We start from the raw sequence: 70,419 nt of genomic DNA on the forward strand, positions 1-70,419 counted from the left end.
GATCTACGGCGCAGACGGACGTTTTAACATCCAAGGTGACCACTTCCTGTTGGATTACCCTTTCTCCACAGCCGTGCGGATCTCCACTGGCTGCACCGGTGTTCTTGTGTCTCAGCAGCACGTCCTCACAGCCGCCCACTGTGTGCATGATGGGAAAGATTATGTCAAGGGGGCAAGAAAGCTCAGGGTAGGATTCCTGATTCCTCCATCCATTAACGGCACCAAATCTGGCCTCGCTTCTTCCAAGAAGCCTCTGGTCCGCTGGGTGAGGGTGAAACGTACTCGTGTGCCCAAAGGTTGGATCCAGGGCCCTCAGGAGGTCAGCATGGACTTTGATTATGCTCTGCTGGAGCTGCGTTGGCCTCACCGGCGTCCCTTCATGCGCCTCTCTGTGGCTCCCTCCTCTGATGACCTGGCAGGGAACCGCATCCACTTCTCTGGTTTCGACAGCGACAGATCAGGGGAGCTGGTGTACAGATTCTGTCCTGTGGAAGAAGAGTCCAGCGACCTGATTTACCAGCACTGTGACGCCCGACCTGGAGCCAGCGGCTCTGGAGTGTACGGACGAGTGTGGGACAACAGTTTAGAGCGCTGGGAGAGAAAAGTCATCGGCATTTTCTCTGGACACCAGTGGCTAGAGATCGATGGGGAGAACCGGGATTACAATGTGGCGGTGCGGATCACTCCTCTGAAGTTTGCTCAGATCTGTTACTGGGTGCACGGCAACCGACTAGACTGTGCCCAAAATTGAGACGGACAAGAGAACAAGTAGGAGGTTTTAAGGCCCTGACACACCAAGCCAACATGCAAGAACTAGCGGCGATGAAAGCCCCCTGCTCTGTCATCTCATGCTGCTGAGTTTTGGCCAGAAAGTTGCACATGAACACACCAAACCGACAGCAAGCAAGCACGTATCTTCTGCACCTGCATGAGAGGAAATACCCCTCCATGCCAGCAGACAGCGGCCGTCTTTAAAGTCCGTGTAAAGTGACAATTAAAATGTGTTCTGAGTTTGTCACATCACAGAAAGATGTGTTATTAAACACCAAATTGACCAAATTTGAATGACCCAAAAAAATCGCCAAGTATGTAAAAGAAGGTCTCAAAATCATGAAAAAAAATGCACGGCTTTCTCTGATCTGAAACGCTGGGGGCGTGTCCACAGGAAGAGCGGAGGCCACGCCCAATTGTGCGACTATGCTAATGATGCTTCTTGTTTTTATACTACGACATTGTCAGGGGCGGGGTTATGCCGTCTAACACAATTCAGTACTATATAGTAAAGGGTCTTTGTAACGTTTTCAACAATCAGTTTCCAACATTTATGATGTGTTTTGAAACAAATCTCTGAATTCACTTTACACAGACTTTAATAGTCAGTCTAAATATAAAACCGGAAGACTGCCATGACGTTAGTTAGCCAGTCAGCACATTAACAACACAACACAGAGGACAAACCATATTTCCGGAGCGCCAGTGAACAACAACATAAACCATCAGGAAACGTTTCTCTTAAGAGCTCAATTGTTAAAGAAAAAAACCTTACCTCATATAACAAGTTTGTTTTGACGTCACTCCCTCTTTAGCTGTTTGTTTATATTTTCCACTTCCCTTTGTCTCCTCGTGCGCTGAGCTGCATGGCCAATCAAAGTGATTTTATTCACCGACGAGCTCCATGGCCGCAGATTCGACAGGCTGCATTGGCGGAAAAAGCCAACAAGGGCCAATGGTGCAGGACACACTGTGGCGATGAGGGCCACAGGCGCTCGCTGTCGGCCCAACGTGGGTGGACGGCTGATGGTTGGCTTGGTGTGTCACGGCCTTCAAAGTAAATCATGAAAAATTTAAAAAAGCACAAAAACTACAGGGTGAAATGTCTCTTTATCCATCAGGAAAATGGATTAAATCCCTAAAAAATAACCCCCTTCAGTGATGCACCAGCAGACCAGATCAGTTACTGTTGGATCCCTGTCATCGAGTTATTTCTCCTCTGTGTTTAATTTGCTCCCCGTAACCTCTGGGCCTATTGAACAAATCCGCCTGTGAGATCATCACCACAGCATCTTTTAATATGTTTTTGCCCACAGTCAGATTAATAACACAGTCAGTGTTTCCACAGTATTAACATAAGCCACTTTTTATAAGAGGGGGAAAAACACTTTTCCTGGTGTGCGCTGTGTGTCAGTAGCACCAGATTATTTTCCTACTGTGGATGATGGAAATCTGTTGACATTTTGTCTCCGTGTCTTTCCCTCTTTCTTTTCTGACCTTGGGGAAATAGTTTTGTAGTTTTATAGCTCTTTAGGGATCATTTGGTTTGAACCTTTGATCTGCATACCAGAGGTGTGGACTTCAGTCACAAATTTATTGACTTTAGACTCGACAAAATCAAAGAAAACTTGCATTTGACACTGACATTAACTTCAATAACGTGTGACTTAGACTTGAACCTTTTGACTTGAAAATATAATTTTATACCTTTGCCGAAGGCCAAAGATTAAAAATGATATTATTTAAAAATTTGTCACAACTCAATTTATTTCCTCAATCAACATCACTGCTGTTCATTCCCACAGATCCACTTTGTTTTAACCAGCATCCAATCAAGTTGTAGAGAACCATGAAGAACTAACGTTGTCTTACTGAGCTCCAGCTGGAAAAAGTGACTCCAACGATACTTACGTCTATGAAAAACAAAACAAAACCCGTCTTCAACAAAAAAACAAATTACAGTAAGCAATGCATGCAGGTTGATTGTAGACGGAGAAACAAGAATTTCAAACTCGTCATAAAAGTCCGATGTGTAAGATTTAGAGGCATCCACTGTTGAGGACTGCAGATTGCAGCCAGCTGAAACTTCTCTCATGTGCCAAGTGTGAGCTCTCTGTTAGGATTCATCTGTGTTTATTGTTCAGGAGGTTTTTACCGGGAGCTGATTTATCTGAAGAGTTCTCCAAAACTAACAGACAAGGTGATTTCAAACACTGAACAAACTCTGAATAAAGCCATTTCACGTTAAAAATCATTGTTTTTCTGATGCTGTTTGGCTTATTGCCAAGGGGCTGCTATCTGCAGTGGCTGCAAGTGGCCCTATTTAGAGCCAGTGTTTGGTTTGTCCACTCTGGGCTACTGTAGGAACATGTCAGTTTAACTCTGTGAAAGAGGAGCGGCTCCCAGTGTAAATTTAAACAGCTCATTCTAAGGTAACAAAAACAATTTTTTTTATTCTCAGTTCATTATAACATAAAGAAAGCATGCTTATTATATTAAATTCCATTGCTGCCAATATTTCACCTAAATCTTGCACACTGGACCTTTAACAAATAAATACAAAATTTAAAAAGCATTCAAGATTTTTAAAATTTTTAATATTAAAAAGGCATTACATTTGGCAAAGAGTGTTTTATGACTTGTCCAGGACTCCAAACTCAAAGTTTAGGACTTGGGACTTGACGTGCGACTTGAGTTCTCATGTTTTTGACTTGAGTGCAAAAACATGTGACTTGTGACTTGCAAAACACTGACTTGGTCCCACCTCTGCTGCTCATACACCTGCGTCATAGACAGAATAAAAATCATTTTTGGACTCCACTGATGTTCCTAGATGTTTGTGCAGACAGCGTGCTCTTCTCAGTGTGGACTGGCGAGACAGAGTGTTAATTTTATTTTTGTGAAAAATGCTTGATATATTTTAATAAACAGAGATTTATAACAGTGATGGTGTCAGTAGTCTTGACTTTTTTCAGGAGTTTTAGGAGTTGTGTTTGGGCTCCCTCGTGTGGTCAGAACCGGTACTGCGTCAATGGAGCAGAAAAGTAGGGACACAATTTGCTTTAAATTGAATTTACAGGGGTGTCTGCAGGTCCTTAAAAAAACTTGAAAATTCTATTTATCTAATTTTAACATATTAAACCTTAAGTCATTAAATATTCTTGAATTTGTGAGGTGTTAATTGCCATGTTTAATTTATCCATCTTTTAATTTCTTCTTGTCAAAATAAATCAAGCTCTTCTGTGTTATAGTCCACATTTCTGATGTTACAAATCTTCAATCCCAGCACTGAACCTAATGCCTAATTTATACTTGCTTTAACCTGTTGGCAAATTGGAGAATAACTTAAATCACTATATATACCTGCATAAGATACAGATTAGTGTAAAATATCTCAATGGTCTTATAAAGTATTCCATTTAGGTATCTGATACTTTTACACGCCGTGATCGAGAGACACATTCACTGAATGTCCACTGGCACAAAACTAATCTGTAACAATTGTTCAAGCAAAAAACATTTTAAAAATGCACTTGTTCTATCTTGCAGGGTGAAAAAAAAAACAGATTTTTTTTCCATATTCTGCGATCGTACACTGAATGGCAATTTGGACCAAGCAATTTGTTTGAATATTTCTATTTTGGATTTAGGACATAAATATATATATATTTCTGACATTTTATAGATCAATCAGTTTATGAGAATGGTGATTAGTTAGATCCCTCATCGAACTGGATGAGCAGATTTTTCGTTAAACTATGACTTTCAGCCACGATGCTATCATAGATCCATCTGATTTGATGATTACCTAAACCTGAAACACCCCGAATTTAAAACAGAAAGCCAACAGCTCAAGAAAAGACAAGCGACAAAAAAAAGTGGAAAAAGAGCAGAACAAGTCAGTAGTTTAGTGCTTTTTATTAGAGTAAGGAGACGATACAAAACATCCACCATTCAATATTCAGTCTAAACTCTGACCGCTGGTCCTTCATATACACATCGCTCCCCACCAGACCTTCATTAACACCAAAGATTTATTCAAGGAGATCCTGGTTTTAACAAGTACAAGGAATGTTGTCTGTTAACTACATCAAATGCCATGAATTTCTGACCCAGAACTGGAAATAAAAAGGAATCACTCAAGTTTTGGAATTTGCATGTTCAAAAAGAAAAAAAAAAAAAAAACATGGAATAACAAAACAAAAAAAGAAAAATATATATATTTAACCGCATTTCCCCCCCAGAGAAGGTTTTGATACATCTTGTGAATTAGTTCATACTACAGCTAGTCTCAACTACAAACACTTACAAAACTTAACTAAAAGTTTGGCAAAAAAAAATGTAGTTGGAACGATTATTTATCAGGATTCAATGGTTGGAAAACTAAGAGGCTGTCTGTCCCTTTCTCTGCAATCACTCAAATGGAACCTGGAATAAAAGAACAATCTTTAAACATGAACAATATGTGTTTTTTAAAGTTTTATCATCATCCTTTCTCAGTTGTATCTTAATGTTTTTTTCCTTTGTGTGTGTTTTGTTCATATTCTTTATGTTGCGTGAACTGGAATGACAGTCTGCATTTGTGGAATTTATCTGAATTTTTTTTTTTTTCTTGTTTTTAAACTGTCACTTGACCACAAACCCACCCACAATATCCCACCCCGAGAGTCCCGCGAATGGTGCTAGTTCTGCTTTTGCCCTTCTCCAAACCACACTGGAATGAACAGCTAAACCCAACAGATGTGTCTGAAAGGCCTCGATCGAAGCCTGAGAGGAGGGGAGGGGGGGCAGTATTTATATAGGGGATCCTTCCAGGCTGATTACTGACGAGCCGCCGAGCTTTTCTGCCAGGGTGTGCCGGTCTTTGAGGTCTTCCAAACCGTTCACCTGCCACTCGTGCTTAATACCTGGAATTAAAATTCAAAGAGGTGTGTTAACGAAGACCGAAATGTTGTTTAACGCTTTGAAACCTGGACATTTCTTTTCTTGTGCTGCTTTCAGACGTCTTTTACAAACCTTTTGAAGCCTGAGCAAAATTTAAGAAACATGGGGAAAAAAACATGTAATGAGCAATTTGGTACGAAATGTTCCACAAATTATAAGAAATAAACGGGGTTTTTTTGTTTTGTTTTTTCAAAAATGCTAGGAACAAATGTCAAGGGGAAAAAACAGAAAATATAGGGGAATAAAATCAAATTACATATTTAAAATTATGTGACAGAGTCTTTAGATTTTTTTAACTGTTTTTTTACCTTCTTTTTCATTGACTAATTTTCAGGTAATTTATTGTACTTTTTTTCAAATTTCTTGCTCATTTTTTGAGTCATTTCTTCTTTAGTTGCTCATTGCCTTCTTCCAGTGTTTTTGAAAGAAATAAAGCCCCCCTGCTCAGGTTTCAAAGGGTTAATAGAGCAGGTGATGTCATAAATGGATCCTCCATCATGGTATTTACCTTCGAATTTTCTCTTGATAGCATCTTTTGAGCTGGCATAGATCATCTTGCTCTTCAGGGGGGCACCATCTGGAGCCCTGCGAGTCGGAAACAAACACTATTAAAGTCAAATGTCGTCTTATTTTTGTTCATAAACCCTTTAATGTCTAAAAACAGCAGCTCTCACCAGAAGATAAAGACCAGGTCCTCCTTCTTTGTCTCTTTGGTCTCATAGGTGGCGTCGTACAGGGCGTAGCGGCAGTCCTCTGGGGGCAGCATCTTCACAAAGTGCTGGTACGGGTCCTGGACGGTGGTTCCCAAGTCACCCAGCAGGATCTCTTTGCCGTCATCCAGAACAATGTTCTTGAGGTCCTTGCTAATGCAGAACAGAATGGCCTTCTTCCTCTTCCTCTTCTCGTCCTCGTTCGCCTGGGCCTTGCGCACCTTCATGTCGTTGAAGACGGCGATAACTTCGTCTGTGACTTTCACACCGGAGGCCTGAGGAGAGATCGAGAGGTTAACTCGGAGTTTAAGGTACGTACAGATTAACCTGGCAAGTGCTATTTCTGCAGCTGTCCGTGTTTCTCATAACTGAAAGGTGATCATTGGACAGACTACACAAAGCTACCGGTGTTTGAACGCAGGTCTCACATCAGGAAAAGAAAATATAATTTAACTCCATCACGTTTACACAGAATTAAGAGGAAAATCCATTGCTAGACACTGAATGGTTCTTTGGAGTCACGATTTAAATAGAAAATGCTTTAAATGTAAATGGACACCAATGCTTTTAAATTCCACACTGATGATCAAAAGATCCCTCGAGTCAATTTTTACATAAAAATGACAAACTTTTAGGTGTGAGAATCACCAGAGGCCCCATGATATGATATTGTCACAATACAATATTACAGCAATTTTAAACGTGATGAGTATTGCGATTCATTACCTTTTCTCAACTGCAACTTAGATCCTCAAAAAAAAAAAAAAACTGTCAGCATCTGTTTTATCTATTAAGATTTCGGTCTGTTCTTCTCACTTCAATTTTTTCCACAGTAAAAATGTATCTATTAGAATAAATTCAAATTTTGTTATTCTAATAGATAACCAAAAGTTTAATTTGCATTTGCAATATTAATAATTTATACAGTAAAAAAAAGGACAGATGATTGGCGTATGTGTATTGATACAATATTGCCAAGTTAAAATCTTTCCCCCAAACTGGCTTTTAAAACCCACTTTTAAAATGTAAACATTTGCTGGTTTTCTCTGTCCTGTGTTATTAAACTAAATATATTCAGGTTTTGAACGGCTGGAAGAAAACCCAAGCAGCTTTAATATGTCAACTTGGGCTTTTGGGAAAACACTGACCAATCTATCTAGCAAATAACTGACAGACTAATTGTTTATGAGAGCAACTGTTAATTTCAGTCTTCGGTGAACAAGGAAACAGTCGCCGTGGTGTTTAACAGGCCAGCAGGGATGACTTCAGTACAGTAAATAAGGCTGAGGAAAGGCCTGCGAGGGCGGCATGTGACTATCACACACAGCAGGAATGCTCCTTACAAGGCTCACTGATAAGGAGGATTGAAATGCAGAAGGTGTGGCCGTGACAAGCGCTTAACCAAGGTGGTGAAAGAGTTAAAATGTGTAATCCTAAAAAAAAAAAAAAACCCAAACTCAAATCCCCCCCCCCCCCAAAAAAAATCGACTGTCAGCACACTTGGTCCAAAATCAACAGTGATGATTCAGCCTTTTAATCCCATTTATTATGCATAAGGTCAGAATGTAAGCAGACTGACGAACAGAGATAAAATATGTCGTCCAAAGTCCGTCTCGAACATGATTACTAAATAGATCCATCTAACAGGTGTGTCCAAGTCTCTGTGTCTGTGACCAGTAGGTATAAAATGTTACATAAGTGTGTTCAGAGGGAGCAGCCATGTATCTCCACCATAAACATGACCATGTGGGTGAGGGTGTGGTCAGGAATTAAGCGTTTGAGCTCAGGGTTCACTCTCAAACAATGGAGCTTCTGTAAAAATATAAAATGCAAGTCACATCGCAGAGTCACAGCCGCTCCATCACGGACTATCAGGTCTCCTGACTCTGTTTAAGGCCCGGCATCACAGGAAAATGCAGTCTCAGGAGGAGAAAACTGCTGTCTACCAGCAACGTGTCAGTGGAAAAAAAGACACAACAATGAAAAGGAAATAATGGGCAGGAAAGACGGAAAAGGAACCCAACTGCTAAGCAGCACGGACAGGCACTGTATGTTTGCTCAGGGCGTAAAAAACACCCTGTGTGAGATAACCGTGAATTTTAGGGTAATTATTAACCAGCAAACAACCTTATTCACTTCCTTAATCCCATCTGTCAATAAAAGAATTGCGCTTTGCTATAACTCCAGAGAACATGGAAAAATCTGTCTCCAAAATAACATGCAGAGGTTTAAAAAAGGTTTTTGCATACGAGGCAGCACGTGACACATGGTATTCTTTGTCCATGGCGATGCTGAGAGATCGTGATTTGCATGTCTTATTTCTCTGTTTACGAGCATGATCTGTACAGCCAAAATGTTATAAGTTTCACCTCTTCATCCCTACTGCTTTGGTGTAATTCCCCGCGATGTTGTTTGTATTCTGTTTTTACTTTGTTGTAGCAGCAAGTTATTATCACCATAGTGATCACTAAGCTCCAGCCTTATCTAATCTTAACCAGGGATACTTTTCTTTAATGAAGTCAACGTTCAAGTGACTCAATATAAACGTAGTCACAATCCAAGTCTTGAATTCCTTCACACCCTGGGTCTTTAAAAGGGCGTCCATGACCTGTTCGGGGTCCTCAAAGCTACTGAAGTGGGGGCATTGAAATATATATACTTGAAAGATTTTTTTCTTTCAAACATTAAGATATGTATGAATAGGAGTAGGCGATATGGCCCTAAAATAGTATCACGATAATTCAGTCTATTTTTGCGACAGTAGTCTTGATGATATAATACAACACTGAAAAAAAGATATTATTAATTTCAAGAACATACAACTGAAACAAAATAAGTGCAGTATATAAACGTAACAGCTGGCATTAAAATATTCAGTAAAAAATTAACAAAAATCATCTATTTTTTTCAGTTCGCTCTAAGCCATGTTGTTTCAGTCTGGCATGACATCATCATGTGAACTAGTTAAAATATCAACAATATCACGATGATTTTTTTTTAAAAAATCATATTCAAAATTATACTGGCATTATCATGAACAATAAGACATGACTCACTCCTATGTGTGAAAGTAATCATTAAAATAAAGTCAGCATATTATTTGCAAACAAATGATCCTATAAAGAAAAAACAAACATCTTATTTACAGCACACAAAAATGATAATAGACTGTCACCCATTAATCCTTGTCAGATGGACCCATAATGTATATATAATCTGTCAATAGTTATTTTTCAATAGCTAAGTATTGTACGCACTATTTAAAGGTTATGTTTATATATATGGCACTTTAGGCGCTACACCTCAATGTAAACCCAGTATAATATGAAAATCTATTTTATTTATGTATTATGGGGCCCCTGCTGTCTCTCTTTCAGCTAAGGGGTCATTAGCCTGAAAAACACTGAAGACCCCTGCTTTACAAGCAATAACAGTTAAGACTGCAGGCCTCAGGAGCCAATTTCACTGTCTAACACGGGCCTGATGGGTTATATTAAAACTCTTTAAAAAAAAACTGCAAAGGGAAACTGAATGTGGTTATGTTGTTAACGGTGCAGACTCAACAATGAAAGGCTGGATGTTAACAAAGAAATATATAAAATGTATTATATTACAGATATAATGCTTTAATTTGTATTTTTCATAAATATAACTAGTGTTTGAGGACTATGTATGAATGGAGGCATCCGTCAATTATTCCCTCTTGCCATTGTGTAGTAATATAATGGCGTGACGGGCGTGCAGTGTGTATAAACGGCTCTGCAAATTAGATGCGCAACTAAAAGAAGATGCGCAGTACCGACCGTGAGGATCCACCGACAGCGGCCCGTTAGCCTCAGCTAGTGGATCCAACAACCCGCCGTTACATAACGGTGACAATTCCGTCAAATATTTACCGCAACACAATATCTAGATGGCAAAATTGTCACACGGACAATGGCAGTAAGTTGAATTTAATCGCGGATCCGCTACAATTCAGCTCCAAACAAAATGGTCTTTGCACCAAATTCAGGGTGGGGCCATGAATGCAGCACACGCACGTGTGTGCACTAGCTTGCTATATAAGGCAAAGCTCTGCTCAAACGGACCGTCCGTTTGTCAATTCACACATTTACTGTCACAACGCCGAAACCCCCCCCCCAAAAAAATCATCATCTGTGTGGTATCAAAATGCGAGTAGTGACCCGATATGGAGCACGCAAAACAACCAAGTAAAAACCTGTTTGCGGTGCAGCGGAGTACAGACAAAGAACAAGAAAATCACAGCTAGCGCCAGCCATAACGGGAGTCATTTTCTGCCTCTGCTAACGCGGCTAGCTCTGCTAACAATACCGTTAGCTAGTTAGCCCCGAGGCGCCGCTGCACCTGCCAGCACCGCGCTGTTATGTGGAGGCATCGACGAGCAGAGGTGAAATAACGGAAACATGATGCAGACAGAAACACCTCGAGCCGCGTCATGACAACGGTGTAGGTTAGCCGTCTCGGATTTTGTCGGCAAAACATGCAAAGGAAAACGAAATGGCGCCAGTTGTTTGGCACCATTAGTCGGATTTCCAGCCTGTGATTAAAATAAAGTCGATAATAACCACACGGTGAAATTATCTGAATGCGATTAATGTAATAAAAAAAGGAGCCTGGCCGTGTTGTGTGAACGCTTTGTTAGCTGTCTGTCCACCGGCTGCTCGCTGCCTAGCCCCGGCGCTAGCTGTAGCTCCTGCGGCACAGAACCGGCTTACTACGTTTGATGCCGAAACCATGATTTTTAAAATACACAATAGGACCACAGATCTTCAGATTGAGTCTATTCGAGCGTGTAGAGCCAGCACAGAGCAAACAAAGCGAGATAAAGACGGTGTTACACCTACCATGGCTGTAGCTCTGAGTCGGTCAGCGTCTGTGTAGAAATTGAATGGGCTGTGATGATGAATTGTCGGTCTCGCTCACACACTGGATACACAACGTGAACGCGCCTATAAGCGCGGTCCTGGCTCGAGAAAGGTGCACGAGCGGGAGCGCGTGTCTCTTAACCTTGATTGTCCGTCAGTTTTATTTGTTGCTTCGTGTTTACTTTTTAGTTATTTGTTGTTATAACTTGTGATAACCCAAAGAGGGCTGCGGTCTATTTTTTATTATTAATAGACTTCAGTTTAATAAATAAAACACAAATCAAACAGATGATACAACAGGACATTAAACTAATAATCCCCCCAGGTACATTTTAATATATTTTTGACCGCTGTTATTAAACGTTTCACTAATTGGACAACAACATGTAACTCCTTACATACAATATTTTCTATATTATCATCTCATTCACACTGTGATATACTATTTATATTTTTATTCCCTTCTCTGGAGGCGGGCAGCAGTGGTGGACAAATCAAACAAGCCAAAATGGTGGCGAGGAGGATTATGGGAGTATGTGTTTTTTTAGGTATTTGATTAAACCTACAAATCCCTGATAATATCTAATGCACACAATTATAAAAGGATTCATTTGTGCTCAATTAGTGCTTAATGTAGCCCACAAATAAATAATAATTAAAGGGTCAGACCACACATTTCAATCTTTTAATGCAGCTACACAGTACTGTGCAGAAGTGTTAGGCCACCTTGAACTTTATTATTTTAGCAATACGTGTTTATTTCTCAGTAGTCGCTTTAGTAAAATACAACAAGAACATACCGGAAATATGTAGGCATATACAGTATTAAAACGCAAACAAAAAGCAACTTCAACAGGCTAAAGTTGCAAGTATTTGGTGTAACCTCTCTTTCTTTTTGGCATGTCTTGAACTCTCTTAGGAAGATAATATGAGCTTTACAATACAAATCTTATGGCGTATTTAAACCAGGTTGCATTCAAGACATGTCCAAAGCTCAATATTGATTATTTGAGCTACCTTCTGCTTTAGTTGTATTTTATAATTATTGATTATTATTAATATTGACCTCAGTCTGAAGAAGCCATTTTGCTATAACTTTTAATACATAGTACATGTTCTCTGTTTTATGTGTATGTATCTTTTATATATATATATATATATCACAACTTTACTAAAACAACAAATCTATGGTGGTGTAACACTTTTGCACAGTATTGTATGTTTATTGTTTTGTATTGGAACCCATCGGGAAAAAAACCCATTAATATACACACTTTGTCTATGTAGCCATTATTGTGACGCACGCTGTAATTTCGGTCTCAAAGACGTGAATGCGTGCTATCAATTATTACACAAATGGCGCGAGGACAGATTAATAAGTGAAGCCATTGTGCTGCCGTATTAACCGACATTCAGCAGGCAGCCAGGCGCAAAGCGGTTTTCAGGATGGGGGGGAAATTCTCCGCCATCCATCCCTCTCTCCCCTCCTCTCCCCTCCTCTCTCCCCTCCTCTCTCCCCTCCCTTCCGCGCGGGTTTTGTTGGACTCACTTCCAAATATGGAAGCGAACGGTGAGCGGCGGCGGCGGTCAGTGCACGCGCCTCGCTCACAGCGCGAGGAGGGTCGGGCCGCGACGCTGATCACCATATAAGGAAACAAGGGACACGAAATTCGCTGTAGCAGATTTTTGTACACGGCATCGCGTCGGAGGGGAGAGGGAGAGACACACAGAGAGGGTCAGTGTGTGGATGAGAGGGGCGGAAGATGAGGGGCAGGAGTGACACATCACGCCGCGAGTAGAATACACACATTACTCCCGAGGAGAAAAAAAAAAAGATTTAAACGCTATAATATCACAGCTGAGGTCATTTGTTAGCGACGCAGGGCTGTTGTTTTGTTGTGGCACATGTGGGTTATAGCTTAGCGACGCTGTGGTTGTAAACACCAAGCTTGTAAAATGTGACCCACATTAATTATGTGGCCAAACAAGCAATAAAACAACACTAATTTATATCAAAGACACATGGACTCATATGTTGCCAGTATTCTCAGTAGCTTCTGCATTTACCAAATGCTTTTATTTGGTTGTCTTGTCGCTTTTTTGGATAAGATAGCAAAACCTAAATAGTTGTTTACAAATTAATATTGGCTTTAACCCTAAGATTCAAGCTACAGAAGACTTCACGCCTCACTAACTCACAAAAGCGATTATTTTTTGTTATCATGATTTTTGAAGATACTTTACAAATTTTTTTGTTCCTTGTACTTTTGCATGGCTGCAATTGCATCTAATATTACTTTCCTGCAATTTTTGAATGTCTTTTACCTAACTGCTGATAAATTCTGAAAACGGCCATCATAACGTTATACTGCGGAATATGTGCAACTAAATAGCGCTGAAATATATGAACATTTAGATGGTCCAAATTATGTCCAACACAAAAAAATCTGCTGAGTTGATGGTTCTCTATTCTGATGTCAGTATAGTGTCTTGCATCAATAGATGTCCAGACCAAATGGGCTTTCAAGGCAGACTCATCATTTCCCATTTACACAGGTGTGACACCAAATATTAAAATTGCAGAAAAACACAAACAGAATTATTTATATGCTTTCATTATTTAATGTGCATCAAATAAACTGCAGTTTTTTTTATCTGACAGAATGTAAGACGTTCTGATGTTTAATAACTTATTTTCATAGTCTTTCATAGTCATAATCTTCATCTGTGAAGATTATCATGCTGACCTAAACGTGTAAATCTCATAAACTTGTGTTCATCACAGAGCTTATTTTCGGTGATAGTCGAAAGTCCCATTCAAAAATCCCATAAGGTTTTTACTGAGGGAACCAGTGAGATGTTAACTTCCTGGTTGACCTACAAAAAAATGTCTTCCCTTCAACAATCTATAGATGTCCCTAAATCCTACAAAGTGGACCTGTGAATTGCATATTTAATGGTTATATCCCATCACAGCATACATATCCATTATGTTTTTTAATTCATTTTGTACAATTATTCATATTTACCCTCGATGCACTTTGCTGCTGTTTACACGGTTAGATGCTCAACTGTATTTTATGTACTCGTATTCTGTACAATGACAATGAAGTTTAATCTAATCTGATGTTATCTAATCTGAGTCAAATATTCAAATGCAATCTAAAACAGAACATTGCATGCCTCTACAATTACATGAACTTAAGATCTCAAAACAAAATAAAAGCCTGACAAGCAGTTAAATTTGTAAAATATGAATGAAATCAGAGATAATATGCTGCGGTTTGGATCACTGTTTGTTTATGGTGAACCAGCAACTGTATCAATGTGGTGAGAGTTTCATCTCTGACCACACTGATCAAATTAAAAAACAATTGAAGGAATGGATTGCATTAACAGTTTCAAGCTTCGTTTATTCTTTAGAAAACAGCATTTCACAAGTCAAGGCCACCATTCCCCTGCAAGAGATGATTACATTAGCCGTAACTACAATATTGCATGCATTTATTCACTTTTGGAATGAGCGGCGTGCAAAACGCACCAAAAGAGGAGAGGGAGTGCAATAGAAGGTGCTTGTAAAAAATCTTGACATTTCCTCCTCTCGTGGAAAGAGACAGACATGGAATGTGCAAAATGATGGTCAAAAATCTCTACATTTATGGTCCTGTCTTCTTATGACTTATAAATACAGCGTCATGAGTCGCTGTGAGATTAAAGCACTGTTCATAAGCTCTTTGTGAGTCCACGCTGTATTGGAGCACAGGACATGTATGGTTAGTTGTTGAAGTTCAATGCAAAATCATTACAGTGTGCTACGTATGCTCAGGTCACTTCATCTCATGGCATTTTAAAGGCCTATTTTACAACGCTAAATGCTTGCCATTCCACTTCTCCAATCTGAAAGAATCTGCCTCTCATATTCAGAGATGTAGGGCATAGTTGCAAATAATCAGAGTCCTTTAATCCAATGCCCGATTCATTGAGTTGACCTGAGAAGCCCTGCTTTGGCCCCAAAAAAAGAAAACTAAAACCTAATAAATCCACTGTGTAGTCAAGCTTTTCAATTCCCTGTGTGACTGAAAACTTTGGTTGTTTGTTTAAATAGCTGCAGGTAAGAAACAAGCCCAAATGTTATGCTACTATATTATTTTTCCTTTCCTGTAATATGGTTTCAGTTTATGTTATGCAACCATTACATGCAATTCTTTCAAAGCTCCACCTCAAGCACGCAATGGTCTCAAGTTGGATTGATCGCCATGTACAGTGATTATTTTACCGAAAACAAACACTTTCTCGTACTGAAAAAGCTTTTTTTTTCACTTTTCTTGAAGAGTTTACTAATGATCACAATAATGACGAAAGGTTAAAATAATTGAAATATCCCATTTCGGCTGCAGCCTGATCACCAATGCATCACAGTGATGTATGACAGTGTTTTCTCACAGTGGAGCTGAAATCAGGCTATGCATGGCCACTGAAAGCATCGCATCGCAAATTAACTTCTAAGTTTTGCACAACTACATGTTAAAGGGGCGGTCATCCCAAAATCAAAAATACAGATTTTTTCTTTTACCTCTAGAGCTGTCTATCAATCAAGATTGTTTTGGTGTGAGTTGCAGAGTGATGGAGACATCTGCTGTAGAGATGTCTGCCTTCTCTACAGTGGAACTAGATGATGCTTGTGGTGCTCAAAGCTCCTAAAAAACACATTTTAAAAAATCAGCAGCAACTTCTCTTCCCAGAAATCATGACCCAGTTATTTAAGATAATCCACAAACCTTGTGAGCAGTTTCATGTGTGAACTACTTTCTTTCTAACAAACTACATCCACCAACCAGATCAATGCGCAGAAGGAAGCGTGCATTTACTGAGACATTGCTGGCGAGTTTTTTAAATGTATGTTATTGCGCGCTTCGAGCACCACAAGCCGCTGATACCTCACATCAAATCAATCTAGATCTATAAAGAGCACTACAGGTAAGAGGAAAATACATCTTTGATTCTCGGATGAACTGTCCCTTTAAGAATTTCTGACAGCTACCATAAATGATCATAATCTTGCCGTGTGTGCTACAGTCTTCAAAAAGCCACTCACTCTTTTTTTTTGTTTTGTTTATTCTTTGTGTTTTGTCTGTTTAAACATCCTGCTTGTTACTTGTTCCATGTTCAAGAATCGCAACGTTTGAGTGGCAAACTGAGTTCATTGTAGCCACTGAGCACAAGTCCAACGTATAACTCCAACATTTAAAGCTAACTCTTTGGCTAACTGGTTGCTAGTTTTATTATGTTTGCGTTCAACACCACTGAGTTTTCCAATAACGTCTTCTCATCTTTGGAAAATGTTGCAGAATAGAAGATCCTGTATATAATATCGCTTGAAGATTCTCCTATATAGTATCAAAATCTATAAAGTGTACACATTTTCTATCAAGGAATAAATGGCAAAGCACTTGAAACAAATGAGATTCGACTGAACTCCCATTACGTGTCGCTTCCAAAACTCTGCTGTGCTATATAGAAAGTGCGTAACCTCTTCTCCTTCCAAAGTAGTGACAGTTCACCCTTCAAGAGATGCTAGCTTATATCAAATATAAAGCAAATCTACAAACAGAATGGAATGTTTTTAAGGCCACAAAGTAAAAAAAATATTGCCACAAAGAAATATGTATAAATGTTTAAGCTGTAAAGCCAGCACATTTTAAAGATATACTGCAGAAGCTTTGTTTTGAAAATCACCCTGACTTCCCCTGTTTAAGCAATATACAACCAATAAATTGTTTTTAGAACTTTAAGGTAAACATCGACTTGTCCGTTAAGACCAATTGTAAACTTTTAAATGATGGCAGTGGCAATTTAAGACAGGAAGTATCAATAAGAGGATGGTTTAACTGCCTGCCTCAGTGAATCCATTCACCTCTGTACCTGCACTGTAACAGGCAGAGTAACGTGCATAAGAAATGCTGGTGAATTGGCATCATGTTTGAACTGCCAGTGTGGTTGAGCTGCATGTTTGCTCCAATGGGTGGCATGATAAGGCTTTAGTGCTGAATGTGTGCTTGTGTTGTGCGCCGGTAGCGTTGCATCGAGATTACGAAGGTTCAGAAGTCCTCTAACTGGATTTCTTCTGGTCACTGGCGCCTGCGCCTCTCGACTTGTTCAACACCACCGTGGCCTGAAAACACAGGAGGGAAAAAAGGGAATACAGTCAGTCTGACGGCACACTGTGTGGTGTGTTTGTTGCAACACTTGCCAACTTCCGGTTTTTTTTTTTTGGGGTGGGGTTGCTGCTGCGGTTAATTCACTGAAACCGCGCAGCCTCCTCCTTCATATGTTTAAATGTCTCAGGAAGTCGATCGACTCAAACCACTTCTGGTTTCATCTCTGTAAGATGCGTGAACTCTAAACAGCCTCTGACGGCTTTTAGACTCTCACCATTGTTAGTTTTGATTTGCATCATTGCTCTGTTGATGTTGCATTCGGCTTATAATTTTTAAATTTTGTCTGTTATTTAATTAAAGGTCTACATATGCGTTTTTAAAAAATAAACACAGTCTTTAAATATATACCATACAAGATTTCTTTGAAAGGGAAAAAAAAATTGTACTTTCATCCAGAAGTAATCCCCCCTCGATCATCACTTAAGACCCACTGGAAGTTTGCTGCGCTGTAGTTTTCTGCAGAGACTCTGCCCTCTGCCTGTATTTTCTTTTCATTTCCTTGTTTGGGACATTTATGGGCGTTTACCCCCTTGGCGCTTAAGTCAGAGCTTCATAAAAAGGTAGTGACGAGGTACAAGACTAAGAGAGACCCAGTGCAAAACAAGAAACCTACATTTAGAGAGGTGAAACTCCAAACGAGTGAATCTGTGGTTGGCTTTTACTTTCACTTTCACTGGAGAACATGTTTACCAACAGTAACCAACCATTCTGCATAGTACACCTTTAAAAACTAAGTGAAAGGAGTTGCAAAAGTTAAAGTCACAGTGAAACATGCTAATGCGTGCAACACAACATGCAGCTGGGGTTTAGTCACTAGAGGGATTTGAATTAAACATTAAAATGTAAGGCTGTTTGTATTTTCACGACAGACTGTTACAGCATGAGGTCATGGTCCGGTAAAGTCAGTTGCATGCAGAATACGCTGTATAGATTGCCGCACATAATGTGAGACCAAAGTTAACAAGTGCGACTCTACCTGTAAATTTTAAACAAAGTGCTGTTATTGAGCTCAAATGAAACGCCAGGGTTAGAAAGACCTGCCTGTAGGTTCCCAGTCAGCTACAACAGCAACTGAGGGAGAGCTGCAAGACGCGGATGATGTGTCGGTGTTGCTCCACCATTGTAGTGTCTAGAAAAACATCCAACATGCTAACGCGCATTCAACTGCATCACTCAGATGTGCTGATCACCAGCACGAGAAAAAAACAAACCGAAGCCCAACCCCTTATCCCCGCTGCTTTCAAGCAGCCTTTTAACTGTTCAGCTGTAAAATGAATTTGATGGCCTGTGAAACGTGTCTTGTAGCACTTGCCAACTTCTGGTTTTTTGCTGCTGTGGTTAACTCACTGAAACCTCTTAACTTCATCTGTCATATGTTTAACCCTGACAGGAAGTTGATCGACTCAAACCACTTCTGGTTTCATCTCTGTAAGAGGCCTTAAGTTGAACTCTAAAAGGCCTCTGAGGGCTTTCAGACTCTCACCATTGTTCATTTGATTTTCCATTTGCGCTCTGTTGATGTTGGTTCCAGGGTATATTTTTAAAATTGTGTCTGTTATTTAATAGAAGAAAAAAAGCACACAGACCTCAAAGTTACACTATATGAACAAACGTGTTGGGCCACACCTCTTGGTCACTGAATTCAGGGTTTTCTTTCAGTCCCGTTGCATTGTCCCAGTCCCACTGTATAAAATCTAACACCTAGCCATGTGAAAGAATGGGTAGTTCTGAAGATCTCACTGAATTTGGGCGTGGTGCTGTAATAGGATGCTGTCGTTGTAACAAGTCAGCGGTGAAATTTCTTCGTGTAAGGTGATTTCAAGCACTACAAGGCTATAGAGCAGGAACATGACGTTTTTTCACAGATTATCTGTCTCATTTAGTGCTCTGTAGGTGTAGTGACAGTTTCAGTACTGAAAAGTTTTTGTTTTGTTTTTTAAATTAAAGTTACTAACTACAGCTTTAAATGAATATATCAAAACTCAACCTCATTCTGTGTTTTAACAGACTATGATACGGCTCTGCTGGTTAACCACACTAGCTAATGGTCAAGTGTGGTTATATACGACGGGCCGGTTAGTTAGTCACCCCAAATCACATACGATTGGTTAAATTTAAGTTCAAAATGAGTCATCAAAAACTATTTTTGCATTTTACAGGAAGCAAAAAGGAAGGGCCCTTTGATATAAAACTGTCTTAAAGAACCCAGAGATAATGATCATCCAGCTCTGCATATATACAGTTTTTTAGCCTCTTTTGGGGTTGCAAGTTTATCAGAGCTTACTCTCATAAACCCACTGAATGCTGCACCAAAAGCAGAAAAGGTTAGCAAAAAGTAACATGAACATTGTCAAGCATCTAGCAAAGTGACTAGTACACTCAGAAGTGCTGTTCAGATGGTCGAACAGTGTCTGAAACGCCTCTTTTTCCCTTTTGTGTCTCAAGTTGTTGCAGATTACCAATAAACTGCGTCCAGAAACGCATTCAGGACTGCACCAACCTCTCCCAGTTCAAACCACTAATTAAAACTCACCTTTTCAAAACTGCTTGTAATGTTTGAATAAAGTCATGTGTTCTATATTTTTAGTGTATTATATTTTTATGATTGTTTTTAACATATTTAAAGTGTCTTTGAGATCCATGAAATGGGCTCTATAAATAAAATATATTGTTATTTATTATTATTGCACAGCAGTGAGCATATTTCAAGTCTTAACAGTTACTGTGCTTAAATTGTTCTTCATCTATTGCTCCCTCTAGTGACTTTTATGTGGTTATGCATTGGCAAAAAGGACTAGTGACATCACTAAAAGCTCTAAAAACCACACAGTCAGACATCATCTCCATTATTATTCTCACCTGCTCCAGGACGACTCCTGCGGCCTGGTCGATGGCGCCCCCTACATTCCGGTACCGACCAGAGTAGCGGATGAAAGCCCACGTCAGCATGGACATCATGACCACACCCAGAGTACAGTCACACACCAGGGCGAAGGTGGAGAGGCCCACGAACAGCAGCACACCTGACAGCACGTAGAGGAGGCACACCAGGACGAACAGCACTGCAGGAGTCCGGAAGGCGCTGAAGAGGTTTTTTGACTTTTTACAGCAAAGAGAAAATAACAGATGATTATGTGATTAGTAAGACTGCCATAAACAGCAATGCAGGCAATGATAATATACTACAATCAAAACATTATTTTAAGTGGAAAACTTAGTTTAGTTTAGTTATACACAATTTAAAAATGCACAAAATCCAGATGAATAAAAGAATAAAAAAATGTGTCAGGAGAAGTCAAGAAGCCAGAGGCTTATACAATCTGACCCCCCCACTTGAAAACAAGCAAGAACAAAAGTGCTAACAAAAACAAGCAAAAACCCCTAAATTAAAATTTTACAGTAAAATATGACAAAAGATAAATGACAACAGAAGAGCAAAAAAGTAACCAGTGAGTCAACGTTAATCTAACAAAAACAGACTTACATGAAAAAAATACAAAGCGTAAAGGAAAAAAGGGATATATACATACACACGCATCCAAAAATAATTAAACATCATAAATTAAATGTAACGATAATTTTCTTTAAATCCTGTTGAATGTAAAATTTTAAAATGTTGACACTTGATTAATATATGGACAGCAACTTCAATATTGAACTAACTATAGAATTTCTGTGTAGGATTCAGATGTTTATTTCAATGTTTTAACAGGCGTAAATTTTCTGTTTATGAAATGGTTTCTTACCTCGTTGTGCTTGCTGAGTGACTCCCACATTTCCTCCAGCTCCTTCTCCAGCTGCGCCTGGTAACGGTCAGAAAAGTCCTGTCTGCCCATCTTCTTGGTCGAGGAGAAGTTGTGAAGAGACTCTCTCAAGTAGAACTGATGCTTTTCCTCCAGAGAGTCAGGAGCCACGTAGGGTAAGTCTCCTCCACACACCTTAGAGAGCAAAGAAAAAAAACGTTCGTTGCCAGGATTATATTTGTGGTGCTTCCGTGTACCACAACGCCAAAAATGATAAACAAAGTGAAGAGGTGTTAGTTAATGCATCGTCTTTTTCATTTAACCCACCTTCTCCATGTTCTTGTTGTACAGATCTTTGGCTGCTGCCACGGCTGCCAGGTTATTAGCCTCTGCTGTAGCCTAGTGTCATAGACATTATGTTAAATGCATTAGAGTAAAAAACAAAATGCACTTTTCTCTGAGGGTACAACTTTTCTATCATTCAGCAAACTCAAACTCAATTCATAAAAATACAAACAACAGATAAAATGCACAATTAACCCAAATAGTGAACGCAATAACTGCAGGAAGTTTGTGTGAAATTTGTGATTTCGATGAATTTTGAGCAGATTATTTCATGGGAATATTACATCACAAACAAATTTTACTGACATTTTTAGTAAGTTTAATATGATTCTCTGTATGTTTTTTTTTGTTCCTAACAATCATAAACACTTTGAAGGCTTGGTTTTTGACAAAGTCAGTGTTTTTTTTCTCCCTGATGCTTGGCCACTGTTCTTTTAGCTCCTTGGTTGTTTCAACTGGGTACATTTTTAATGCAGGACGAGGCTGTTTATACGTGAATACAGCTTGTGTACAGGTCTTCACCATGTCCTTATCCTGTCAGTTATTTTTAAGTTTACATCTTCTCCGTAGCTTGCTCCAGGAATGAGTCCTTAAATCTGGAAATGAGTTAGCATTTTTGCACCTCCACTTCCCTCGTCTCAGCGTAAATGTTTTTTTTGAATGGCTTTTTGGTTAGAAGCCTGAAAGAAGACCTAAGGTTAACACAAGCTGAGGGGACTTTCACATTTTGTTCTACAACACAAAATATGTCAGTAAATATCTCAGTTGCGAACTCTGAAGCTTCGATGTGTCGTAAAAGAGGCGGTTGCTAACAAGTGGCTAAATGAGTCATCGTGCAGAGCCGCACTGGACGCGGCTTCACAGTCTTGTGTTGGTGGCATTGTTAAGTCATGTGACCATAGTGTTATTTGTTTATCAAAATTAGCTTAAGTAGTGCTCATTTGTGAAGATTAGTTTGATCTCACAACCCTACTGTGAAAAAACAAACAAAGTCAGTGGCTTGTTAAAACTTTTGTTAATCCTAAACATACCATGAGCATAGTCTTTGGCTGTGGCAAGTCTTCTCCCTGGTAAATCTTGATGTAAGCCTGGTACGACAAAAATAACATCAGATATGAATAACTGGATCAGGTTTAGCAGGAAGACTTAGATGGAGAAGAAGTTACCTTGAAGAACTCGAGCAGACCCATGCAGGTGACTTTGTTTCCGTTTATTTCTTTCTCAGCCAGACGATCGGGATGCAGCAGTTGAGGGATTAGGCTCTTCAGCTGCTCCTTAAACTCGGGGGTAACAGCTGACAAAATAAATACACCAAAAGTTAAGATGGCATCTAATATGTTAGCCATTCTGCTAAAAAACGACCTTTAACACAGCAGAATAGCTTGAGAAACGAGGGCTCTTACCACTGAGCTGTCCCTCAAAAACAGGGCTGGTTGCGACCTTCAGACCAGGGTGAGGTAACAGGAAGCAGGAAATGTCCGTGAAGCATGAATGGATGTGTTCCCTCACTGTCTGCAGCTCCTCGTGCTGGGACTCACTGACCTTTGAAAGCAATAGTGAGGTGAAATCTCAAACTCTGTGTTTAAGATCAGCCAGATGTATCGATTATATTCTGACAAATTTAACCTGACAGCGTTGGTACCTGTAACCGTTTGTCCAGGAAATCGTCGCCTCCTTTAAACCCGTATTTGTATTCATAGGGAAAGCTCCAGTCCCTGATCAGGAACATCAAAGACTGTGGGAGGAAAATGAAAGGTGAACCACCACGAAACAGATCAACAACGTAAGTAACAAATTCATCACATTTCGTGGTTTAACTCACTTGAAAGGGCTTCAGAAAGATCTCGTCCATGGCAAGGCGACCATACTCTGTGAACAGCTGTGAGGACGAGGCCGTTATTCAAAGTTAATACTGAGAAGCAAAAATCTGGAGCACACCTAATCTTAAAGGCTAAGTAATTTAATTTTAATCCTAGACCATAATATCCCATATTATTGTGTAAAGTTGTGTTGTGTTATTTTTTTGCAGCAGACAGCAGCAGCAAAACAGGCTGCAGTTTAACTACTGGGGGTGTTTGTGCATTGCCAATTTATGTCCACTAAGTGCTCATTTTTGCCACTGGCAGGCTCAGATTGTTAATCTCTAACAAGTTTCTGATAACATTACTGAAAGGTTCCCGAAAGACTTGGACCTTTTTGTTTAAGAGTAAGATCCTTTAAGTTTAAACAGAAACAGCCCTGAAATTGTGATCGCCAAACCAACCACGCTTCATTTAAATAAACAGTTATTTTTTTAATCATAAAACACACTTCATTCAAAGTTGACAGAAATAAAATAAAACCTCACAAAAGCCGTTTCGGGTTTGTCCACTGTTCCAACAAACAACATGTGTGGTTTGGTTGAAACAAACTCTTAATTCACACAGTTTAGGTGTGAAAATGTGCTGGCTATATATATATATATGCAGGAATTACAGTTTATTTAAGTGGAGTCTGGTGGGTTTGGTAATGCTGATTTTGGGGGCTGTTTCTGGTTAAAAACTATATTACTCTTTAACAAAAAGGTCTATCTCTGTAGGGATCTTTTCCATAATGTTGTCAGACACTTAGAATAATAATCTGAGCCTGTCAGTGGAAAAAAACACTCAAAAATTGTTAATCTCATCAGTCACTTCGATACAAAAATATGGGAAAACAGGGTCCAAGTTAAAATATATTGAACTAACCCTTTAAGAAGTAAAATTACTAAAACAGCCTTTAGTCAGATGCAGAGAAGCTTATATTAAAAATGTCTTTAATTTAATGTTGTCTTAGCTGATAATTCTTAAAGCCGGTATTTTGCTTTAAATACCATCAGACTGACCCAAACTAATTTAATATTAACATAAACGGACCTGTAGCTGCTGCAGATCGTCCTCTTGTATGTTCTGTGACAGATTGTAGATCTAGAAAAAAGGAACTATGTAAGCACACATTACAAGAATTTAAATTATCAAATAATCTGTGATAATCAGAGGAAATCAGTCACCTGTATGGAACTGGTCATAGTGCTGAGGGCAAAGATGGTGGCGCAGTCCTTCACGGTGGACTCGTTGTCAAAGGCTCCCTGAGTGTCCATCAACACCACTGCTACCTACAGGAGACACAGCGTAGATCATGACATCAACACTTGACTGTTACCATTCACTAGCCATTTGGCCGGCTGAAAAAAAAAATCAATTTTGCACTCTGATGTCAAACATGCAAGGCTACAACAAACAGTTTTTTCTTTATAATTATAATAATATATATTTGTTATTGACTTAGTTTTCAATCAGTTTATTAACTGTTCAGTGTATAAAATCTATGAAATATTTTAAAATGCTCATTGCAATTTCTCAAAACCCAAGGCAATTTCTTGTTATTGCTTGTTTTATTCAAACTACACCCCCCACCCCATAGATAAATAAATAAATAAATAAATAAATTTACAAAGACATAAAGCTGAAAAAAGAGCAAATAATTCGATTTAAGCTGGAAGCTCTGTAAATTTAAATTCTTTGCACTACAAACATGCATTTCAGACTACCAAAATTAGAGGCTGGAGTTACAAAGATGAAGGATGTAAAGGTGAATGAATTTTAAGAAACAAAAACTTGCTAATGACTAAAGTAAATCAAGACCTTTCATATGCTTTTTGATTTTTCTGTAGTTTTTAAGGAACATGCAAACATCTGACGACGCACAGGCATACAAATAGGATAAAAATAAACAAATAATTAACGTACCTCTGTCCCATCGCCCTTTGTGACAAGGAAAACCTCACTCCACAGCTGGATACCTGTTGTTTCTGGTTCTGAACCTCCTCTCCAAGAAAATCCAGTCAGCGGCTCATCGTCGTCACCCAGCCAGTTCTCTTCACCCTGCAGAAATGCAAAGTACATTTTCTAGATCAGTCAGGGGCAGGCTGGGGCTTCTCTCTCAAACTCTGTGCATTATTTTACAAAAAAAAATTAAACATGCCTTGTCATGTAGTTTTAATCATCCTGAAGAATATAGCAGCAGCTGCAGACATTTTACCCTGAAGTGTTAAAAGAAACTCCAGCTGCTCTGCATCATTTACAACATCAAACATGGAGTGTAGACCTCAGTAAAGTCTTAATTTTCTCTCCCACTGCACTGGTTAGACGACACAAACATTAAATGCCCAAGGTTTGGCCTGATGGTGGCACTGCAGCAATGGTAATTGAGTTACAAGTATCAGTGGGGTTTATTGAAGGGCACAGCAAATGCAATGTCAAGCATTAGCTTTACTTACGAGATATGTATAAAACACTGACGGCATTCACATCAACTCCACCCTTTAATGAAGGTTATGACTAAATTCTCAAATATTCCTGTGAAGTGAACGAGTTAGTTCACATGGTACAGCAGGGATGGGCCTGGTTGTTTCATTCAAAGACAGACTTATTTATTTCATAGGTTATCACACCTTCAGACACAACAGGACGAACTGGTTAGTATCATTAGCGCTCACATTTTCCCATGTTTTTGTGTCTAAATGACAAATGGAGACAGCAGTGTTTACATTGGTCCAGTATTAAGAGAGATCACTACGGCCACAGCAGCAAAACAGGCTGCAGTGTAATCCCTATGGACAGTTGTTAACCGTCAGTTAGCATCCTTAAAAAGTTTTTCTTTTTGCCACCGATGGGCTCCGATTGTTATTCCCTGTATCTGACAACATTACAGAAATGAACCCACAGAGAAATTAGTTATTGTGACTAGGTCCTATTCCAGGAGCAGTCTTGTTCTGAAATCCAGACAGAAGCGAGTTGTTGCAGAAACAAACAGTTGTGGAAACGCTGGTCAGAGTTGGAGTGCAGTTTGTTGGGTTAGACCGGTGGTTCCCAAATTTCTTCTTGAAGGGACTCATTTTAAACCATTAAATAAACTGACAATGCCTGACTAAGCAGCTAATAAACTTTACAACTAACCCAAATAGTGAACATACAGTGAAGTGACAACAACAGTGAAAAATAAGGGATCTGCATGAATTTTAAGCAGGTTATTTCCTGTTTATATTGCATCTGATATGATATTTGTATATGAAATGGATATTTTTTTGGAACTTTTTGTACAATTCTCTGGCTATATTATGTTTTCTTCATTTTTAACAGTCATTAAAGACATGGGAAGAAGGCAATGAGGAATGTCAGAAAAAAATACTCAATAATTGCAAGAAATTGGTAAAAAGGTAAAAGAAAATTACATGAAAATTAGCACCAAAAAGGGTAAAGTAATGTTTTTTAAAAAAAGGCAATGTCCTAAATCGACTAATTTAATTATTTTTTTTGCAAGTTGCTCATTGCCTTTTTCCGCTGTTTTCTAAAGAATTAACATCAAATTTGCTTGGAGTTTAAAAGTTTAAATACTTCTCAAAAGGTGTCTGAACACCTCCTGTCAGTGGTGAAAACAAGCACTTTTAATGGACGCACACTGACGGTGCACAGTCGCCCCTAGGGATTACATTGCAGCCTGTTTCGCCACTTTCCGGACCGAAAATTGCTGTAAAATAATTCAGCAGACACAACATGGGAAAACAGGGTCAAGGTTTAAAAATACCAAAGTTCCCCTTTAACTGACAATACTTCAGCATCAAATAAGTCCCCATTCAGTGTGTGATCTGGGCCTCTGCAGAACTGTAGACAGATATGAGGAGTAAAATATGTGTGGAGAAGTGAGACACTCGTGTTGCAGTGTGACTCACCCGTCTATACATGTAGCGGAGCATGAAATCAAGCAGAAAGCTCTTGCCCTTTCTAAAGGCTCCAGCCACAGACAGCACCACCACATGTTTGTCTCGGACCTCCGGAGCCAGCAGAACCCGAGACAAAGCCTCGGTGTCCAAAGTGAAGGAGTGCTCCTCCTTACACACTGTGACGATCTGAACTGGGCCTGGTCTGCTCCGCATCCTTCAGAGGTTATTGGTCCCTGCGAACATCACAGACAGAAACACCAGATTGAGATAAATACAAGGGGTGTAACGATCCGTCGATCTGCATCGATATATCGATTACATGAGCAGCGATCATGTAACATAGATGTGATCACTCGTTACTTACAGCGAGCTTCATGTTACACGCCAACACGTCTGTCTGTATGTGTAACTTACAGGCTGTATCAAAGTACAGACAGCTCTCAGATCTAATCGACATCAGGTAAATAATGATAAATTATAGAAATATAAGAATGACGACAGGTACATTTTGTAAACAACTTAGTGGCGTTTGCAGTATTGCATCAACACAGTCACCTATGTTGTCAACCCGAGCCGTGTTCATCTCAGTTTAATGTAAATATACATGAAATATGTAATAAATCCCACAAAGTTTGGAATTAATAGGTGATGTGCATGAGGCTGTGGTTGCAATTCCAACCTCATTACGCTCATACTGTGGAGAAATCACAAGATAGGCATCAATCGCTGTTCAAAACACTGCTAACATCAAATCCTTTACAAAATGTTCTGTGGTCAACATTACTAATCTGATATATAGATGTGAGAGCTGATTGCGTGGTCTATACCTAGAGGCGAAACATACTGCAGTCAGAGTTGTTTATACCCAGCTGGATCTCAGCGTGTCGGCTGTGGCAACTTGTGATCCACTCATGTTAACTTGTGATACAACATATGTCCTCCATATATTGAAATTTATAGCCTACTGAAGGCTATACACTTGTATGTCTTTCATCACAATTATATTTTATAGTACTCATTAATACACTCGTGTGTTCATGCGCATTAGAAATGACTGTCGACTTGAATTGTTTTGCCATGAGGATAAAAGTATACACAAATGTAGTAAAGTGAAATGATCTGGGGCATAGATAGCATTATCAGGGTTTTTACAAAGTGTACAATACAATTTACCTCAATATGCCCAAACATTTAAGATGCATTAAAGTTGCATCATATGAAACGTTTAATCATGAGGATGTCAAACTAGTACTGAGGATTTTGGGCACCTGGCTGGCATCACCATTCATTAGCTCTAACTTGCCTGTGATTAGAGGACGCTGTATTACCGGTTCATATTATTGATCACCTGTTTGAATCCAGATGGGGATCATTTGCTCTTACCATTTCGCGAGACCAGTGATGATATTTTCGTACTAAAAACGGCTGAAATGTTCATGTAGGGACCAAAAATAACGCCCAGCAATCGTTTCTTGTCATAATGTTTGAACAGTCGCTGTCAAATGAACGAGATAGTGGGGCGAAACTTTTAAAATGTTTATTTGCTGGTTTGTCGGGCTGCTCTCAGACGCTTCAAACACATCTGTCTCTGTGGCAGGAAATTCAACCACCTGTTGATGCGACACACCGGCAGATGATGGCGAGCAGCCGAGAGAAAGATGACGAGGAGAAAGTAGTTTATTCGGGAAGAAAAAAAATCAATGTGTTAATGTTTTGTTTTCGGCGAAACTGCGAGTCAACAGCGCACGTTATCTGTAAACAAAAGCCGTGCTGAGGAAACACGACGTGCCTGCAGGGCCACTTCACTGACTTCATGCTAACACGTTAGCGTCTCTGTTTCGACGATGAAAAAACGTGCATGCAGACTGAAAATCATCTGTCCTGTCGGGAGATGGGGACTTAAACCAGCGGTGAGTAAGACAAAGCAAAAATAATAGTAAATTGGTTGAGTTATGAGTAGAGGAAAAGTCCGCTAGCCGCTAAGCTAATTTCTGCAATGTAAAATGCCATAGACTTATGCCCATATTGATTGCAGGCCCCTCAATCAGAACCAATCGAAATCGTATCGCGGTATATCGCATTGTCCAAAGTATCGATATGATATCGTATCATGATGAAACCAGAGATTTACACCCCTAGTAAATACTGGAACAATTTTAGAGCTGCAGCTAAATTACAGTTATTGTTGATTTATTTGTAGCTTTTATATGAATTGTGTGTTCTTTAACCTTAACATCAAGAGCGAGTACAGTTGACACCCCAAACAGACATAAAGTTTTGAGTGACTTGAAGCATAGATGCAAATCATCACATTTGAGAGAGTGAGAACAGTGAGTCCTTGACAGTTTTCTTGATAAATTACTTTTAAAAAAAAGTTATAAACAAAGTAATTGCTTGCCTATATGTATTGTAAGTAGGGCTACAATTTATTGATTATTAATGTAGTCTATAATGTCAAATAAATGAGAAAAATGCCCATCACCATTTCCCAGAACCCAATGTGACATCTTCAGTTTACTTTTTTTGTTCAAACAACAGTCCAAAATGCGAAATCTTTTTATGAACTACCATAAATGACAACGCAAAACAGCAAATTCTCATTTAAGACTGGACAAACAAGCAAATGTTTGACACTTTTTGCTTGAAAAATGACTTAAACTATGAAGCCATTATCAAAGTAGCTTTACTTTCTTTCAGTCGACTGTTTGATTAATCAACTAATCATTGCAGCCATACTTTTATGTCATTATTAAAAGTTATATGAAAACTTTTTTTTTGTTTTATTGTTGGTCACACACAATTCTAAACATTGTTTACGCTCTAATTAACCTTAAATGTATATGTCATTGTCTGCCCATGACCAAAAAATAAATTGTCCATAAGAAAAATAATCAATAGATATAGGCTATCAATAATGACATCAGCCATTAGTCCTAGGGCAAATTCCTATAAGGTCACTCTGCTTAGCCATGCAACCGCATTTCTTCCAAGTGTCACTAAAATATGAGATTTGGCTGATAATCCCACACAAATCTGTGTACTCATAAATACCATTTCGCCTGTGCCTACTGACATAATCAGGCATGCAGTGATACTCCCATCAGACACAATATTTCTCTCTGTGTGATGCCGCCTGCGGGTGCTCTCTTAAGGGTGTGATGCTGCTTTGCCTCCAGCTTGTGGATTCACCATGCTCTCCAACACACTGCTCATTTCACCAGCCTCAATCGACTGCATTGTGGTTGCTCTCCCATGATGACTAACAGGGCGGTGCTCTGGTAACTGTGGTTATGTTCAAGGGAAAGTTTTGAAGTTTGGTTATATGAGATACCTATGTTCAGTCAGTGTACCCCCCGTCTGTTTCTGCCAGCTACTGTATGTAATACATTGACTGTAAGCATCTCATACAGCCCCACATCAAAAACCCGAACTATCCCTTTAATGCCTAAAGCTCGCTTTCTCATTTCCCCAAAAACTCTACACCTCAACAAGGTGTGGCACTCAGCAGCAGCATGCCAGGCATTTCTCTGCAGTCAATGTGTTGCACTGTAGATACAAAACTGCAGCTATGAGACCAAGTTTTGCGATCTGCCTGTGCTTTAAGAGCAAATACCGCATGAGAAGTAAAACTGCGCGGTACTTTCTCTGTAATTTACGTTGCTCGATCTTTGCAACTGCTACTTAACGCTGGCGGCGGTGCTGACAGCGCTGACAGGATTTGGACCACTGTAGCTAGTCTACACAAATTTCTAATCTGGATTTATTCTAGAGATTTGCAAACGAGCAAAAGCGCACACTGACGGGCTATTTTACCATTTAACGGCGGTTGCTAATTTCATGTAAATCTGCGTGTACACAAACAAAAACATAAAAAGCTAACGCGTAACCGTTGTTAGCTGTTAAAGGAAACGAGTGTTACAAAACTACCGTTGCAGCAATATGTTAGCACGTAAAGTCTAAATGAGCAAATCGCTTCACTTTAGCTCCAGTTTTACAGTGTGATGTTACCTTTGGTGTCTTCAAACGGCTTCAACACGATCTTAATAATAGTCGAGAAGCGACTGATGCACGACTTTTTTCTACACTGGCATGAAAACAACTATGAGAACTTTTTTCCACCACGAAACTCGCATATTTCCGTATTCATCCTGCGCAATGTCGCCTGGGAAATATAGTTTTGATGCGTTTTCCTGCTTGTACTTTTTATCTGTCTAAGACTACGGTACCCAATGTGCCACTTATGTATAAAAAAAATCCCAGCCCTGTATACTTATGGGAAATGTAGTGTTTTTTCATGTAACGTTACGAATGCGGAACTACTTGACAGGTAACGCTAAACAGAGGGGAGTCTTTTGCATTTATACAAATCCAACCTGAAATATTTTTTTGTGGACGACAAATGTTTTTGAGTATATACCAAAACACTGAAAAATGATCATTTTAACATCACGTTTAAAACAACATTAAAAAAGATGGTAAAACAAAAAAAATTGATGATGATAATAATAATAATAATAATAATAATAATAATATAATAATAATGCTAATTTATTAATATAGCACCTTTAAAAATAGTGTTTACAATGTGCTTTGACAAACAAAGCAAAGCAGATGGAATACATAAACTGTTATACAACAACGGAAAAACAAACAGTACTATTGAACTCAAGCTAAAACAAACTAGGGTAGAGTTTGGATAAAATTAAAGGCAGTGGGCAGATAATGCAAGATGCAAGACACATAATGTCAATATATAAAATAATCTGAAGAAATACACCAAAAACAACAACAGAAACAAAAAAGCAATAAAACTACAAACAAATAAAAGTAAATAAAAGAGATAAAACATCAATTAAAAAGGTAAAATAGATAAAAAAATAAATAAATACAAGGAAAAATAAATAAAAAGACAACATCACATAAAAGCAAATCAATAAAAAAAATGGTTTTAAGAAGTGATTTAAAAGAAGTCACTGGTTCTGCCAGCCCTGCAGATACAGATACCATTAAATTGTAGGAGGGAGATTCAAACCTCAACATACTGCACCGTATTTGTTTTCATTAGGCACATTTTTTTCTGATTATTTGAGAGGCTTGACGTGAAAGAGATATTGCACAAGACAAAACACATATTTTGAATAATCTGAAGAACTCTAGCTTTATGAATGTAAAATATGCTAACAAGACAGACAGGTCTTAAAGCATTGTCTGTAGATAGAGAGCCTGTATTATATTTAGAAACAAGACCATGTCTCGTAATATTGGTGTCAATCTGTTAAAACTTGTATAGATCAACAGATCACCATGTAAATATCAAGCACACTTGTTCCCAACCTGGGTGCCCAGAAGCCCACTAGGGGTCGCCAAAGCCTCACTCGGGGCCGTGGTGCTCTTAACATACAGCAGGTCTATATCTCAGCATCTCATCCATTCCTGTGAAGAAACAGAAATTGTTACTATTAAAGTTTAGATTAGTTATCAAGATATAATATTAAAAAATCTCACAGGTTAAGGGCACAGTGAAGACCTAAACACAAACTATATTCACTGAGCCTTCACTCTATGCTAAACAGCCTCTTTGTGTATTAGAAAGTTAATAGAGCAAGCCAAAGATATCAGAAAAACGTATCTCTGATGCAATATTCACAGGACATAATCCGCCCGAAGTTTATACAAATTCGTCGTTTTACACAAACTTCCTACACTTATTATTCATTATTTGATTTAATTGTACAGTTTATGAGTATTACTGTATTGTTATTGTTATTCATTTAATATTATATAAATATGTCACTTAGTCTGGGGTTGTTAATTTACTCAATGATAGAAAAGAGGTCCCTTAAGGAATAAGGTTTGGAAGCACTGCCATAGACGATGAAAATAACAATCTTTATGGAAACAAGGCAATTTTATTTCACAAGAACGGCATGACAAGTTTTATTTGTTAGATTACAAAATCTAAAGCTTTTGAAAAAACATACAATTTACAATAATAAATTCAGTGTACCCTGAAATGTAAAGTGGTTTAAATGGCAGTGAGATCATTTTACATCTTAACTAAAAATTCCAATCAAACTATTCATGATTGAAAACAACTCAGCAGATCTTACAATATCATGTCTAGGTGTTCAATTCACAGAAAACTAAAAGACATCCAGTAACATAACATCATGTACAGAACATCATCTATAAGATACGATCATCTCTACGATAATCCTTTATTAGTCCCACAGTGGGGAAAGTTGCAGAATGACCATGGGTGAAATGAAACTGAATAGAGATAAAGGTGGAAGTACTTATATCGTTATAATTGAGTAGTGCTTTTCAACTTTTTGAGTGCAATCTAAAACTAAATTATAAGTTAATTATTATTTTATATCTACTCCGAAAATAAAAATAGGCTACTTTTACAGAAACAATGGTTAGGGGGCAAGATATTCAGCTTAAGTTTGTTTGTCACCACCTTAAAGAACTGGAGGAATATTGGTTGGTAAAACACATTTATATTGAAATAGTAATAACGTGGATTAGGGGTATAAGTTTTTTCACTATCCAATATTATATTGATTCGTGGGACAATGATACAGTATTTGCTGATATCACAAAGTCAGAGACCTTTTCTTGGCTGCTAACATTATCTGCCTGGCGCTACACTGCTAGCACCGTTTGAGTAATTACAAAGGAGATATGCTTGGACGGAAATGGTGACATAGTCGCACCATTTCAAAATTAAGGTATTTCTTAAAGGTGATGATATGTATCATTGTTTCAATTTGTTTCAATGATAGTGGATTGTTCACTGAATCAAAACATCGATCTAGATGATGTATCACCCTCGATCTGGATCCGAGTCAAGAGCTATGTTTGTACTTTGCTGTATAAATCTTACATTAATTTGGGAAACATCTTAATCAAGAAACAGTACTTCCTCTTACGTTGAAAGCACTCCTTACACTCCTGAGAATGTATGTAATGTGTTAAAAAATCACAGTGGAAAACCTATTGAAGACCTTACACATATCAATACTTTCTCTTCAGTTTCGAAATCTCAGATCACTTTTACCATTTTTTCTACATTACAGTCACAAATCTTTGTCCGATATGTCATTATAAAGTACCATATGGTGGTTAAATCAGCTTCTGCATTGCAACTGCCTGAATACACATGAAGTACCATGATCCATATTATCATTAGTCCATCAAAAAGTTGATCTACACTTTTACCTAACTACAGAACAATTCACAAGCCTTAGGGCAGTGTCAACGTCTCAGGAAGCAGCAGCCAATCACCTTATGATCACTCCATCCATTAACACCTAAAAGAACACCGTGTAAGCTGTAGGGGAATTTAGTGGCATCCAGTGGTGAAGACTGCAGATTGAAACCAACTGAAATTTCTCCCAGTAAGAATTCCTTCAGTGTTAATTGTTCAGGAGGCTTTAACCAGGAGCCAAATTATTCACAGAGTTCTCCTGCTCTCCAAAACCAACGGACCAGGTGATCAAAACAGGGGAAAACACTGAATAAAGTAGTTTCATGTTAAAACTCAGTGTTTCTCATATGCTGTTTGGCATGTCGGAGACAGACTACTATCCCAGCACCTGCTTTTGTGCGCTTACCTTTTTTCTCTAGCTGCATTTACACTGCCTGTTCAAGGCGGGAATATAACGGCGTTACACCGCCTCGCGATTCTGTATATAAGGACTGATTGCGGAGAGGGGGACAGAGTGGTCTCGCCTCTAAGGCAGGAATGGAGGTAGTAACAGCGCCATAACGAGGTCTGTGTAAAACACAAAGCTGAAGGACAGACCATAGATGGCACGTGTGTGACGTTTTGATGACATGTTTAGGTGTGTGACCCACCGTGTGAATTTAAAAAGCAGTTGTTAGCATAGCGATTAAATATCCACAAACTGGGAAAACAATGAGATTCGGGAGTTCCTTACCCTCTAAGCAGAGGACAAGATCAGCTACCATATATACAGAGACGGTAAATGATTGTGATTAACAAGTTATGCCTTTGTTATTGTTTAGAAAGCGTTGCCGACGCATATCTTATATGCTAGGGGCGGATGCTTGTGTGTTACATGTCACGCTTGTCATGCATATTTTGATCACGGGATGCCGCGATGTCACAGTGTATAATGACATACTGGAGCGGCATGATGTTGCTGTCGTTTAGTTCTGTGTAAAAGTGCAGGGGCAGTATAAAGGGGGTCTTCATTGCAGTACTACAGTGCCATCTCTGTGTAAAAGCAGCAACTGGTAACTCAAGATCCAGATGTTCAGGAGGTTGTTACCAGGAGCCAAATTATCTGCAGAAGTCTCTTCTTCTCAAAAACAAACTGGTAAAACACTGAATAAAACAGTCCCCCCAAAAATTCTTATTTTTAGGTGATTTCACACTGAAGAAAACATACTTACTTATATTATATTGCATTTCTGCTGTTATATCCCCCTAAATCCTACACACTGGACCTTTAAGATCATACAGCATAAATCCTCATTTATGCTTGCTGGAGTTTTTGCTGAAAATAGACTGAAGCATTGCATCAGGTGTGATTGTTGAATGGGATGTAACACTAATATCCTCCGCCCGCCAGGTCCAGCAGCGACCCAGCAGCCTCCTGGGCCTCAGCGTCGAGCTGAAGGATCTCCACAGTCTCCAGGTCCAACTCTGTGTCGCCCGGCAGCACCAGGTACTGATACTGGTTAGACTGGTAATAGTGTAACTCGATGTAGCCGCTGTCTGACAGGGGGTCTTTCTCCATCTCCTCGCTGACCTCCCCCTGCTGGTATTCAACCGACTCCATGGTGACAAGCTCCTCGTGATCTGGCGTCAAGGGGCATGGTGGGTTTTCAGAGAAAGTCGGGTTATCGGTGGTGAGGATTTGGGGTGAGGGCGCGGAGAGAAGGAGAGTGTGAGAGAGGGGATCTGCAGGAGAGAAAAACATCAAGCCAAAATTGAGACATAAATATTAATAACTTGTTTTCATCGAGGCTGGTTGAACAAACGCTTGTCAGATTGTTCAGAGGGCATGGAGGCCCGTATAGCGCCATAGGTTCGGAAATAAAACAGAGACATAAAGGAGACTAAGCTAGACCATTGCTGGGTTGCCAGGGTAATAGAAGGCTGTTGCCATGCCAACAGAACACAAACACAGGAACAATGTTGCACGCTGAGAAGGCTGCAAAGGGGGAGAAAAGCTGCGTGCAATAAAAATGTCAAACAGAGCTGTTACAACATTGATGAAATATTGCCGACTTAGAGAAACTAATACAGGGTTAAATATATAAGTTCTTGTGCTAATTAAGTGACATGAGCCTGCTGTGAGTCCCCGCATCACTAACCTGAAATTTCCATAGATTCGCACACTGCAGGCACCCCAAACTCCTCTCCTTCCAACCTGCACACAACATGGCAAGATAGTTAGACAACTACATAAATTAAGTGTGCGTGTTTGCTTGAAGGTTTGCAGAAACAATGTATAGGCTCATAGGATTTCAGTATTTATCTGCAAAGTCTCTGCCCTGTGCCCTGTTTTCTAATTTTGCTCCTATTTTTATGCTCGGGAATTTCATGGGCACATACCCCCATAGTGCTTAGGTGATGTCACGGCTGATAAAATCCAAAGTGGCTTGAAACGGTAACCTAGAATCCTGCATAGTATATCTTTAAAATACATTAAGAGGTTCATTGTAATGTAAAACTATCAGAATACCTCGCTCAAAACACACAAATTTATTTTTCTGCTCTGGTTAGAAAGCAGTGTCAGTGAAGTAATATTTAGGTTAGTATTTTTCTTTCTTTTTTATAGTCGAAAGCAAAGAAGTCAATTTTTAATCAATAAGTCTATCTATAAAAAAACAAAAAATGGTAAAAAAAAAAACAAAGCATGTTGCAGTTTGCAAGAGCCCAGGGAAAAGTGTTAAGGCTGCATGTTTTGTCCAATTAATAGCCCAAAATACAAAGATATTCAATTTAAAACTGTGAAAAGCAGTAAATTAAAGAAGCTGGTGCCAGTAAATGTTTGGCCTTTTTTCTTGCATAAGTGAATTAAAAAAGATTAAAACACAATGAAAACTCACAATTAAGTTTTATACTCAAACTATACTATAGCTGAAGTATTTTTTTCATGATTATTATTTAATTTATTAAATCGTATTTTCTTTTCGTTAATTATCTATAAACTACGTAGATACAGCTGAGAATATTTTAAAAACTGTAGGCAAATTGTAAATATGATTGTATAAGTTGCTGTTAAAACTTATATGAAAATAATATAGTACTGTTGCACATACTTTAAGGAGCTTTGTGTAGGATTTAGTGGCATCTAGTGGTGATGATTGCAGATTGCAACCAGCTTAAACTTCTCCTATGTGCCCAGTGTGAACCCCCCTTCACACTTCTGTCATTGCTCAATGTTCAGTTTGTTTTGGAGAGGAAGAGACCTCCGCAGATAATTCGGCCTCTCGTAAAAACCTCCTGAGCAAGTGATAAAAAACAGTAAAAACAACAAATAAAGAAGTTTCATTATAAAATCAGTGTTTCTGCGATGCTGTTCGGTTCATCGCAGACAGGCTGGTTGCCCAGCGCCTGCTACTGTGCGCTCACGTTTTTCTCTGATAAATTAAAATCCAGATGTTCAGGAGGTTTCTACATAGACCAGATATATCTGCAGAATCAGGGATTCCAACCGGTAAAAAACGCTAAATAAACAAGTGTCACTTTGAAAATCTATGTTAATTCAGACGCTGTTTTGCTTGTCGTGGAGGGGCTGCTAACTACGATGACTGACGTGAAAATGGGAATGGCCCTATCTAGAGCCAGCGTTTGGTTTGGCTGCTCCGGGCTACTGTAGAAACATGGTGGTTCAACATGACAGACTCATCCACCCACTCTTTATGTAGATATATACGGTTCAGTCCAAGGTAACGAAAAAACAATTCCTCCATTCAGGTAATTATACACAAGAAAATATACTTCTTACATTTCATTTCCGCCAATATGTCCCCCTAAATCCTACACACTAGACCGCAAACCTGTGTGATTATACTCACAGTTCAGGCTTGTTTAACAGATTGATGTTGTTGCTGTGATAGCTGTGGGTCTTCCTCAGCACCTCGAGGAGCGCCGGCCGATACTCTGGACACACACACCACAGCGATCCCTTCCCCACTGACTGAAACAAACATACAAAACCACAGTTGAAACATTCAACTTTCAACGGGCCACACAAAGACTTCAGTAATGCTGACACACTTGACCGTAATAACAACCATAACACATGTGGAGCACATTATAGTGATTTCCCTGTAGGGCAGTTTAGTTGCTGACTCAACTTCAGAGCAGCACATCTGGATTCAGTGTGCTGCTCAAGGACATTTCAGTGTTATGGATGCTTGAACCCGTGTCCTATAATTTTGGCAACTCTCTTTACTCTCTACATGACCCAGTAGCTCTTGACCCTTTGAAACCTAAGCAAATTAGCTCAATTTCTTTCAAAAACATGGGACGAGAGCCACAAACAACCTAACAAGAAATGGCCCAAAATTTAGCAAGAAATTAGTAAAAAGTTACATAAAGTTACCTGAAAATAAGCACACAAAAAAGACCAAAAATGCACTCAAAAACAGTGCTATGCTAAAAAAAACTGTATTTTTAAAAAAATAGTATTAAGAGAATTATAAATAAAGTTTTCTGGACATTTTTCCTTAATTTTTAAAAATAATATCTAATTAAAAAAATACAGATACATTTCTGGGGGGTTTTGTCACATTTTACTGATTTTTTTCCTTTTTATAGAACATTTCTTTCTTTTTTTTCCCTGTGTTTTTGAAAGAAATCAAACAAATTTCAGGAGTTAAAGTGTTAAACGTGAGTCATGTCCCCACCTGGCTCTTGTCCCTCTGAATGCGACGGAAGCTCTTGCTCAGAGACAGGTTGTGTCTAACAGAGTTCCTCCAGCCTCCGGTGGCTGTCCTGTAATAAGGGAAATTTTTCACAATCCAATCGTAGATGTCCTTCACTGGAAGCCTCCTGTCGGGCGAGTCTTCTATAGCCATGAAAATCAGACTGCTGAAGGAGTACGGGGGCTTGGATGAGGCAGGAGAAGGAGGTTGAGTAGCGGAGGAGGACTCTAGCTGAGGCAGTGGTGTCATTTTGGGAAGGGGCTGCAGCGGTAGCAGGTTGCCCCTCTGATGAAGCCAGTTGAGGCAGGTCAGGTCATCCTGGTCAGATGTGTTTGCTGGGCTGAGGCACTGTATGTTTTGTCCGTCGAGGCACTGAGACGCTGTGCAGTGTGACAGAGGCGAGGAGGAGTGAACAGACTCTGCTGTTGCTGGAGAAAGTGAGGAAGGGGACGGGGGGAATGAAATAGGTGAAAGTGGGAGTGAAATGCGGCCATTTGAGCAGGTCTGCTGCGGCGAGGACGAGAGAGGCAGGGACCCTCCAAAAGTGGTGGGACATGGTGACGAGGGTGGCAGTCTATGAAAGTTATTCTCCATCTCTCTCCCAGGAGGAAACTTCCAGGGTCATTCAGCTGTAGCACTGCTGGAAAACATGACAGAAAAAACATCTAAGTTACGGCTGATTGAACGTAAATTAGGAATAATAGTTTCCTACTTAAACGGCTGCACATGTTTGTATTGTAACAATCTTTTAATCATTTTTAATATCTGCCCCTTACTGTTTATTCTTCAATAGGGCCCGAAAACCAGCAGCAGGCGGTGGCAGTGGCTGTATTAAAATTGCCATGAATTTAGGTATTAATTGCAATTTTTAGGGGCTACAGGTTTTCAAAACCTCATGAAACTTTGCACATGCATCACAACTGGTGAATATTTGGTTATTTTTTGGTGTCAGTCTTATGTGTGACAAGATGGCTTAAAAGCACCCTCTACAAAATGTCAACAGAGTAGCCCCTGTGTTATGTTTCATTTAGATTTTAGAAATTTAGGAGGCACACATATTGCCCCAAGACTTAAAAAAAGTCTCTTAGTGCCATGAACTAAACCCTACTGGGAGTCACCCATTTTGAATGTATTTTTAACTTTTTGGACATTTTATTGCCATCTCTAAGCACAATATCAGGGTGTTACTGTATATCAGGGTATTTAGAAATCTTGAAGGTATGATTTCCAATACTTACATGAAAACAGACACTCCTCTTTCTGTTAAACTCACTGTATGTAGTGCACAGCATGCACCACCAAAGCTTCGGTCTCTAATGGATCAGGAAACTGAGCTGAAAGACACTGCCACACCTAGTGGTGGAGGGATAAGTTACAGGACTGTAAACAACCAGTGACCAGCAGGCAGAGAGAGACCATGGGGAATAACAGCATGTTTTTTTACATTTAACTTGGTGAATTGAGGATCGATTTTGACCAAAGTAGAGCTGGTGATTGTTGGAACGGTGACTTGGTGACTAGATTACTAGCAGGAGTACAGTTTGGGTGTGATTTTTTTTTCAGTGGAGTTTGAATAAAGTGTGTTTTATGATGAGTTAATGGGGCAATTAAGCCTTGTGAGTCCTCCTTGACTGAGAGAAAGTTGAATTCAAAAAGTGTACAATTGTATTTCTCTGTTTAATAAGGAAAATAGTTGTGAGAATATTACTTTTCTTAGTATTTTGTGGGTTTCTGTTGTGTATTTGTTAGTCTGAAATGCTGAAAGTAAGTAGCGCGTTAGCATTTTTGATCCATGGAGGTTTTATATTTGCAAGACTTTGCAAAAGCTGAGGAAAAATTTGTGATGACATCACAATGTAAAGTCTATGAGCTGAGCAGGAACTGGTGGGAGGAGCCAGTGGGAGAAATGCTGCTGTGCGTAGTCAGTGGGCCGCATGTCATGGAAGTAAACCCCAAAGCTTGAAACTCTTTTTGGTGTATGCGCTAGGTGAGCAGTTATAATGAGACTGAATAAGTGTAATTTTGCCATTATTTAACTATTATGATATATTTATGGTCTGAAGGTGTACATGCCTAGATTGAGTCATAGTCATAGCCCCACCTATTGGCAACAGGAAGTCAACCTTGTGTGACAAAGATCTGATTTATATAGAATTTACATGGTGTGGTCTACAAATGATATACAACATGATATGTAATTAGTTTGCGGACTCTAGCGCCACATAGTGGACACAGGAAGTTCATATTATGCCGCTGTCCAATGGTTGCTAAAAGATGCATGGCTGCGTTTTACTCCTGATGTCCAAGGGCCCCTTTATTGCTGCTTGCAGCTTTAATTTTCATTGTAGTTCATTCTATTACTCTGTTCATTACTCTGCACTTCTGATTAGATGCTAAACTGCATTTTGTTGTCTCAGTACTTGTACTCTGTGCAACAACTATAAAGTTCAATTTAATCTTGTCATGTGAGCAATTTTGTACCAAGGACTTTTATTTATATAGCCTCAGATTACAAAGGGCTTTACTATCCGTTCAGCATACATGTCTTTTATGCAGAGTAGATGAAATAACTGTGAAATTGCACTGTAAGCAGGGCTTCTTGTATTTAAAAAACATATATATTTCTAAGGCATAGTAAATCAAACTTTAAGAACTATCTTTCAAAACTACAGCAACAGAATAATAATCCTAACACGCTGGGTAACTACTCCAGGTTCACGCTAACTCGAAATGTTTAGACTAAAAGTGCTGATGGAAAATGCTGGAGAAAAGAAAAATAATTCAGTTAAATGTTAGCTATTCGTTCCCCTCTGATGAGCATCCCTGAACGTACAAAGTCCACTGTGTGTACACTCTCACTGCACCATCTCCCGTTTTTACAGCTTAAACACAAAACATGCCCAGTGGACAGGTGCAGAAAGGCATTGCTGATCCTACACATGCTCTAGGTGCGCAGACATCGATAAAAACGCTTTAAACAAACTAATAATAAACCAATTGCGTGTAAAAACTGGCATTTTTAACGCTTTTAGAGTGTGTATGTGATGCCACATGGCTCTACAATGCAGTTCAGGAGCCAAATGGCGGAACAATATAAAGTTTCCTTTAGTCAGAAAGCCGCCTTTTCCCCCTCACAGGTGAGGTTAGCTACTGCTTCAAAAGGCGAAATATTTACGGGTTACTCACCAAATCAGCAGAACGATGATTCCGGCCGTATTCACAGCTCCTTAAATGTGCAGAAAATGCGTAGTTTAAGAGGTAAAGGTGATTTTCTGGTGTTGAAAACTGGACTCGGAGTCGGACACCTCTCCCTCCGTGTTCTGTTGCCGTCCGAGGTCTCCATGGAAACGAAAAGGACGCTTTGCATGGTGCGCGTCCCCGGGCGCGCTCCCGCACAGTTTATATAGTCTGACACCAACAACCAGGACAGTTTGGTAAAATTAGCAATACAATAATGTAAAATACCTTATTACGTATTCAGTAAACAAGTAGTAACAGTAGTGAAATAAGTGTTCAGTATTTTTTTCAGTAGCTAAGTAAAATAAATAATTCCATTTTCTGCTACGTCATTATTCTACTTATATATATATTTCAGAGGTAACTACTGTACTTTTTATCCCACTACTTCTATTTGATAACTTTAGTACATTGCATATTTACATTAATAATAATAAATGTATAAATGGATTATTATTATTAGAGGTTAAGACTTTCTTGATCCTCAAAAATAGAAGTAAAAAAAAGTTGTTTTAACAGCTTATAACACCTTACTTTATAATTACATTCAGATGACACTTGCTGTGAATATAATGAAGTGAAAATAACACACTTTCCCTATGAAATGTAATACAGTAAACAAATCCGGACAAAATGAAAATTGTCATGTAACATGCCAGTACCTTAAAATTGTTAAAAAAAATTGGACCTTAAAAGTTAATTATCAGTTTACTCCTTTACTCTAACTGCATAACTTTGCAAAATGAATCTGCCTCAGCCATAGACTGCTGACCTCTTGTACCATGTTAAGTAATTAAATAAATAAATAAATAAATACTTTTTGGTGGGAAATAAATTAGATACAAGAAGTATGTTCCCCTGCAAAACTAGACAGGTCTTTATGGAAAACAAGAGTCTCAGAAACAATTAAATTGAATACACAAAGCTAAATATTTATTTTTTTCTACAAAAAATCCAAACATTGTCATGCTTTGTCAATTATACATAAATAAAACCCAGGACTCACAAGAGAAAAAGGGGGATAATGCAGCAACATCACCATATTAGGAAAATGGTACCTGCATCGTGTGTATTGTGCGTTTGATGTGTGTGTGTGTGATGTGAGTACTGTGGGGTGTAAACACTGTAAATCATGTCCACGGACATTATATAAAAGGAATCTGGGTTATGACTAAACAAATCTCACAATCAAAGCCCTTGTCTTCAAAGTTAGGTGGCCAAAAATAAGCATTTGTCAGATTTACTGTACACTCAGGTTGGAAAACAACTTCCAGTGAAACATTTTCGGCGTCACACTTTGTGGTTAAATCAGTGAAGCCATTTCATGATGAACAAGTCCATCTGACAAGCTCAACACACGCTGCAGCTCAACACCGTCTACATATGTTTTGAGTTTTCTGACAAAAGAGCGTATAAAGGCAGGTGTACAAACACTCAACAACCACATGTTTTGGGTCCAACGCACTTGGACTTGGGGTTATTAAATGCCTCACGGTCACCTGACCAAGTGAGAGGTTAACCAGTATATAATGATGGGCTGAAACACTGCGGTGGCCACAGTGATATAAAGGCGGAATTGAGGTTTGGCACTTGATCCAGTTCCCATGGAGTCCGAGGAGAGAGAGGGAAGGATTTTCATTTTCAAAGATCGCACCTGCGAAAACAGAAATATCTTTAAACCTGCAATTCGGGTTAAAATAATATTGGTTTTTCAGTAAAATATTGAAGCATATATAAACTAATTCAGGTATACTTTGCAGGAATTTCCTTAAAAAAAACAATGTTTAGATTCACACAGAAGTAACCCCGCTCAGTTATGACCCACTAGACACTAAACAGTTGGACTATAAAATCTAAACCTGAGGAGTACTTAAATTGTTGATGCAGATATTGATATATGTTTGGTGTATTATTAGCTGTCCTCTTTTCTTTGTGCATTCTGTATATTTGATTCTTCATTATTCTCTTTTCATAACAGCTCAAAAAAGAACAACTAAAATAGAGAAAAACAGCATGTAAATATCTTACCTGCTTATTAAATATATTGAATTATAATTACATTGGCAATTAGCACCCTTTCTGAACTGAAAATGTGCTACAGTGAAGAAACACTGCTACTGTGGGTAGGAAATCTACAGTTTTATCTTACAGCTATGCATGTGCTTCTAAATAATTATACATGCATTATACTTTTGCCAGATGGTATCTGAACAGTTTGATGAAAACTTTCTGTTCCGGTTTGTTCATACACAGGATTTGTTTAAATATTAACATAAATATCCAGTTTATAGTAATGCAACAATCTAATTTTCTGATTTGGATTGAGCAGAAATTAGTCAAAAAAAAAAAAACTTTCATTACTGATATATAAATATAGTTGATGACATCAATAAAGACTCAAAAATACTTACAATGAAGAACATAAGGGCACAAGAGGACCAGGCGAGGGCCACATAGTAACCATCACTGCCAAACAGTAAGCCGCACATCACTGTGAAGATCATCCTAGTGGAGAAGCATAAAAGATATTTCTAATGTTATTCAATGTGAATTTATAATGCAGTTAACATCAACCGACTTACATTTAACGATGCCTTATTTCCAAAGGTACTTTTTCACCACTGAGCTAAAACAGAATCAGTTAATCTACAATTTATTTTAGCAGTTCATTACTTTGGTTGTAATACACGAGTTAAAGCTTTGGTCTAAAATAACCTTCACACTGATCTGCTGTGTCAGTTAAAGGGACAGTAATACACCCCAAAATCAAAGAACTATTTCTCTCTACTGTATTACACCCGCCAACCGTATCACAGCTCAGAAGGATGCAAGGATTTTCTTGAGCAACTGGGTCATGATTTCTGGAAAGAGACATTGCTGTTGATTTTCTCAAATTCATATTTTGGCACTTTTCAGAACCACAAACCAACTGCCGTTAGTGCCATTATTTTGGAGAAAAGGCAGACATCTCTACGGCCGACGTCTACAACACTCTGCAACTCACACCAAATCTATCTAGACTGATAAATAACATTACAGGGAAGAGGATATTTTTTATTTTGGGGTGAACTGTCCCTTTAAATAGAATCGCACGCTTCTTAAGTACAACATGACATTTACCCAACATATTTGTATCCGCTGTAGGCGATGAGATCAAAGGTTGAGAGGTCGCTGTGTACCGTCAGCAGGTACAAACTCAGCAACATCACTAAGACCTCGATGATGATCCACACGAGGGCGGTGCTGGCACACAGTCCAAGAACCTCTGGACTGAACCTTCACATAAAGACAACACGCACTCCTTAACTTACTGGATACATATTTACTGTGAGTCACAAAGTAAATTAGATAAAGAAGAACAACTCACCGTTTTTGAATGCCGAGGGCCATTCCAGCAAGTAAAATGTAGGTTATGAAAGCCATTGCTAAAAGATAAAAAAAAAACACTCAATACACCATAGAGGCATCACAAAATGCTCTGTTATTGTGTATTTATAAAAAAAAAACTCACTTGGTATGTAAAGATCTGGTGCATTCACATCCTGTCTTGGAGTCAGTGGAGTGTCTCTATGGTAACGAACTTCCCAATCCTTACAACAACACAAATACAGTACAGTCTGTAGTCAATAGTGCTCTTTTTTTAATCCAAAGTGTCTACAAAATGGAAAAACTTAGCTTACATTAAACACAAAAAAAGGATTAAAAACTAGTGAAGGTTAAAGCTCGGTGACAAAAAAGGGGTTACAGCAAGTAAAAATGGAGTATATAAATAGTAAAACATAACACTTCAAGCCAAATAATAACAGGGCTCCTACACGTTCCTCTTTTCAAAATCCCATACTTTTCCAGAAACAAATTTCCAGATTTCTTGGTAGAACTTTTAAATGTTTTTTCACATCTTGAGTACAATTTGTTTAATTTTCTTAGGTAAATAAATTGTCTAAAAATCTACCTGTTAACATGTATGTTATATTCTGACTGTGTATGCTATTATATTGCTAAATAATTGCCAGAAGGTTGTATATCAGTAATGTAGCTAACACAAGTTTATCTCTGCCCAGAGACAAAGAAAAGTAGCTGGTGCTTCCTTTACTTTATTTTCTCTTAGCATATTGATCGAGTAATATTATATTACTTACTGTTATCTAGTCTCATATTTAGTTTATATATGCTATATATTGTATTTTATATTTACTACACATTGGCTTTGCTTCTATGCTATTTTAGTCCTTGTATGTTGCACACTTTGTATCCGCACTAACTAACTAACTTCATTTTGAAACCACTGCGCAGCAATTTCCCTCTGCTCTTACTGTTTATCCCTCCATATTTTTAGTTTCTATTCATCCCCCACACAAAAATAGGCTGAAAAAAGTTAAATAATTTTATTTTGCACAGCATATGTGTACCTTGTTTATTCGCTTTGTCCATGGAAACAACGATAAACGCAGTCATAGAGGTATAGTTTCCTTGGTCTGTTTCCTTTTCTGATAACGACATCACTGCTTGACTCATAAAAGTTCGGATTTTTAAGGATACTGCCCCATTTACGGTCAAACTAATTTGGTTTGCGAATGTCTGGATTTGGTTCAGTTTTAAGGCACCTGAGGCAGAGCTGTTATGCAGGCCGTGACGTACCGGCTTAGAGGCGGGTCTGCGTAGGAGTGCGTGTTCAGTTGGACGCCATAGCCTACTTCTTACCGTACTTACGACATCAAGCTTGCCCCTGCATGAACTCTCACACTAACATTTTGGCTGCCTGCTCCGAAGGCCACAAAAAAACCACACTTTGTAAGATCAATATAGTATTATTTTCCAATACTCTTTTTTTCCAGATTTATCCCAACCTGAATATTACTAAAATCCACACTTTTCAATACTGCATAGGAACTGTTAGAACTGTGGGAAAATGCATTAAGACTCTTTAGTCTTGCTTTTAGCAAATCAGGTCTTTTAGGGAGATTTTGCTCTTTGTGTAGTTTGTACTTTATCAGGACACAGCATGTTTGCAGTGGTGACTTAGTTCACAATCTAAACAAGTCATTGAACCATGACTGGGCTCAGTGTGCTTTATATCCGCACTGGGAATCAGAGTATACGATGTTCACAAGGGAAGCCTGAGTAGTGATTAAGTGGTTGATTATTTTCTTTGTGTGGTTTCAGAGTGATAAGCGGGTGAAAATATGATACCAGGGGAAATTATCAAGCACTTATGCACACTATTAAATATTTTGTTTCGTCCCGTGCGTTGATGTCGGACAAAGTGTGATGGGATGAATGACTCTGATTACCTGATGTGTGTACGGGAACATGAGGATCATAAGTTTCTTCAATACATATCTGGTGTCGACGGCGAAGAAGTATTTCAGCTTGTTCACAGACATGAATCTGCTGATCTGAAAGGCAAAAGAAGAGCAAACATTAACTAAACAGACGAGTAGTGACAGTCTGCCAAAATAAATAAATATGGTTGAGTCACGGTCATTTGTAAAGAAGGCTGTGCCTGCCCTGAGGGTTTGTGCATCACTTTGACATCCAGTCTGCGTAGTTTGAATCACCTGCAAATCTAAGTTGCAAATCCAGTAGAACAACATCATTTTTTAAGTGTCATACAAAGGCCATACATTCATGTATAATGTTCTACCTTAATTTTGAGGAAAATCATAGACTATTATTATATATGAGTAAGCTCAGAAAGTGGTCTGCTTGATTGAAAACCTGCTGTCTAACAATGACACCCCTTAGACATTAAATTTTAAATTGTGAAAAGGCTCTGGGTGTGATATACATCAGGCAAAGAAGCATTGGAGAGTAGCTGAAGAGCAGAAAGTAAAACGCTGTTCCTTGAGAGTGACCAAGTCAATACAAGAACACAAACACTTAAGTTACTGAGTCACTCTTTCGGACAAAAATTAAATATAAAGGCACAAAAAATACTTTTTTTTCCACAGCTGTAAAGCAAATTGCTGCATCTGACTGCAGATGACTGTTCCCCTATTTAGACCCATATTATTATCACATTAAGAGTTAGACTGTGTCTTGATCTATACACTTAGTCACAGAGAAACTTCAAAACCTTGTAAAAATGTTTCAGAGTGTGCTTGGTGCATATAAACCTGTATTTACAACTTCCGACTTGACTGAATCACCGTAGGCTAGGACTGCCAGTTCTCTAGTCTGGGCTAAAACCTTATTTATAGGTCACTGGGTTAACAGCTCATCTCCTCCATACAAACACATCTTACTGTGAAAATCCTGCTTTTTCTCACCTCTTTGTTTACCATATCCTTTCCTTGGTTGGCTAACGAGGAACCGTACATCATTGCAGCGTTGGCCATTGGGTCTGCAAACAGGTTGTTCGACCCAGCCCCCCCGTGCATGTCATGTGAGGGTCCTGCCATATTGTATCCAGGAGTGTAGTATCCTTGGTTGTTCATTGGTGGCGCAGAACTGGTGTCCTCAAACAGGACAGAATCTGCAGCGGGGGGAGCTGCACGAGCTCTGGGTTTAGCTGTGGAAAAGGTGGACACAACAGAGTAAATGGAAGCATTTGAATTTTTATATATATATATGTGTATATATATATATATATATATATATATATATATATATATATATATATATATAGAGAGAGAGAGAGAGAGAGAGAGAGAGAGAGAGAGAGTATATATCTATAGAGAGAGTGGCCCAGTTAATCAAAATATTATACAAATTGCAATATGGCCAAGTGCAACATCCAAACCAAAGGAGCTATTCCAGATATTCCATATGTCTCAACCACAATATCAGTCAAAATAATCATAATGTGATCTTTTTTTATACATATCATGCAGCCCACCCTAACTGTTTTTGTATATTATGTTACTTAAGACATTCCAATATATCAGTTCAGTACCTTGTTCAGAGAGAAACAGTACCCTTTGACAACCAAGACAACATGAGTAGCTTTGTCACTTTATTTGATTTCACTAAAGTTAATCCAAAATGTGGCCACATCTTTTGTTAAAATCACTACCCTAATATCAGTGCGCAAAGATTACACTCAGTTATCAGTTTATTAGGTACCCGAAACTAAATCTAATGCAGTGTAATGAAAAGTAATGCAGCTCTGTTATAAATCCTACCTAAACAAATGGTATATTTTTAAAGTTTGGCTCAAATTGTTTTATATGTTTTGTTTGTTTGTTTGTTTGTTTCACGGACATGTTGGAGGCTGTAGACGGTGGTGTATATTAAACTATACTGCATTGGTGCTACAGTTTTGTCAACCCCGTGTATATCACTTAGGGTAGACATGATTACCAGCGTGCAGGTAAGAGTTATTTTAGTACTGGTATAATAAACTACATTACTTTCAGTTAGGTGCACCTAATTGTGGTACCCAAGAAAGTAATATTTTCCTAAAAATGTCATAACGTCTGAATATGCAATAAAATTTCCACTTTACTTGATTGAATATGATAAAGAACAACACTGTAATAATTTGACCAATAATATTTCATTTATTTTTTACCATAATACCTTTAAACATTATTGGGAATGTATTAAACAGCACACAGTGATGCAAACTTTGCCTTGGCAAAAAAAAATGCTGTTACTCATCAAGGGTGTAAAAAGTATCCAGCGGTCACGCCCTCTTTAAAACTACAAAGTAAGTACAAGATTTACTAAATTTTCAGGAAATTCTCACATTATTGGGTGCTACAGTCATGACCTGGGATCACAATGTATATCACCAGTCATGTGACAGCACTGCTTGCACTCTGGGTGTCTTCCTCCAAGAAAATAGGAAGCAGAAACTATTGACGGATATTTTGCGAAATTTTTACAAAATACTCAACAGATGGTGACACGGTGAATCATATTTCCACTTACTTGCTCGGTAACCTTGGTGTGGCAAGTCCATTGTGACGTTCGCTGACGTTAGCTTAAAATAAAAACAATTACACGTTAGCTACAATTGCGCTTATTTAAGTTACATTCATTCATCCTTGGCGATGTAGCTAAATGAAGCACCGTGATGTCAAACCACAGATGACAACCGATCGCATTATATTACCTGTTAGATCAGTGAAACACCAGCTATCAACACCCTGATGCTAACACCTGCTAGCTAACCTACGTGTAAACTTATTTATGGTTATCACTGCTGCTAATGCTAGCTAACTTACCTAGCCAGGCGAGCTAAGTTAAAAACATCATATTTCCGAGTACTACTCGGTGGAGGCGCACGGGTGATAAACACATATTTAACAGCAGCGGGGTAAAACGCTTACAGAGCTTGTTTTGGGGATAATGTTACAACAATGAAGTAAATATCGAGCACAGGAGCACTTACCTCCTCAGCTAACGCTGTTAGCTAGCTACGTGGCTGCAGACTGTCGGGCTGATCCCACCCATCCGCTGCGGTTGGCTGACTTCAGTGTGCCTGCGTGGCAGAAAGCATGTAAGCTCAAACCAGGAAAGTACACAGTTGTACCAACACACACAGCGAAGAGGTAACGTTACTGCAAACACTGTATTTCCATCAGTGCGCAGCTGTTTGTGAGGATAGCAGGGTAGGTTGTTTTTTAGCTTTAGGGAGCCATGATGAACTTAAATCACCTCTGAGCAGGAAACTGTGTCACTGTCGCAAAAAGACACGTTTTCACGAGTTATATCCGAAAAAGATCACCCAGAACATTGTTATATTCATTACACGTCAATGCATGAAGTCAAGATAGATTTTAAAAGGTAACAATTGAGAAATTGGCAAGTTTATTTACCAAAGTAGTCTCTTAAGTCCAGTGTTAATGTTAGATTTTAAAACTCATCCTTTGATGTTTGAAAGCAAAAGGTTGAAGACTAAATACTGAAATAAACAAAAAAAAAAAAAAAAGCCTTGATTGGCACTCTGGTCATGCATGCTGGTTAATTAGTGCAAATGCTTTATTTTAAGCAACATTTTAAATGACAAGCGATTTTGATGAAGTATCACTATTTTAAGCTTATATCTTCTTTTGTTTTTTTTGATCAAAGTGTTCATGTCCATTGGACATTTGGAAATCAAACAATAATTTCTGTTTTACAGTTTCTGGCTATAAGTAATGGTGCAATTTTGGTGATTTTTCTTTAAAAGGCATGTTTTCTTTAAAAACTGGCAGTAAAATAATACAAAATACAGCCGTTTGGAGTTGTATGCCCCTCCCCTAAGCCAAAATTTAAAAAATATAAGTTCCTCCCCAGTGTTTAAAAAACTGATATGCCTCTTCCTTTTTGCACCACCCCAACCCCTCTCATAAATAATAAACAATCCCTTAAATGACACAGTATTTTAGGCAAACGTTGTACTTATTTGTATTGTTTACTCTGTTCAATTCATCCCATATGGTTATAGTAACTATGCCTACATACTTTTAAGATTTGATGACTTCATAAAACTTAATGTAAACTACAAAACAGCAAATTGTATAATGCGGTTGAAATTAGCTCCATCTGGACCAGCTGCAATGCTGCTGCTTTCACTTTTGTTACTTGGGAAGGGTTGCTTAAATAGTTATACTTACTATATTGATATAGCCTGTTTAAACAAGGGCTGGACAACACATCAATATATTATACAATACGGTGACGTGACACTAGATATCGTATTAGATTTTGGATATCATAACATCTAAGTGTTGTCTTTTCATGTTTTTAAAGGTTGCAGCATCGTAAAATGGTGTAACTTTCTGAACGTACTGGAATATTCTAGCTTTTTCCTTTACCTAATTAATCTAATTCATTAGAAAATAAATCCACAGTAGCAATGATTATTTATCAAAACCTTTATTCTATTATTATTTTATTCTATTAAAAGCAGCAACAGTTAATGGTGCAATATTGTTGCAATATCTATATTGAGATATTAGATTTTCTCCATATCACCTATCCCTGCATATATGGTTTTTTTATTTTAGGATTTTTACTTTTACCACCTCAACTGTAATAGACAGTGCTTCAGAATCAGTACTTTTACTTCTATTACCTGTACATTTTACTGCTAATGCATCCTTAGTTTAAGAAGTAAAATTCTAAGCTAAAAAGAAATTATATATATTTTATTATTTTACATTATATTTTCCACACCATTTGCAGTATTTGAATGATTGTAATTTCATATTCGCGAAATTCTGTGTATCTGAGGTCTTCATTACTTGATATAATTACTTGTAAGACTTGACCTACATACAGCATGTGAAAATGATCTCAACAAACCATGATCTGAACAATCAGAACTGTCTTTATACCTATTTGTTCAAAACTGCACTGACACTGCAATCTCAAGATTATCTTAAGCACGAATTGACAAGGCATGAATCGCAACACCCACTCTACCAATTAATTCAAGTGTGTGGCATGAGGATGCTGTTTAACTCTGTGAAGCACGTGTATGTGGGAGGATGTGTGGGTGGGTGGGTGTGGAAGAGTTTTTTTAGGGTGAGTAAATGGTAATGGAATCTAAACTGCCTTTACCCCATCCAGAAAATAGTTAACTTTTGTAGAGAAAGAGAGAAACAGTAAACAACAACTTACTCACATCCTCTCGTGTGAATTTACATAAACTGAAAAACAAAACTTTTATTTGTTCAATAAATTGGGCGTGTCTGATGAGCAGGCGTTTCATAATCAAATTAGACATGAAAGAATTAGCTCAGGCATAAGTGACAACACAATTAAAGGGAAAAGATACTTGACATGTTGGGACATGTCACAATTACAGGCAGAGCCAGTGTGGCATCATTACATTCCTGAAGCTTTAGTCATCTGAGCTCACCTTTACCCCATATTCCCTTCATATGATACTGTCAGTCACATTAGAGGAAAAAAATGCTGCACATTTGGTCTCATTATCTCAGGGTGTCATGTTGAAATCTGAAATATGAGACTCGGCAGTGAAATTGGCCGATGAGCCAACAGGTGGCTTTAAATGTCATGCTCCTGGCAGGTTTTTTTCATTGTCTCTATTCTCATTCATAAGTTACGAAGAAACCGAAGCCCACAGTTTAATGTCCTAATTTCTATATAGATACGGATAATTAATTTGCATTACATTTTCAGTCTTTTCTCCCAAAATTAGACTTTTTTGTAACAGAAACTGTCTTTTCAATTAACTTCTGTGATTCTTTTTAAAAAATTGACAATGCACTCCCAGGAGAAGAATTTAGGAGTAATATGAGACACTAGTGCAACAGTCAGCAGCTAGCAGAAATCAGCCTTTGCCGGGAACTCTGTCCTTTGGGACTGCAAGGTCAGCAGCTGTTGTGACAGACTAAGCTCACTGAATCTACAGCATGCAGTTTTTGAATCTTTACTAGGTGCTATATTGTGCTTGCGAGTAAAAAAACAGTCGTTGGAACGGATGGTGATATAATTGAGCAGCTCTGTGCAGATGCACTGACTCATCTCCACAGGCATGCGTGCACATTGATGTGGTTTGTGAAGTGAGAGTAACTGCCAAAAACCTCAAGACAATCAGGCACATGCACCCAGCGTTACCCACACTGTAATCTATTTCACCACCAATCCTGTAGCATATATGCAACCTTGAGATTTCTTCATATTTAAGATTAGTTTAGAGTAGTTGCAGTAATAGTAGCAGCATGGTAGTGGTATTAGAGAAGCATTTTTTTTGTCTTCCTGCTGTTATTCTCATTGTAAGAGTATTATATTATCAGACCTGACAGCTATATGTTTAAAAAGAAATGGCTGTGTAAAAGTATTTGTACATTTAAAGCCCACAAGTTTAATTTAAAGTGTTATTATGAAGGAATTATACTTTTAATTTGTTTATTTATTGCTAAATTCAAATGTTTCATCAAATACAGGGCATATTTAAATAATAGTAAACTACAATTTAACCCTTTGCAACCTGGATCACATCACTTTTCTTGAGCTGCTCTCAGACACCTTTCACAAGTATTTAAACCTTCGAACCATGAGCAAATTGGTATGATTTATTTCAGGAATATGGCAGAAAAAGCAGTGAGCAACTTGGCAAGAAATGCCCTGCAAATGGCAAGGAATTAACAGGTTTAGAAAGTAGTTTTAAAAAACACTGGGAAAGGGCGCCGGGTAGCTCAGTTGGTAGAGCAGGTGCCCTTAATTCAGAGACTATATGTCCTTAGTGTAGCGGCTTTGGGTTCGAGTCTGACTGGCAGCCCTTTGCGGCATGTCATCCCACTCAGATCAGTTCATTTCAATTCAAGGAGGCTTTATTGGCATGACCATAATCAAAAGGTGTTGCCAAAACACATTTTAGCATTTTTTTTTTGTAGCAGGGACCCTATAGAGCAAGAACAGTTATGTCAGCAGCACACTATGTCACTGTCTGTCTCATTCCCATTTCCTGTTTTCCTCAATAGTTACCCCCCCCCCCCCCCCCCCCCACACACACACACATATATATATATATACTACTTTTAAGGAATTTTTCTTGTACTTTTTACTAGTTTCTAATTTTAGTAATTTTCTCTTGAGTCTTGAGATGTCAAGCCAATTTGCTGAGGTTTCAAAAGGATTAAGGATTTTTTTTTTTTTTAATTTTGCCCAAGTAGGTATTTACTTTAAATATGTCACCTTAGCGTAAATAAACTTTCTAAGTGAAAGCACTTCCACTGTAGTAGGAAACTAGTAGTGGCGTTTCAACCACTGCCTCAGTGGTGGTTTCTGCCTGAGGATTCCCGAGCTCAACTCTCAGGAGGAAATTCTCACCATATATGGTCAATGACGTCACCACGCACGTGGTTCGATTCGTGAGAGGTTCCAGACGACGACACTATTTCCCGTAACTTCGGAGGGGCGTGGTGAACCTATAGTGCCGCTTTAAGAGTTTACAACCTCACAATCATTCCCAGACTTTGGCTTCTAGGTGTGTGACTAAGGACGAGGGGATGTACTGAAAGTCGTTTTCGGAAGTTTTAAGGCGATTTGAAAAAAAAGTGAGGCGATATTTTCTTCCTTGTTCCCCCTTGGAGACATACCCGGTTGGACTCTACCGACTTACCGCAATAAGGTGGGCTTACCCAGAGTTTGAATTGACATACGAGAATCAAAGTACTTGCGTTAGACCGGAGGGCTTATAGCACCAGCTGGATTCAATTTTATTTTCATTTAAAACAGAGAGGATGTATCGAAACTTTGGAAGTCAAGGAAGTCAAGGGAGAGGCAACCAGGAGTATACAGGCAGCGTCTCTGGGTCAAACTCTCTGGGAAACACCAGCACTTCCACCACACAGCAGGAGCAGGTAGGTGTGCTTCAGTTAAAGTATGCCACAGGTTATCTCAGACAGCTAGGGATCAAATCGGTAAAAACTAAGTGTAAACTTAGCTGTAAATGTAAAAAAAAGTTTTGAATTTCCAGCTACAATAAAGTAATAAATATGTAATACTGTAAATACCATCATATAGAATTGTGTTTTATCTGTTAAAGTTATACTGTATCTGTATGTATTAAGTTAATACATGTTCACGATCATAATCGTGATCATCATTTGTGTTTTACTGTTTTGCATTTAGAGTAGTAGTAAATACTGTAAATGTCTTATCATATGTAATTTTGTATTTACAACTTATTATGCCATAGGTGTATGTAATAAATTAAACTCAATATACATTAACACTCATAATATTCTTCTTCATCACTTATGTTTTACTTTTTTGCATTTAGGCTTGATCAATAGTTGGATTCTGTTACAGTGCTATTGCTAACTTTAACCACACATTTTCTTTTCAATGTTTTTTCCCCCAGAAGTTTACAATGGCTGGCAGTAGTCAGTTCGTACCAAGCCTCAATGCCATCACAACCAACCAGGACCTCCAGTGGCTGGTCCAGCCCTCCCTCATGCACCCACCAGGCCCCTCACGGTCTCCAATACCTCCTTACCCAGGCCTCTCAGGGGCACGGCCGCTGGGTCCGCCACCCTCCCATCCCCATCTGCTCAGACCAGGGGTCATAAGAGCAGCTGCAAACCCTTCTGGGTCGACAAGGCGCAGGAACGATGAACATGTAAGAAAGAAGACATTAAATAACTGAAACTTTACGAACATATATATGATATCAACACTGCTAATTGTGAATTCATTGCATTTCTGCTGTTTGAAAAGCAAGATGTCAACCTGAGAGAATGTAAACGGATCTCTCTCGGGAGTCATATTTTTCCCAGAGGGGATGCAGATTTTGAGGTGTGGACAGTAGCTCGATCATTTTGGCGCAACTAATGTGTAATATCCTGTAATACCCTGTGTGTCATATCCTTCAGACTTACACATTACATGAATCCATTTAAAAGTTGCATAAGGATCAGATTAGGTTATGTAGAGGTGTTATTTTATCTGTTGTTTAAGTATGTTTAAAAAAAGGAGATTTGGCAAACACACACTATTTATGTCCTTTGATGGTGTTTACTTTGAGTCGATGTTGACTCAGTGAAATTATCACCAGTGACACACTGTTCTCAAAGATTTACTTTTTGTCAGCAGCGCAATGTCAAAAGTAGATATCACACAAAGATGTTAAATTGACACAGTTCAGTTTAACCCTTAAGAGCTGTTATCATGTTTGCCAGCACCACAGTGACGGTTTCAGGTTTCATCAGGCACATGTTGGCACACATCCCCGTCACAGTTTTGTTCTTGGAGTTGTTATTTCATAGTACAGGAAGTCGACTGTCATGTGACTCACAGGGGCAAGTCATGTTGAGTGACTCACACCTGAGTCATCGCTGGGGTCTGAGAGTGACTCATCACCACCAGAAAGGGCGGGAAATATTGGATCAACGGCAATTATTCAGTAGGGCACTGGATTAAGTCGGAGTGAGGGTGTTACAAAGGCACAAAAGGCTCAGACATTTCAAATCATTCAGCCGCCATGACTGTGATGACTCAGTGCACGCACATGGTGGTAGTGTTTCTCCTGTGTCTGGTAGGCGATGGTGCACTCCCAACACGTCTCCCTTTATGTTTCATGTGTAGAGTTTTTAGCTCAAAGCAATGTTTCACAATCCAACTTTGACATTTAGCGAGGTCAAGAGTGTGAGTCACTGTGATGTTAACCTATTTTATGTGTATTATAACCTTTATTCTTCTCTTTCTCATCAAAGTTATCCCAGGAAGAGCTGGAGAGACGAAGAATAAGAAGGGAGCGGAACAAACTGGCAGCAGCAAAATGCCGCAATCGCCGCCGGGAGCTGACAGACACACTGCAAAACGTGAGTGAAGATTGTACAAATGTCATGTTAAAGTTGTAGTTACTAATTTATATTAAAAAAAACCCAACTATTGTCATATTTTCTCAATCACTATATTTACACAGCATTAAATGAGACAGATACTCTGTGAAAGAAAATCATACTCCTTTTCCTACTCCACTGTAGTGTAGCTCTTCTGATGGCCTTACTGCGTAAAACAACCAGTCAGAACTGAGGAGTCACAAACGCAGCTGTCAATCATGTCCTTCACTGCTCATGAACTGTGGTCAAACTGTCAAACGTAGCAGCACTGATCAAATATGAATCAAGATTCTGCTACTGCATTGCCCATTTCTCACCTTAAATGTTTCAGAAACATATCACTGCTGTCAAGCGCAAACCTCCTATCTCCAAAATTGCTATTTTTCAGGAGAAAAAACGCTTTGTTTTTAAATAGATCCAATGGCAATAGGTTTAGTCACAAGCTTTTTAAATACATTTAATTGGTTGAGAAATGGTAAAACCCACTGACAGACGTAAAAGGGATCAATATAATTAATTTATGGGGGGAAAAAATTGTGAAATAGCGAGAGGTTTGCGCCCAACAATGACAATATTTAAGTTTACTGTTTAGCTGTAAATTTAGAAAGTGGCGTGTCTTGGTATGTCGGTTGACTACTTCTGACATAATGGTGGCGTTACAAACTTTCTAATTTTTCAGCTCGTCAGTACACTAAAATATGTTTTTGAAAACATTTGAGGCTAGAAATATTCAATGTAGTAACAGAATCTTGATTCATATTTGATCCGCGCTGCCTCGTTTAACAGTCATACAGCAGCTCAAAAGCAGTTTTTGAGATGATTGACGGCTGTGTTACAGATTTAGCTGCTCTGATTGTTTTCAACATATTCTCATTCTAACTTGTATATCCTGCTGCTATTTGTTATTTTGGATATCGTTCTGGAACGCCATGTTAATTTATGCTCATTACATTCATTGTGCCTTTTCAAAATACACTTCAGTTTTCACAGGAAATGTGTTTCTGCTCGTTAGATGCATATGGTCTTTTTCAGAACAAACTTTCATCTTCGGTAAAATGCCTTGAATTTACATAAATCCTTGTGCAAGAAAAGCACATGGTTAAGTTTGGATAAAAACATCACATTTGGGCTCAACATTCATACGAGAAGCAAAAAGCGGGCTCCCAGGTGAAAGTCCAGAGTTTGTTGGACCCATCCACCTCCCCTCCCTCCTTCTCTATAAGGACTTTCCAACTCAGCATTGCAACTAGCAGTACTTCAAACAGAAGCTGTCTGACGGTGTTATAAAGTAATGCTGTGTATCGTACTGCTGCAGAAGGTGTCTTTTTGTGAAGATGTCTGACACCAAAATCACTGACCAAGCGGCAGAATTTCACAAATTGGGAATGAGAGCGTGCTGCTGTTATCAGTGTGTCATGGTAGATTCATGCAAATGTCATTAGAGGGAAAAGGAGAGAGAGGAGGCGGGACATTTTTTTTTTCACATATTATCTGTCTCATGTATATTTTTCAGAATATAGTGACAGTTTCAGTAAATATTACATGAAGTAATTTTAATAAAAGTTGCCAGAGGTAGAGCGGGTACCCCATGTGCAGAGGCTGTGTCCTTGTCGCAGCAGCCGCAGGTTTGACTCCAGCCTCGGCCCTTTGCTGTATGTCATCCCCTCTCTCAACCCGTCACGCACTTGAGCTGTCCTATCCATATAAAGGCCCAAAGCAAAAAATTCATCTTAAAACAAATAAATAAAAAATTACCAGCTGTAACTTTAATACTTGAAATGCAGAGTTGATGGTTTCAGTGAGACATGGGACAATTTACATTTTTGTCTGTGTTTCTCTGCTTGGTGTAGGAGACTGATGCTCTGGAGGATGAAAAGTCCCGTCTACAGAAGGAAATAGCTGAACTACAAAAGGAGAAAGACAAGCTTGAACTGGTCCTGGAGGCTCATCGTCCCATTTGTAAAATAGAGGACTCAGATTCAGATTCTGACCCGAATACATCAATGTCCTCTTTGGGAGGCATCAAACTGGAGCCACAGGACTTCAGCAACCCCAGACCCTCGACCAGTGTGCCTGCTAAGACGGAGAAGCCCAAACCAAAGATAACCCTCCCCACTAAGCGTGTGACGTCCGCCGCCTCTGCTGTCACCACTGAATCAGAGTCTCTCCACACCCCGGTTCTCACATCTACTCCCTCTCTCATACCCTTCACAGCTGGTATGGTTTTCACCTACCCCCCTGCTCCGCTAGACACCAGCGCCTCCATCACCTCCAGTGCTACATCACATCAGGGAAACGTCCCCCAGTCTCAAAACCCACAGCCCTGCGGGATCGCTCACCGCCGCAGCAGCAGCAGTGGAGACCAGTCTGATCACTCACTGCACTCCCCGACCATCCTCACCCTGTGATTGACGGCACGGTCACCCCGGCAAAACACTAATGTTCGTTTCATCATATGTGACAAAACAGATCTCTGGGAAACACGAGAAAAATGGAAATGATTGTGATAACCATTTCAAAATGACCTGCATGCATGTGCTTTATTTCTTCTCTTTAGAGAGTTGAGTCTTTACTTAGATATTATGCAAATTAGTGGCACTATCAGGATTTGAATGTTACGCTCTTTATAGTATTGATATAAAGTCTTTATATTTCTAATTATCAGATAGAATAAGTATATTTGAGGTTTATTCTGAAAGAATTGCATGCAGAATGATATAATTACATAAGCTTTTTAGAAACAACTGTGATAACGCCACCTAACAACATATGAATAGCTATAATTCAGTATAATGTTGACTTTAATGACTTTATACATTGTTACATTGTGTTAAGTAACACTTTCTAAACTTCCTCACCTAGGGAAATAGAGTACCTATGAATAAATGGTCCTTATTTTTATATGAATCTTTGAAAGAATTCTAATATTGTCTATACAAATGATTGACCACTAAGGCTGGGCCATAGGAGTTAATACAGATGATATAATCACATATTTATTTTTGAAAATGTAATATATTTTTGGTAATGTGGTTATTGTCTGAGACAACTGAACTGTTTTGGTGGGCAGTGCCTTACTTTTATCTTTTGTCAAAGCTGTACGACTTCACAGACAATAAAGAGAAAAGATTCATAACTGCAAAGTTGTGTCACTGTAATGTTGTTTTAAATAAAAACAAAATAACCGGAGGATATGATTATACTTAAATGCACCTTAAAAATAACATATTCATCAGGCTCAGTTGAGAATGAATCAGTGAAAGGTCTAGTGTTGGCATGTCCGAAGTCCCTGTGTCTGCTTCTGACCCTCGAATCAATTTAAAATGGCCCTTGGCCTTAAGTTCAAAATATACTTTATGTGGCCCACAACACAATATTGTTAAATCTAGCAAGATCACTTTGCATTTTCTTCCCTACACCTCACAAAGGCAGGAGTATCATACTGTATGTGCATCAAGTAAAAACTTTGCAGGCGTAATTGATAAGTATTCATAAATGGTAAGGAAGCAAATGGGACAGTTACCTAACAGCAGACGTTTCTTGCTCGGTAGCACATGCAGCCACAGCAAAGAGGTTTAGGATCGACAGTGAGGACCACTGGTCTCAGGAGCGGTGCTGAATACTATTTCACTGAACAATGAAACAGTTGCATTGGTTACATTTGTATGGCATTTTAAAATATTTTTTAAATAATCCATTTGATGCGAGAAGCAGCCTACCCCAGCTATTTTTCACATAATTTAATCTGGTCCCCATTCAACAAAGTTTGCACACCCCTTGTTTAGTGTGTGGGAGTTAGTGGCACCTAGCTGTGAAGCTGCAGAACTGAGACTTCTCCTGTGTGCAATAAGCCTGTAGAAGAACTACAGTGGCCTGTTTAAAAACACAAACAGCCCCATCTAGAGCCAACCTGTGTCCAAACTCACATAAAATACCAAATATGTGTACTATGATTACACATACTTTTGTGTAAAGAAACAGTAGTATGTATCTTTTTAGACGCATTGAGCTGAATAACATCACTTTCTGAGAGGTGGTAATGGTAACCCATGCCAATGTAGACTCTATAGGTAATTTTAAAATAATTTTAAAACTATATAACACCTTGAAATCCTATACATATTACATACTTACACTTAAATTGAAGCGTTATTGATGTTGCAGAGCTGTCTTGGTCACTGTCCATTAGAGAGTACTCCAGGGATGACTATAGGGTAGCGTCGCCATGGTTCCCTTGTCAAAAAAAAAAAAAAAAAAAAACCTGAGGGATTTTTCCATTGGATTTTGGATCATTGCAGAAAATAAGCTCTGTGGCACACGAGTGTTTATAATACTTAAACGTTTTGTTCAGCAAGATAATCATCATAACTGAACACCACTTTTAAATGCAATCACCAGAAGTAAAAAGCTAAAATCAGGCTATAAACAAACTACACTCAGGCTGCACTGCCACAGCTATGGTGCTGTAAAACCATGCACAATGTTAAGATGTTCTGCTGTCTCATTTAGCCTCTCTTTAGCATTTGCCTTATTTCAGACTCATAAAAACTTCAAAATTCACAAGTGGGATGTTTACCGACATAAAAGTCTCAAATGTGTGTTAACCACAGACCTTATTTCAGGTATCTAACCAAAAACCCATAAAAAAAACCCCACTGACTTTAAGAGGAGGAAACTGGAGTTGCTGAAATGCAAACTGATTTCTGGGTTTTAGGACTCATTCTTTGGGTTCTCTACTAACATAGTTGTTTACTGTGTTACATTTATGCTGGCATTGTGTCCACTGTTTGCATACTGAAATATTTCACTGGAAATAGTATGCAGTTCACACACTACTGGTTTCATGCTAAAGTTCAGGTGTACTTAAAAATCACATACACTTTTTTTAGCTTACTATACGGCATGTTAGTGTGAAATTGTGGGCACGGCATCAGTGTTTCTTTGTCTGTTTTGAGAACAACATGGATTCTGTGGAAGCAGACCCACTCCATATATAGATATTAACGACTCAGTCTTATATAACAAAAACACAGGGGTTCTTTTTGCAGATGATTACACTCTAATAAAATAACATTTATGAATATAATGTTCCATTTCTGCCAATAGATGCCCCTTAATCCTACACACTGGACCTATAAAGCAAAAAAAAATGAAAAAATGGTTAATGATTATGATGATTGATTGATTAGTCAGAAGATCCATCTACAACTTTTTTTTTGGGGGGGGGGGGTTAATTAAGCAAAAATGTGAAATTAATATTGTCTGATTGCATTGTCTGGTTGTGAGGATTTACTACTGCATTTCATGTAATTGTAAACTGAATATTATTGTGTTTTGCTCAGCAGTTTAAAGATATAACCTTTGACCCTGGGAGCTAATAATGGCCATATTTCTTTCTTTTTTCACACTAAGCGAGAAAGAAATCTATCATTAAAATAACCAGAACTCTTTTATTGATGCTCATTAAAAGGGTTTGATGGCTGCAATACATCCTGACAAACTAATAACCGCTCCATGCCCTTCAACTGTGAACACTGAGTTGTCTGTTACGCCATTTCCTAAAAAATTAAGCAAATCTCTTGCTAATACATACATGGCTCAGAGGGCATTGGACTGCGAGCTGAAATGGGGTTAGAGAGAAATAGAGATGGAACAGGAGTCAGACTGAGAGCTAGAGAGCACGAGGCAGAAAAAAATCAGTGTGCATGCGGCTGTCAAAGGGCGTCTGTGCATCACTAAGTGGCTAAAAGCATTACTGCCCTCTTCAGCTCTCCAGACTGTGCAAATAGAGATCCAAAAATAAAACTGATGAACATCCATAAAGTCAGTGCATGTGACATGACGGGAGCATCAATCAAGCACAGTCAGTTCAGACACGAAGGTCAAAACAACAGAAATCAATCCTTCATTCAGTGTCACGATGGAAATGTGTAAATGCTGGTTTTCTGCAAAGTCAAACACACAAAGAAAGGTCAGAACACAAGGTGTCATACCCATTGTATTTAAAGCTCTTCAATGCACTACGAGCATAGCCCACCAATAAACAGCTAACGACAAAATAAATCTGATCTAATTCATGTGCATTATTCAACTGAAATCGGTTAGTAGTTAATACAGAAAAATCAAGATAAAGAAGGGTCAGAGTTATCCCTAATGTTACAGGGTAAATACAAAGCATGAGTTACAGAAGACTAAGCTGACCGCCGCCAACTCAAACGAACTGTGATATGCTAATTGAACAACAACGTCATAAAAAATGTAACACGTGAATTTAAACAGCTTAGAATAGAAATCGCTGAAATGTGTAGACCTTCCAGTTTGATACAAAGAGTTTCCAGTTAAAAAAAGTGACAGTTCAGTTCAGCTCTGAGTGAGGTCCAAGGACATCTGATCCAAAACCTTAAACACGTGTGCTGGCTCTGCCCAGGCTTCAGCACATTATGCACCGCAGCCCCACCTGCAGTAAACCTGAAGGGCCTTCACATCAGACTGGTTAACAGGCCTGTACAAATTTGTGACAATCATCATGCACATATGGCACTCCAATCCTGTCCTGAGGAAGAGAGTGCATAAAATATTACACATTATTGGGCATCTAGCAAAAGCAAATATCAAATTCATTTTTTATCACAACTCGTCTATTTCAGTGCTATTGGAATTCAGTGGACTAAATATGGCTCAAAACTGGATTGAAATGAATCTTTAGATCTGTGATTTAAAGATCCATGGTAACGCTGTCCAGTGCAATTGAAAAAAGGCTTCTACCAGTGTAGGCTAGTCCAGTGCATGAGATAAATTTATATGTGCACTGTAAAATCTGAAAAGTTGATATTACTTAAAATAATCTTGGAAACGAATTGCCTTGAAAACGTAAAGTAAATATAATTATTAAGCTTAATTTATGTTTACTTTATATCTAATTGTTAAGTTTACTCAACATGTAGCTGTATTTACAGTGGAAAAAGAGAGTTGTTAACCAACCTAAAATAATTACTTCAATTAGCAATACACACATGAATTAAGTATTTTCAAATTAAGTTATCAAGTTCGATTAACACAACTGTTTGGAAACTGAGTTGAGAAAGCTTAATTCATTTATGTGTTACAGATTGAAGGAATTATTTTAAGTTGGTTAACAATTTACTTTTTTCAGTGTACTTAATTTTGTGAAGTTGTTGCAACTTAGAAATGAAAAGTGGAACTACCTTGTTCTTAATGAGTGTTAGCAACTCCAGTAAGTCTGACTTAAATTGATCATCACAAAGATTTAGCCAATGATGAAGTTAGATCTGCAAGTTCTGTTTTGTTAACATGTTTAAAAGAAAACAATTATGATTGACTAGTCTGCAGCCTGTAGAGTACAGATATATAGTACAGTAAACTTGAGTTACTTAAGTTTCTTAAACTTTTAACTTGTCATTTTGAAGTTGCAGCAACTTAAAAAATTTAAGTAGATATAATACATTTAAGTAAACTCAACAATTGGATATAAAGTTAACATACATTGATAAAAAATAGTTAAATTGGTTATACTTTTTTTTTTGAGGCAATAGGTTTTCTATATTTCTATCTAAAATCAACTTGTCAGATTTTACAGTGTGTGACCCACTTTTTGGTCCCATTTCATCTTTTTTTTTTTTGTTTAACAACAGACCACTGGGAAAAAATGAGAATTTCTCCAAAACAGAGGAGTCATTAGAAAAACACTGTAAAATTTAGATACATTATCATCTGGCAAACATCTATTAAATGTCTTTGTAAAATGTCTATAGTGGTAGATTCTTTGTCAAGTCAAAACCGAGTGGCACACAAATGCAGCATTCAGAAGGCCCTTATGCTTTTGCACCAATTTGATTTGCATTGTCTGACAAAGCTTCTGTGTCTCCACTCTGTCAATCACATCACCCCTAGTCTACAGATATCTGAGCCGGAATACCGCTGGCATGAACCTGCCATCAGTCATCAGGTGAGCACACCAGGTGCAGCTGGTCCGGGCTTCCCACGCTGCCTGTGCTCGAGCTCCCGTCCCCCAGATCCCGGGCCACCATGCAGGGCAGGTTGAGCTCGGTGGACCCTCCGGGGCTGGAGTCACTCCTGCTGACACACTCCTCCTCCAGCACCAGGCACAGCTCCTTCAGGTCCAAATTCTCCTTCACCAGCCCGTCCTGCATGCGCTCCAGGTCGGCGAGCTTTTTCAAGTACCCACCCAGGTCCTCCCGCATCACTTTGGCCGCGTGATGCCCGAACAGCTGCCACTCCCGGGCCAGCTTCTTCACTTTGAGCCGGTCGTCGTCCAGGAAGCAGCACAGGTCCCGCAGCTCCACGTTCTCCTCCTGCAGGCGCTGATTGATGACTTTCAGTTCCCTGATTTCAAGGAGGTGTCCCTGCAGCTGTTTATTTACCTCTTTTATCAGCCGGCCTCGCTGAATGAGAGCTGAGATTTTCTCCGACTCCTCTTTACGCAACCGGTTCACCAGCTCCTCTTTGGAGCACGCCAGCAAATCCTCGTCAGACATCTTTGACAGTTCTCTGTTTATTACCTCCCCTTCGCTACCCATTTTTTTTTCTATTAAAAACCTAAAGGGTACCTGAGATATCTATTAAAAGCGCTGAGATGTATGTGGATGCTTCAACACAGAGTCATCACATCCTCTTCCTCTGCACACAGTGTTTTCCAGATGTCATTTGCAATCACTACAGCACCGGCGGCCAAATCATGGCATAAACATGTGATTTCTTTATTTAGATGGCTTTCTTCTAGTCCTAATTTGTGCTGAACCCAGTCTCTGTTCTCCGTGGAAAATGCCTTAATGAGGTCGTGTATGAAAACGCAGCGCAAACCCCCATTAATGTCAATCTGTCATCTTCTCCACAGCAGGCTGTGTTCTCCAAAGGCCTCCAGGAGCACAACTGTCCTTATTTTACCTCCTCTCGCTGTTTTTTGAAGACAACAACCGCCCCGTTGGCTCCTCTGTACTGTATGCACAAAGGCCCGGTCGATCCACGGAGGCTTAATCCAGCTGCCTCGGATGCACACCCTGCAGATGTTGTGTTTTTTTACGTCGCTGGCATCGTCTCAGCAGGCTCTGCTCCGCTCGCCTCGGCTGAATGAACTCCGCTCTCCGGTGGCTGGAGGATGAGTCCGTACGGTGCAGCAGCGTTTTTACAAACGTTTCATTCTTTAGATAAAAACAAAACAAACAAAAAAAGAATCAAAATCCAAACTCGCCGTTTATCCGCTCAAACTAAGTGCATCATCTCTGCTCATCCTCTGGAGCTGGACTGTTACCACAACAATGTCCGCCTCCGCCACTTTCACGGCTGTGAGTCCACTAAGCAGCGAGCTGCGCGTCAAGCTCGAGCACTGCCGGAAATCAGACTGTGTGGACTTCAAAATAAAAGTATGGAACTATTAAAGGGGGGCACCGTCTAAATTAAGGATTTAAATGGTATTTCCATGGCATAGGGAAATTTAGTTAAAATGTGTGAGGGAAATGGAAGCCAGAGAATTAATAAGAGGCAAACTTGTGATGTCAGTGCTGTGACACGCCAAGCTGCTGGTCAGTCCACATCATAGACTGGATATAAAGATGGACAATATAAGAGTTTCGCCAAAGTCTAACTTTTCAATATTGATCGCCCTCTGGTGTCTGTCTGCAGTGTAGGTCATAAAGCCCGCCCCTCCATGTTAGTGAATGGACATAGGCCAAACTAAAAACTCAAAGTGCACGTCAAATAAATTTGTCCCAAAGATGGTTTCTATCACTGAAGGTAGTTCTCATCACCCTTATGTTTGTTCAAGTGGGGTTTTTTTTTACAATAAGGTCAGCTTTAATAAGTTATTACATTTCCGTCATGATTGACAGCTGTGAAAGCCATGTGCTTGCATTCACTGCAACACTTGCGATTGGCGGGATGGGTGTTTTGGTGGGACTCCCACACTGGGGATATATAAAATTTGGCTCTCAGTGACATCACCATCTCAAGATGGCAACGCCATATCTGGAATATTTTAGCCTCACTTAGGCATAGTGGGGGTATAACAAGATCAACTATAACTCTTTCTATTTTGATTTTTTTGTGTCATGGAGGTTTTATATTTGTAAAACTTTCTCAGAGCAGAGAAAAGCAATTTAAAAAACCATGACATTATCACAATGTAAAGTCAATGAGGTGGGTGGGAACTTGTGGGCGGGACTAGGTGAAGGTACATTAGTGTCCATAGTCCGTAGGCTGCATACCGCAAAAGTAAACCCAAAAACTAGAGAATTTTTTCAGCGTATGTCTCAGACAAGCAACTCCATAGGAATGAATAGACACCATTTTTGGTCTGCCTTCAAGTTATCATATAAGAGATGCGTCACGTTGGGCCCTCATCAGCCTTCAGTAGGCACTGTTTTGGCTCTGGTATTACCTACCTTGCCAGCTCAAAGGCGAGAAAACTCTGTCCCCTCACTCCGCAACCATAACTTTTATGCAGAACAGCGACGCAGCATAATGTCACGATATTCCTGCCTTGAATGGGCAGTGTAAAAAGGGCGACTGTCATCTCCATCTTCCCCAGTTCATCTTCTATGGAGCAGCTCTAGACTTAATACTCTTTAACGTCACAAATTCCAGTTTTAGCATTCCAGTTTTTTAATTTGGGGGACAGTTGTTCATAATTACTATTATTTTTGACTGTCTCAGACTTAAGGAATAACAGGTATGAATTTATAAAATGGGGTTAGCTCCCCTTTAATCAATGAACTGAGAGCATATTGTATGTAACTACAATTTAGATCTCTTCTAATTACTTCTTACCAAATGTGTCAACGTTTAGTTTTATTGATTGCATCTTACATGGGTTTCAATGCAATCTCTCAACAACACTGCTTTTATTTTGAAGGATTTTCCCGGAAGTTTCACTTTTTATGACTGCTGCTTTGGCACGTCGGATAGATAGTAATCAGACATATTTGTGGTTTCCTCTGAGGTTTACAGTGGCTCTTCGCATACCATGGACCTCCTTACTGAATGGTGGTAAACGGCGACAGGGAATCGACCAGCTCAGTGATCATACTGGACTGACTCTGGCCATCCCAGTTTACCCACACCAAAAAACATCAAGCTGTGAGGCTGAAGATCTGCTCCATGTGTTCTCAGTGAGGAGCTTGTGCGCCCCCATTTGGATTCAAAAACATACTTTTACCCTTATCATGCAATGAGACCAAAACAACACAATTCGCAAAGGAAATGAGTGGGAAAGACCACTTCCTCTGAGGGTTTCTGTTTATTTCAGTGTTAACATCCTTAAAAACTAAAGACACAGGACCAGATCTTTGCTGTCCCCAAACCTTTTACCGACAATAAGAGATATATCAAATGGCTTAACATGCTTTTTGGAGTTCAATAGGAAGAAAGATGTACAGTACAATGCAATTGTGTCATGGGTGACTCCTGGTTGGTTTCTTTTCAAAGAACACTGGCGGAAAGTGTGACTGCAGGCTTTTTTTTCCACGGGTTTATGCTGAGGCATTCAGCCACATCCTTCCGCCCTCTGTCCCACCTCCATTGTTTCACTGAGGCCATAACAATGTAGGGTGTTAACCGCGCAAGGGGGAGCAGGGGATGGAATCAGGGTGTCATGTGGGGTTAGAAATGAGAGTGTTGATGTGAAGCGAGAGATCCGACAAAAAGACATGTTGACTGAGTCGTTTTCCCTTATGTTGTGATTTTGAAGGACACATGCAGAAACACAGAAAGGGAGGGCGAGCAGAGGGATTTGCAGGGATTTATTTAGATTAATCGCCGGAGGAAAAGAGAGCAGATTGTGTACACGCAGCGAGCAAAGCACATAGAGGGCCCGGTGCTCACACTGAGGCCTATCTCTGATCTGACACGTTTTAAAGTAAGAGCACAAATGGAAGGGCAGAGTTCAACAATAGGCTACCGCTTTGCTGAAAAGTGCACTGTGGCAGCGAGTCTTCTTACTTCAGCATCAGAATCAGAAATTAATTTATTCCCGGGCAAAGTGCTATGTTACAGTCGCTCTGATGCCAAGCAGCAAGAGTTATAGAAAGTAGAAATAAATAGGCTACAAGCACAAAGTGTGTAAAAATACAAAATATAAATACAGTGATAATAAAAACAATTAGCATATTTATAAATATGTGATTTTCTGAGTTTGTAAAGTGTGTGAAAATATGAAATAGAAATGCAGTAATACTGAGAAACAATTATCACTGATATGTGAATATTTATAAATATGTGACATTCTGAGTGTTTAAAGAGTGTAAAAATATGAAATATAGATATTGTAATAATGAGAAAAAATAGCACTAGTATGCAAATATTTACAATTCTGAATGTGTATAATGTGCTGAGTGTGTAGTGTGTAAAGATATAAAAGTTTGTACCCATATGCTACAATACAATGTAAGTTAGAAATTTAAAATATGGGTGAAATGCAAATGTACAACAGATATATGCATGAGTAAGAAGAACAATAAGAATTTAAAAATGTGTATAACATATTAAAAATAGCTTGCGTTTAAGATTTCAAAGAATATTGCACATCTGAATAAGTGAACAGAGGATTGCTGTTGCTGAATAAATTATTGCAGTTAAGACAGTGTATTAAAAAAAATGCTGCACCTTAAATAATATTGCACTTAAATTTAAT

General features: G+C 38.9%; 7 protein-coding genes across 8 annotated transcripts in view; 2 read left to right on the top strand and 5 right to left on the bottom strand.

The window, feature by feature from the left end:
- LOC121948535 (serine protease 23) overlaps positions 1-1,066 on the top strand; it is a 5,024-nt gene extending 3,958 nt beyond the window's left edge. Inside the window, exon 2 of the mRNA XM_042493951.1 lies at positions 1-1,066. This exon is cut by the window's left edge and continues 400 nt beyond it. Within this exon, the coding sequence (XP_042349885.1) occupies positions 1-751 (751 nt within the window). The 3' untranslated portion in view covers positions 752-1,066.
- Positions 1,067-4,670: 3,604 nt separating this feature from the next.
- Positions 4,671-11,395, bottom strand: cfl1 (cofilin 1). Its single transcript, XM_042493621.1, has 4 exons — positions 11,291-11,395; positions 6,390-6,700; positions 6,224-6,300; positions 4,671-5,678 (listed from the first exon to the last, which is right to left on the bottom strand). Exons 1-4 carry the CDS (start codon positions 11,291-11,293, stop codon positions 5,566-5,568), a joined length of 504 nt encoding a protein of 167 aa, XP_042349555.1. The 5' UTR covers positions 11,294-11,395; the 3' UTR covers positions 4,671-5,565.
- A 5,023-nt stretch (positions 11,396-16,418) lies between these two features.
- On the bottom strand, positions 16,419-31,473 carry atl3 (atlastin 3). The gene is made up of 14 exons (XM_042493566.1): positions 31,366-31,473; positions 27,367-27,590; positions 25,385-25,519; positions 24,646-24,750; positions 24,512-24,562; positions 23,440-23,496; positions 23,260-23,352; positions 23,021-23,159; positions 22,784-22,911; positions 22,649-22,705; positions 21,600-21,671; positions 21,276-21,467; positions 20,389-20,628; positions 16,419-17,483 (listed from the first exon to the last, which is right to left on the bottom strand). The coding sequence occupies exons 2-14, from the start codon at positions 27,568-27,570 to the stop codon at positions 17,421-17,423; spliced, it is 1,536 nt and encodes a 511-aa protein (XP_042349500.1). The 5' UTR covers positions 27,571-27,590; positions 31,366-31,473; the 3' UTR covers positions 16,419-17,420.
- A 4,466-nt stretch (positions 31,474-35,939) lies between these two features.
- Positions 35,940-42,572, bottom strand: si:ch211-145o7.3 (forkhead box protein N2). The gene is made up of 5 exons (XM_042492740.1): positions 42,457-42,572; positions 39,253-39,910; positions 38,419-38,540; positions 36,709-36,764; positions 35,940-36,292 (listed from the first exon to the last, which is right to left on the bottom strand). Exons 2-5 carry the CDS (start codon positions 39,862-39,864, stop codon positions 35,940-35,942), a joined length of 1,143 nt encoding a protein of 380 aa, XP_042348674.1. The 5' UTR covers positions 39,865-39,910; positions 42,457-42,572.
- Positions 42,573-43,451: 879 nt separating this feature from the next.
- Positions 43,452-51,047, bottom strand: yif1a (Yip1 interacting factor homolog A (S. cerevisiae)). Of its 2 annotated transcripts, none has more exons than XM_042493701.1 (9): positions 50,846-51,047; positions 50,383-50,434; positions 48,777-49,018; positions 47,799-47,903; positions 46,019-46,097; positions 45,875-45,932; positions 45,628-45,783; positions 44,919-45,012; positions 43,452-44,161 (listed from the first exon to the last, which is right to left on the bottom strand). In XM_042493701.1, exons 2-9 carry the CDS (start codon positions 50,411-50,413, stop codon positions 44,003-44,005), a joined length of 924 nt encoding a protein of 307 aa, XP_042349635.1. In that variant the 5' UTR covers positions 50,414-50,434; positions 50,846-51,047; the 3' UTR covers positions 43,452-44,002. The 2 variants fall into 2 exon arrangements, with proteins under 2 accessions (XP_042349635.1, XP_042349636.1); XM_042493702.1 differs by lacking the exon at positions 50,846-51,047 and adding an exon at positions 50,567-50,585.
- Positions 51,048-55,379: 4,332 nt separating this feature from the next.
- Positions 55,380-60,895, top strand: fosl1a (FOS like 1, AP-1 transcription factor subunit a). Its single transcript, XM_042493623.1, has 5 exons — positions 55,380-55,540; positions 55,648-55,772; positions 56,276-56,533; positions 57,627-57,734; positions 59,606-60,895. The coding sequence occupies exons 2-5, from the start codon at positions 55,653-55,655 to the stop codon at positions 60,161-60,163; spliced, it is 1,044 nt and encodes a 347-aa protein (XP_042349557.1). The 5' UTR covers positions 55,380-55,540; positions 55,648-55,652; the 3' UTR covers positions 60,164-60,895.
- A 4,445-nt stretch (positions 60,896-65,340) lies between these two features.
- Positions 65,341-67,059, bottom strand: ccdc85b (coiled-coil domain containing 85B). Its single transcript, XM_042493598.1, has one exon. It carries the CDS (start codon positions 66,311-66,313, stop codon positions 65,711-65,713), a length of 603 nt encoding a protein of 200 aa, XP_042349532.1. The 5' UTR covers positions 66,314-67,059; the 3' UTR covers positions 65,341-65,710.
- Between the last annotated feature and the right edge of the window lie 3,360 nt (positions 67,060-70,419).

Source organism: Plectropomus leopardus, chromosome 9 (assembly GCF_008729295.1).
Source record: "Plectropomus leopardus isolate mb chromosome 9, YSFRI_Pleo_2.0, whole genome shotgun sequence".
NCBI classification, from domain to species: Eukaryota; Metazoa; Chordata; class Actinopteri; order Perciformes; family Serranidae; genus Plectropomus; species Plectropomus leopardus.

What these genes read in the sequence shown, in the direction of transcription:
- si:ch211-145o7.3 (XM_042492740.1), bottom strand. Translation starts at nt 39,864, where the DNA reads ATGGAGAATAACTTTCATAGACTGCCACCCTCGTCACCATGTCCCACC. An exon ending in TTCAGAGGGACAAGAGCCAG is followed by an intron (nt 38,541 to 39,252) that starts GTGGGGACATGA and finishes TGTTTGTTTCAG; the next exon opens with TCAGTGGGGAAGGGATCGCT. An exon ending in CGAATCTATGGAAATTTCAG is followed by an intron (nt 36,293 to 36,708) that starts GTTAGTGATGCG and finishes TCTCTCCTGCAG; the next exon opens with ATCCCCTCTCTCACACTCTC.
- atl3 (XM_042493566.1), bottom strand. Translation starts at nt 27,570, where the DNA reads ATGCGGAGCAGACCAGGCCCAGTTCAGATCGTCACAGTGTGTAAGGAG. An exon ending in ACAACAAGAACATGGAGAAG is followed by an intron (nt 21,468 to 21,599) that starts GTGGGTTAAATG and finishes TTGCTCTCTAAG; the next exon opens with GTGTGTGGAGGAGACTTACC. An exon ending in CACTCAGCAAGCACAACGAG is followed by an intron (nt 20,629 to 21,275) that starts GTAAGAAACCAT and finishes TGCTGTAAAAAG; the next exon opens with TCAAAAAACCTCTTCAGCGC.
- ccdc85b (XM_042493598.1), bottom strand. Translation starts at nt 66,313, where the DNA reads ATGGGTAGCGAAGGGGAGGTAATAAACAGAGAACTGTCAAAGATGTCT.
- yif1a (XM_042493701.1), bottom strand. Translation starts at nt 50,413, where the DNA reads ATGGACTTGCCACACCAAGGTTACCGAGCAA. An exon ending in ACACCAAGGTTACCGAGCAA is followed by an intron (nt 49,019 to 50,382) that starts GTAAGTGGAAAT and finishes CCTTTTCCACAG; the next exon opens with CTAAACCCAGAGCTCGTGCA. An exon ending in AGGATATGGTAAACAAAGAG is followed by an intron (nt 47,904 to 48,776) that starts GTGAGAAAAAGC and finishes TTTGCCTTTCAG; the next exon opens with ATCAGCAGATTCATGTCTGT.
- cfl1 (XM_042493621.1), bottom strand. An exon ending in GACCTGGTCTTTATCTTCTG is followed by an intron (nt 6,301 to 6,389) that starts GTGAGAGCTGCT and finishes TCCGACTCGCAG; the next exon opens with GGCTCCAGATGGTGCCCCCC. An exon ending in TATCAAGAGAAAATTCGAAG is followed by an intron (nt 5,679 to 6,223) that starts GTAAATACCATG and finishes TTTTAATTCCAG; the next exon opens with GTATTAAGCACGAGTGGCAG.
- fosl1a (XM_042493623.1), top strand. Translation starts at nt 55,653, where the DNA reads ATGTATCGAAACTTTGGAAGTCAAGGAAGTCAAGGGAGAGGCAACCAG. An exon ending in CCACCACACAGCAGGAGCAG is followed by an intron (nt 55,773 to 56,275) that starts GTAGGTGTGCTT and finishes TTTTTCCCCCAG; the next exon opens with AAGTTTACAATGGCTGGCAG. An exon ending in GGCGCAGGAACGATGAACAT is followed by an intron (nt 56,534 to 57,626) that starts GTAAGAAAGAAG and finishes TTCTCATCAAAG; the next exon opens with TTATCCCAGGAAGAGCTGGA.